At 42.6% G+C, this 61677-nt stretch overlaps 2 protein-coding genes across 6 annotated transcripts; both read right to left on the bottom strand.

Annotated features, from left to right (window-relative positions):
- Positions 1–16674: 16674 nt before the first annotated feature.
- LOC124878929 lies at positions 16675–23331 on the bottom strand. 5 transcript variants are annotated; one of them, XM_047383123.1, is made up of 14 exons: positions 22512–23331; positions 21836–21910; positions 21328–21714; positions 21051–21152; positions 20657–20889; positions 20214–20392; positions 20042–20135; positions 19601–19945; positions 19380–19497; positions 19196–19287; positions 19002–19116; positions 18141–18410; positions 17382–17558; positions 16675–17287 (listed from the first exon to the last, which is right to left on the bottom strand). In XM_047383123.1, the coding sequence occupies exons 3-12, from the start codon at positions 21434–21436 to the stop codon at positions 18361–18363; spliced, it is 1437 nt and encodes a 478-aa protein (XP_047239079.1). In that variant the 5' UTR covers positions 21437–21714; positions 21836–21910; positions 22512–23331; the 3' UTR covers positions 16675–17287; positions 17382–17558; positions 18141–18360. The 5 variants fall into 5 exon arrangements, with proteins under 5 accessions (XP_047239079.1, XP_047239080.1, XP_047239076.1 ...); XM_047383124.1 differs by having other exon boundaries at positions 18141–18407; XM_047383120.1 differs by having other exon boundaries at positions 18141–19116.
- Positions 23332–26006: 2675 nt separating this feature from the next.
- LOC124878937 (H-2 class I histocompatibility antigen, Q9 alpha chain-like) lies at positions 26007–40570 on the bottom strand. The gene is made up of 7 exons (XM_047383143.1): positions 40448–40570; positions 37957–38217; positions 29665–29943; positions 29109–29411; positions 27765–27863; positions 26708–26725; positions 26007–26544 (listed from the first exon to the last, which is right to left on the bottom strand). The coding sequence occupies exons 1-7, from the start codon at positions 40497–40499 to the stop codon at positions 26492–26494; spliced, it is 1065 nt and encodes a 354-aa protein (XP_047239099.1). The 5' UTR covers positions 40500–40570; the 3' UTR covers positions 26007–26491.
- Positions 40571–61677: the final 21107 nt, after the last annotated feature.

Genomic DNA, 61677 nt, shown 5'->3' with positions numbered 1-61677 from the left:
ATGCTGTGTTTTATTCGAGTTCTGTCTCAATAAAACCAGATTACAGATGTGATAATTCATAAAACACATAGTCTGAAGTCCCGTGAAGCTATAAGTTACTGTGAACAGGTTGTATGAATCTGTAAGACCAGTAACAGTGAGAGCATGACTGTGAGTTATAAATGACATTTGTAACAAGACCAGCATGAGAAAACTATGAAATGAAATAGGATAATTCAGCAAGAATAGTTAGACTTGGAGGACATCTAGTGGACTCCAGAGAAAAGTACATAATATACAAACATAAATCGTATGCGCTGTGCACAAAAAACATAATCTGTGAGACAGACGTTGTCAGGCGGAGTGAGTGAGAGCGTGAACGGAGAGACAACGCTGCAGTCGGCAGAACTCTCATAAGCGGTTGAGTGAATGCAATTATCTGTCTGGCGAACCTCGTGGTGTTAACAAGGACAGATAACTGATTGCTGTTTTGTATGAATGACTGAAACACTTGTGGTGTCTTGAGAATTGATTAGAACATTCTCAAAGGGGCTGGAAACTCGGGACATAGCGTGCCATATCTTCCGGCTGGCCACAATACATAAAAGTGTAAAACATGGACCAGCTTGATAAGGAGACTGATGACTCAGGGTGGGGGGCAGAGGCACCGGTTTGGAAAATGTTTAAGGAACAGGTGTATGTTGCTGGTGCAGCAGACTCAGGAGGAAAAACAGGCTGAAAAGTTGATTAAGAAAATATGCAATGTTTGATAAACCTGACACCACACATACAGAACCACACACTGACAAGAATAAGGAAACAGCTGACAAACCACCGCCCTATGCACCTCCCCCGCCGTCTGCTCAGCCTCCTCCCCCTCCTACATCTCCTCCCACAGGGCTGTACCCTGTACTTGACGTCAAAGAAGGGCATGTAACTGTTCGTGGGTTGTCCAGCCCACAGGCTGCTCTCACCTACTGTACTGCCCCTACAGCCCCACAAAAAACAAAACAAAGGACTTTCTTTCTTTCTTATCTGAATAACAAGACTCTGTCTGTAACTGACCCAGCTTGCTCTGAAGAACTCTCTGTTGGCTCTTATACTCCAGTAAGCCCAGATGAGTTTACGCTAAGAAGATTGCGAGAAATCTTGGATGGTGTAACAATTCCCATCCCAACTTTAACTCCATCTCAGCACCATCCCTCACCCCGTTCACCCTGCACAGATTATTCACCCCAAAGCATGACCATGGCAACACCTGCCCCATCTAAGCAAGTAGGCTCAGTGACTGTTGCTGTGTGTGGTGACTGGCGGCCTGATGTCACACTACCACCACAGACATCTACTCCTTGGGCTTCACCCACCCCTGGTGTAGAATGTGAGGCCCAGGAAAATGATGAAGCCGTCTCAAACCTAGATGAACCACCAGAAGACACACCTGAGCGCAGTGCCCCCCAACCAGAAAGTCAAATCATGCAACCACGCCTCCTCCGCAAGGTGGCATCAAGAGGGAGCCTGGGTTCTATAAAAACCAGATGCCCCTGTTCCATCAGCCTGGAACCGGGGGCCAGCGCAAATATAAGCCTTTTCCCCTGGGGGATCTTACCACACTCTGCGACAAGCTCCCACCCATAACTGAGAGGGCTTCTATTTGGTTACAAACTTTAGATTCCCTGATGGCAGGCAGCACTTTGGCTCTAGGTGACTACCGCGCGATTGCAGCACGTTGCATGAACGCACACACCTGTAGAGAGGTTGAAACTACAGCTCAAACCACCTTCGCCCTAGATTCAGACCCTTTCACTCGATATTCCCAGTGGATAGGGGACGCGCTAAGGGACCTATACCCTGTAACCAGGGGGCGCACTATCCCTAAATTTGAATGGAATCCAAACACCAATCCAATCTGCCTGCTAATTGGTCTGGAGTATGTTATCTAGCTCATTTACTACCTACAGTCACTACTTATACTTCAATCAGCCTAAGCTATTAGAACGATGAGTTTGCAAACTAGAATGGCTTTGTATTATCTATTAGCTGAGAGGGGTGATGGTTTTGAAGAATTTTCCTTTAGTTGTGATTATCTTGTAATCAGAAGAAAGGAGTTGTAATGGAAATTATTTTATTAAGTGTTCCAAAGTGTGTGACCTTTGGGTTACCTCACTTCTGTGAACATCTGTGTTAGAGGAGGAAGCTGTAAAAGCCATTATCAGAAGTTTAATGGTTAAGGCCATTTGTTAGGGTGATGCCTCGGGGAGAGTAGATGGTTGTTCCTAGGTAACCTAGTCACCTCTGAACCCGAGAAGGGTCTGGGGTCATAAAACACAGACTCTTTGAAGTTGAGATAACACTGTCATGTTTGGTATAAATACTGTGTGTAAATGTTGATCGGGGCTCTGTTTCACTGACTAACCTCAGTGACAGAGTCATTCAAATGCTGAATGCCTTTGAATAAAACTTATAAAGACAAAGTCCGGATTTTCTCTTGTTATGAGTCAACTTCTACCCACTTTGATAAGAAAACACCACAACACCACCAACAGACTGGAAACCAGGGGAAAAGAGGTAAGACAAATATGAGATTAACAGAAAAACTTTACAAGCCCTCAGTATACTGTTTCCAAGTTATAAATTGACTCTAGTGATGATGTGTTTGTTTTGAATCATGAGAGACTCCATTTTAAGAAAAAGGAATGATAATTTTAGTTACCTGTAGCTTTTCTAAAACATTTTTTTTTTCATCTTAGAGTAAATGTTATTGAGGGACTTACTGAAACAGTTATTCTGTAACTGAACACCGAGTCAACATCACCCCTCGGCCTTCTGATTCAATTTCCTGACCAAGTGTGTGACACAGGGCAATAAAGTAATTAGAACTCTCTCAAGCCCCTCCAAAAGACTCAATACAGAGGTTCATGAACAGGTGAGACCACCAGGGCCTGATGTATATCAAAGTTTGCTGGTTTCTCATTGCTAATACGTGCTTCTAAAAGGAAATTCTTGTTTTTTGATTTTGGTAAAGTTTATAGAGACAGCTTCCCATGTCAGAGCTCACTGAGTTATGTCCACAAGAAACAGTGCAATGAATAGCCAATATGGTAATTGGACCTCTTTTTTGCATTTCAAGTTGCTGTCAATAAAAACAGGTTTAGTCTCACAGTAGTCCCAGAGCAGAGACTTCAGAGCTGTGTACATCCTCATCAGCATCAAGTCTGCTACAGCTATAAAAAAAAAGGTTTAAACTTGTTACACTGAAAATTACTAGTAGAACTCTAGTTTAAACTTGTTACATTGAAAATACCAGTACTGACAAGAAAAATATATCGGTACATATTTCAGGAAACGAAGAAATTGCAGCATCTGCTTCTAATGATTCTCAGAAGTATAATGCAATCTTTACAAGTAAGTATTCATCTTTAAGAAATGCATGTGAATGTTCTCTAAAATTGTTTATATATATATACATATATATATATATATATATATATATATATATATATATATATATATATATATATATAGATATATAGATATATATATAGATATATATATAGATATATATATATATATATAGATATAGATATATAGATATATATCTATATATCTATATCTATATATATATATATATATTTATGTATATATATATATATATAGATAGATATAGATATATATCTATATGTATATATATATATATACCCCTCCTTGAACCATCACCTTAACGTGGTGGAGGGGTTTGAGTGCTCAAATGATCCTAGAGGCTATGTTGTCTGGGGCCTAAATGCCCCTGGTAGGGTCTCCCATGGCAAACAGGCTCTAGGTGATGGGTCAGACAAAGAGTGGTTCAAGAATCCCTCATGAAGAAAAATATATAGAGGCACGTGACGTCGCCCGGTACGGCGGAGCCGGGGTCCCACCCTGGAGCCAGGCCTGGGGTCGGGACTCGTCGGAGAGCGCCTGGTGGCCGGGTTGCTCCTCGTGGGACCCGGCCGGGCCAAGCCCGAACGAGAGACACGAGGCCATCCCCCAGTGGGCCCACCACCTGCAGGGGGAACCGTGAGGGACCGGTGCAAAGAGGATTGGGTGGCGGACGAAGGTGGCGGACGAAGGTGGAGACCTCAGCGGCCCGATCCCCGGATGCTTAGGCTGGCTCTAGGGACGTGGAATGTCACCTCGCAGTGGGGAGAAGGAGCCTGAGCTTGTGCGGGAGGTCGAGAGATATCGACTAGAAATAGTCGGGCTTGCCTACACGCACAGCGTGGGCTCTGGAACCCATCTCCTTGAGAGGGGTTGGACTCTCTTCTACTCTGGAGTGGCCCACGGGAAGAGGCGGCGGGCTGGTGTGGGTTTGCTTGTTGCCCCCCAGCTCAGCCGTCTCGTGTTGGGGTTTACCCCAGTGGATGAGAGGGTCGTATCCCTGCGCCTTCGGGTTGGGGAGAGGTCTCTGACTATCATTTCAGCCTACGGGGCGAGTGGCAGTGCGGAGTACCCGGCCTTCTTGGCGTCTCTGTCGGGGATAGTGCTGGGTAGTGCCCCTCCCGGGGACTCCATTATTCTGCTGGGGGACTTCAACGCCCACGTGGGGAACGACAGTGACACCTGGAGAGGCGTGATCGGGAGGAATGGCCTCCCCGATCTGAATCCGAGTGGTGTTTTGTTATTGGACTTCTGTGCTAGTCACGGTTTGTCCATAACGAACACCATGTTCAAACATAAGGGTGTCCATCAGTGGACTTGGCACCAGGACACCCTAGGCAGGAAGTCGATGATCGACTTTGTTGTCGTATCATCAGATCTTCGGCCGCATGTTTTGGACACTCGGGTGAAGAGAGGGGCTGAGCTGTCCACTGATCATCACCTGGTGGTGAGTTGGATCCGCTGGAGGAGGAGAAAGCTGGACAGACTTGGCAGGCCCAAGTGCATAGTGAGGGTCTGCTGGGAACGTCTGGCGGAGCCCTCGGCCAGGGATGTATTCAACTCCCACCTCCGGGAGAGCTTCGACCAGATCCCGGGGGATGTTGGAGACATAGAGTCCGAGTGGACCATGTTCTCCGCATCTATTGTCGATGCTGCTGCCCGTAGCTGTGGCTGTAAGGTCTGCGGTGCCTGTCGCGGCAATCCCAGAACCCGGTGGTGGACACCGGCAGTAAGGGATGCTGTTAAGCTGAAGAAGGAGTCCTATCGGCTGTGGTTGGCTTGTGGGACTCCTGAGGCGTCTGACGGGTACCGTGAGGCCAAGCGTGCTGCGGCCCGGGCTGTGGCAGAGGCAAAAACACGGGCCTGGGAGGAGTTCGGTGAGGCCATGAAGAAGGACTACCGGTTGGCCTCAAAGCGATTCTGGCAAACCGTCCGTCGCCTCGGGAGGGGAAAGCAGTGCTTCGCCAACACTGTTTATAGTGGGGGCGGGGAACTGCTGACCTCGACTGAGTACTTCGAGGATCTCCTCAATCCTGCCATCACGCATTCCGTGGTGGAAACAGAGGCTGGGGACTCGGGGTCGGACTCTTTCATCACCCAGGCTGAAGTCACCGAGGTGGTTAAAAATCTCCGCGGTGGCAGGGCTTCGGGGGTGGATGAGATCCGCCCTGAGTACCTCAAGTCTCTGGATGTTCTAGTGCTGTCATGGTTGACACGTCTCTTCAACATTGCGTGGCGGTCGGGGACAGTGCCTCTGGACTGGCAGACTGGGGTGGTGGTCCCCCTTCTTAAGAAGGGGGACCGGAGGGTGTGTTCCAACTACAGGGGGATCACACTCCTCAGCCTCCCTGGTAAGGCCTACGCCAGGGTATTGGAGAGGAGAGTCCGACCGATAGTCGAACCTCGGCTTCAGGAGGAGCAGTGTGGTTTTTGTCCCGGCCGTGGAACACTGGACCAGCTCTATACCCTCTACAGGGTGCTCGAGGGTTCATGGGAGTTTGCCCAACCGGTTCACATGTGTTTTGTGGACCTGGAGAAGGCATTCGACTGTGTCCCTCGTGATGCCCTGTGGGGGGTGTTCCAGGAGTATGGAATCGGGGGCCCTTTACTAGGGGCCATCCGGTCCCTGTACGAGCGGAGCAGGAGTTTGGTCCGTATTGCCGGCACTAAGTCGGACCTGTTCCCGGTGCATGTTGGACTCCGGCAGGGCTGCCCTTTGTCACCGGTCCTGCTCATAACTTTTATGGACAGGATTTCTAGACGCAGCCAAGGGCCGGAGGGGGTCGGGTTTGGGGACCAGTGGATTTCGTCTCTTCTTTTTGCGGATGACGTGGTCCTGCTGGCCCCCTCTAGCCAAGACCTACAGCATGCGCTGTGGCGGTTCGCAGCCGAGTGTGAAGCGGCTGGGATGAGGATCAGCTCCTCCAAGTCCGAGGCCATGGTACTCGACCGGAAAAGGGTGGCTTGTCCTCTTCAGGTTGGAGGGGAGTTCCTGCCTCAAGTGGAGGAGTTTAAGTATCTCGGGGTCTTGTTCACGAGTGAGGGAAGAATGGAGCGGGAGATCGACAGATGGATCGGTGCGGCTGCCACAGTAATGGGGGCGCTGTGCCGGTCCGTTGTGGTGAAGAGAGAGCTGAGCCGAAAAGCAAAGCTCTCAATTTACTGGTCGGTGTACGTTCCTACCCTCACTTATGGCCGGATACAAGCGGCTGAAATGAGCTTCCTCCGTAGGGTGGCCGGGCACTCCCTTAGAGATAGGGTGAGGAGCTCGGCCATCCGGGAGGGGCTCGGAGTAGAGCCGCTGCTCCTCCACATCGAGAGGAGCCAGTTGAGGTGGCTCGGGCATCTATACCGGATGCCTCCTGGACGCCTTCCTTGGGAGGTGTTCCAGGCACGTCCCACCAGGAGGAGGCCCAGGGGACGGCCCAGGACACGCTGGAGGGACTATGTCTCTCGGCTGGCCTGGGAACGCCTTGGGCTCCCCCTGGAGGAACTGGAGGAGGTGTCTGGAGAGAGGGACGTCTGGGCGTCTCTGTTGAGTCTGCTGCCCCCGCGACCCGGTCCCGGATAAAGCGGAAGACGACAAGTACGAGTATATATATATATTGTTTCTTTGTCTTAGAACCCACCACTGATGACCTTGAGGATTTCATTTTGACACAATCAGAATATGGTAAGTAATGTTAAATGCAACAATATTTTATAGTTAACGAATAAATCAGCTAACATTGAACAAATTTATAGATTTGATGAGGGAGGTAAACCCGAATTATCAAATTGGAGGGATCAGCGGCTGGAATCGACCTTCTCCCCGACAATCAAAGTTGAGAAGGCGGATTATATCCCCCCTAAAAAAAAAACCCAACAACATCTGAACTTTCTTCTAACAAAGAAATTAAAGCTGAATTTTAAATACGCCTCAGCAAATTATCATCATTTCCCCTGAAAACACACCGGATAAGTTACCAGCTGCTCCCGGGCCAGAAAGTAAGCCCTAAAAACTATTTGTTTTCTTTGAGAGTGAATGTGCATTATTAGAGACTTGTTTTAAACCTCAGATAAAACTGTTAACGGATTTGACGGTGAGCGTACCTCTGGAAGAAACAGCAGCAGCAGCTGATTTGATCAGGAAAAATAAAGCCGAACTTGGAAAAGAGCCATCAGCTGTTGAGCCAACACGTTCTCACTCCCAACTCGTCACGTTTGGACGATTGGTCAGGCTCCCTCTGCGTCACGTATTGACGGGTAGCCCCTTCTCGTCATTATTTGACGTGCAGGGTGCTCTCATTGACTGTTATAGAGCTCCCTGAACGTCGGTAACTGACGATATGGGAACAAGAACGAGGAGTCCGTTATAATTTTTCGAAAGGCATAAAAAGTGCTAAAATCTGTGCACATTTTACTTAAGCTGTAAAATATGCTGTCCTCCGGTTTGCCGAATTAAGTCGGGATTTTACCTTCAGCTTTGGACGGCTCTTTCTTTTCTTTTTTTTTGTTTTGTTTATTTTAACAGAAACATGTACATAATTTCATATGGTAGAATTAAACCAGAGTCAAAGATGTCATCGTAACATCATGGTTATGGATAAGGCCTTATTTTTATTTTAACATAATACAAAATTAAAACAAAGAATACAGTAGGTTACACGCTCATGTACAGTAGGTGGCGCTGTGTGCCGCTGAGGTCGTTTGCAATCCACCAATATTAATAAGAAGTTAATGTTTAAGAAGAAGAAGAAGGATGGATGCCACCCGCCAAAAAATCCAAGAAGAAGAAGAAGAAGCTGACGTCATCACATGCGTCAGCTGCACCCGGGTGAGTGCAAACCTGAATCTGTCAATTTTCTGGACTACAAAACACAAAAAACTTCTAAAGTGTTACTTTACAAAGTTGCTGTTGATAGTTTTACGAGTTAGTGGTGGCAACGCTGTGGAACAGTGAATAGCTGAACACATTTAGATATGTTTTTAACCTATTTTATTGCATAAAATGAGCGGTAAGCTAGCTAAAATAGCCGCTGAGAGCTGATCAAATTCAACTATAGCTGTACTTATTACATTTAATTAGCCATAGTAGAGTCACGGTGAAGTTTCTATTCATGCTTGCTGTTGCCACTTCGATGCTTAAAGTCCACCCAGGTTTGGTTTGTAAGCCCACTCTGGAAACACTGATTATAGCATGCTCGTTCAATTGCATTTAAATCAAAGCTTTGACAGCTTCCCAGCTGAGTGACTGGATGTGCTCCCATCACTGTGATTTTATTGTATAGGTTGTATACAAGGTTTAAAGGCAAATCAAACTTGCATCAGCACAGCCAAAGTCCTCTCCACCTGTCTTGATTGTCTATTACTGTGGCAAACAGATGAAGAGTTTCTGAAATCTAAACATTTTTTTTCTCAACAGGTTCTTTTGCAGTTATCCGACATTTGCACCAGTCAACCAAGCTCCTTGACAATTTTTAAAACAAAGGCACTTTTAAGAGCCACATCTGTCATCTGTCTTTCCTTTGTGCCTCTTTTGTGTCTCCTGTCGTTCTCTCAGTGTCTTGGCCTATTTTCTTTTGTCTTTTGTGGATTGTTCTGTTTGTTTGTCCATCAGGTGTCTTTGTATCATTTCTTTGCACTTTACAAGAAGTCCTTAAACATGACACGCCCCAAATTAAAGCTCTGCGCATCTTGCCAGACTCCCAATCAGGCAAACAGAAAGACCTGCTGTGTTTGCTTTGAAAGCCTTTCCACAATGAAAAAGTACAATCATTGGATAGGGAGTGGGGACAAGCTGTTGTAAAAAACAGAAATGTTGGCCGAACAATTGATTCTGCACGTATTGCAGTAAGTATAAATTCTTGACTGAAAACCTATTTTTTCATTTAATCCCTTATTTTCAATGATCACAATGTAATCTGTTCTTTGCACATAATATCCTGTTGTTACATTTACCTTCCTCCTTTGACTTGACCCATGTGTAATGGATTGTATGAAGATGTTGACATGTTAACACCAAATAGCATACATGCTTTTGACAAGATAAAACAATATTTTACAAATATTCTGCTCTAATAACATGGTGGGTTTAAGTAATTTATGTCATGGATTATTAATCTCAGGTGCGGAAACCTGAAGCAATAGGCTATAAGCCTATTTTATTCTTTGGAAAAAAAGAGAAAGCTTCAAACAAGTGGGTAGCAGATGTCATCACCCATTTGGAACCCACTGCTACGACAAGAAATTTCCTGGAGAAGATGCAGAGAGCCTATGAGTTTCTCCTCTCTAAAGGTTGTTAATATTTAGATTTATTTCATATATATATCCTGATCAAAATTTTAAGACCAGTTGAAAAATGGCAAAAAGAAAGGGCGGTGGGAAAAAAAAAATCAAAGTATTTTTCACTAAACTAAAATAGGCTGTTCATCAGCTACACAAAGGTTTAGGACATATCTCAAAAGAACTCCCTAAAATAGAAATAAAAGTTTCAAAAAAAGACTTAGTAATAAGTAGCTGCTCTATGCTTGTTAATCACCTCTAAAATTCTTTTCAGATGCTTGATGCTGGTGTTTCCAGGAGGTTATATTTGTTTCTTCAAGTGGTGAAGGTGGCTTCACGGAGGTCATCCACTGTCTGGAACTGGTGTCCATTTTTGTAAACTTCCCTTGCCATCCAACTCTAAATGTTCTCTGGATCTAGATCAGGGGAACACACAGGATGATCCAACAGAGTGATGTTTTCCTGGAAGAAGTCCTTTGTCAGGCAGGCGTTGTGAACTGCAGCATTGTCTTGTTGAAACACCCAGTCATCACCACACAGACAATGGCCTCCGTTCATGAGGGACGCCCCCCTGCAACATCTCCACATTGCTGCTACAGTTTGACGTCTCTGCACAACATGAAGCTCCATTGTTCATTTGAAGGAAAAAGCCCCCCAGATCATGATGGCGGCCCCTCCTCTATGCCGAGTAGAATACATCTTAGATGGGATCTTGTCATGCCAGTAACATTGGAAGCCATCAGGACCATCTAGATAATTTTTTTTCTCATCAGAGAATAAAACTTTCTTCCACCTTTCAGTGTCCCATGTTTGTTGCTTTCATGAAAACTCCAAACCATTTTGTACTTTTTTACGAGACGAGGTCTCTGAAGACGTTTTTTGTTCTTAAAACCTTGAGGCCTTGCTTATGCATCTCAGCGATCTGACTGCATTCAGACAGAAAGCTTTTTTGCCTTTGCCATCAGGAGGTCATGACAGCGTGAATACCTGACAGAAAATGACACTGAATCCACATTTTTGAAAACATTTGGGCTTTTAAATGATGTGGTCTTAAACTTTTCATCAGCTGATGAACAGCATATTTTAGTGTAATGGTTATTTGCAATAAATTGCTTACTCAATCTTTTTTTGGCCTCAATCCCATTTCTTTTTTTTCCATTTTAAAGCTGTACATAAAATCATCTTAAGATCCAACGGTGCAAAATGTGAATTCTTGCCAATGTTATTTGTGTTTTGTGTAAAATTGTGTTTTCCAGACACCTCTGTACCAGTGCAACCCCACACCTCCACAGGACAGCACTTTGTTCCACCCAAGGAGCAGTGGCCTGATGAACAGACTGAGACCCAGATCTGCAATCAGGAAGAGAACCTTACTGAGGAGCAGCCAAAGATGTTCGCCAAAGAGATCCTGTCAGACAAGCTGGAAGAGCCTGTGTTTGTGCTCAATCTGGTTCCTGTTTCTCCTCCAGTTCTATGTTCCCAGTCTTCACAGAAATAGAAAAGACAGAGAAGCCCCTCTCCAACAGCCTCTACATCCTCTCCACCACCTTTCTCCGCAACAGACCAACCACATCTCCAATTGCTTCATGAAAATAAGAAGAGAAAGGGTAAGTTCTGTTTTCCTCAGTCTTGCAATTAACTTTCTTTTATTGACCTCAACTTCTGAAATTAATGATTGTCTTCGCTTTGACTGTGAACATTTGGACCATTACACAGTATTTAAATATGTATTATATTGTATTTTTGTGGCCATTCTAAAATAGTTACAATTACTGTCATTCCCAGACCTAATATGAGAAAACTAAATCCACATTGAGGAAAATTTAAGTTATTTAAGAAAAACTTTAGAATAATTGTAAAGTATGAAAGTCACCACACAAATTTTCACTTTTTGAGGGTAAACTCCTTGGCTTCATTTTGTATTTAGTGTATATAGTATAATCTTGGTTTTGCTTTTTTTTTTTTTTCAGGTTGCCGAAAATGTAGTAGGCAGCGGGTGTTCCAGTTTGAAGCAATCACTAGGCGCAGCACAAATGCGGTAAGACTTAAAGCTTTTACAAATAAAAAACCTGAAAGTGTGGTGTGCAAAAGTATTTAGCCCCCTTTACTCTGAGTACAACCAGTTGCCTTCAGAAGTTGCCTGATGATTGCTAATGACTAAATAGAGTCCACCTGTGTGTAATCTAATCTCAGTCCATATCCAGCTGCTCTGTGACCCCTCAGAGGTTGGTTAAGAATACTGGGGAGCAAACAGCATCATGAAGTCCAAGAACACACCAGACAGGTCAGAGATAAAGTTGTGGAGAAGTTTAAAGCAGACTTAGACTATAAAAAGATTCCCCAAGCTTTGAACATCTCACAGAGCTCTGTTCAATCCATCATCTGGAAATGGAAAGAGTATGGCACTGCTGGAAACCTACCAAGACAAGGCCGTCCACCTAAACTTACAGGCCGAACAAGGAGAGCACTGATCAGAGATGCAGCCAAGAGACCCATGGTGACGCTGGAGGAGCTGCAGAGATCCACAGCTCAGATGGAGGAATCTGTCCACAGGTCAACTATTAGTCGTGCTTTGCACAAATGTGGTCTTTATGGAAGAGTGGCAAGAAAAAAGCTGTTGTTAAAACAAAACCATAAGAAGTCCAGTTTGCCAGAGGCCACGTTGGGGACACAGCAAACATGTGGAAGAAGGTGCTTTGGTCAGATGAGACCAAAATTTAACTTTTTAGCCAAAATGCAGAACGCATATGTGTGGCAGAGAACTAACACAGCTCATCACTCTGAACACACCATCCCCACTGTCAAACATGGTGGTGGCAGCACCATGCACTGGGGGTGCTTCTCTTCAGCAGGGACAGGGAAGGTGGTCAGAGTTGATGGGAAGATGGATGGAGCGAAATACCGGGCAATCTTGGAAGAAAACCTGTTGGAGTCTGCAAAAGACTTGAGACTGGGGTGGAGGTTCACTTTGGAGCAGGACAACGACCCTAAACATAAAGCCATGGCTACAATGGAAAGGTTTTAAACAAAACATATGCATGTGTTAGAATGGACCAGTCAAAGTTCAGACATAAATCCAATTGAGAATCTGTGGCAAGATCTGAAAACTGCTGTTCAAAACCCTCTCCTGTTTCGCAAAGAAGAATGGGCCAAAATTCCAGTCACTAGATGTGCAGAGCTGCTAGGGACAGACTGTACAAGACTTGCAGCTGGAATTACAGCAAAAGTTGCTTCCACAAAGTATAAACTTAAGGGGGCTAAATACTTTTGCACAACACACTTTGCAGTTTTTTTATTTGTAAAAAATGTTTTGAATCATGTCTAAATTTTTTTCTACTTCACAAATGTATACTACTTTGTGTTGGTCTTTCACATAAAATCCCAATGAAATATATTTACTTTTGTGGTTGTAATGTGACAATATGTGGAAAAGTTCAAGGGGAATGAATCCTTTTGTAAGCCACTGTATATACTTCAAGGTCATAAGACAACCACTAATATCTGCAACTGTCTTTGAGAGTCTTTTTAGTTGCTCACCTTAAAATTTGGTTAAAGTTTGGTGCAGCACCAATTCATTTTGATTTGCCAGTTGTTGTTTTTTGAGGTGTTGGCTTGTAGCTCCTTCTAGTGAAATTGAAATGTCTCTCTTGCCTGGTCTCTTTGCAACTTTGCTCAAAAGATGTTTTGTGTGTACTTAGTACAACAGATTAAATTTATAGAGCAGTGTAGTGTCTACTGAACTACACGAAGGGCAGCATTTAGCACACATGCTAATTCATATGAACATTTCAAATGACTGATTCTTATGTGACATATTTAAAATACACGGTGAAATGCTATTGTGTCCAGTGTGTTGCAGTATTTATTGTAAAACATGGTAGACTGACTGGTATGTGTAAAAGGAAAACCTATACCGCAGGATTTTCCATTTGTTGTCCTTTTGTAAATTGTTAAAACTGCTTCCACAATTAAGAATTTTAGAAGCACTTATTTGATATACTGTCTGATAATTGCTTTAAAAAACTTACATTTCTCTTTTCTTTCATTTCTTATGTCAAGGGCAAAGAAGAAGTACAAATTCATTGGTTGCCTTGCGGTGCTTGGTAAGAAATGGTTATTTTTACTTTTAGTGGAAATGTACTATTTCTATTTAATAGTTTCCACAGGCAGTAAATAAAGATGGTTTTTGTATGCTTTGGTTTTTCACATTACTGACACTTTTCTTAACAAATAAAGTAATATGGGAGAGTGTTTCTGTCTTTGTGTAATAATAAAAATGACTGCGGTGACTTTGGCATTGGATACTTTTGTAATGGTGAGTATAATATAGGAACACTGAGGAAATATTTTAAGTAGGAACACTATTAGATGGAGTAGTATTGGGATTTTTTCCAGCGGGACCTTACTTTGGGCTTGAGAGCAGGAATTATAGGAAATTAGTGTAGGCAGTGACAAAGTGCATGTGTCTTCCTGTCATACATAGAACTATGAAATAATAAATAATTATTTTGAGAAACAATGTTGTGTGAGAACAATACATCTCTAAAAAGGGGGCCAAAAAACTCAGAAAAATATATATTTTTTTATCTATTGTTGCCTTTTACTGTTAATCATATAAATCATAGAAAGAAGAATTTGACAACAGTACAGCACAAGAAATCCACAAGCTGATTTTTAAAATTGTTGATCTCTTCTAGTGGTAAAAACTGGGAGGACACGTGGGAACCTGCAACCTCCCAACACTTAGCCGTGCCTGAAGTTCCACCTCCAGCCTGCGAGGAAGTCCTTCTGTGAACTTGTTTGTTTTCCTTGTATCTTCTAAACTGTAGTTATGTTCTGTCCAGAGTTTTAATGTCAGCTGTTCATTTTTATGTTTGTACTGCTGTTATGTAATGTTGTGTTGGGATTTTTATTTACACAATTTATTTTATGGTCTGTAAAAAAATAAAATAAAATGTGAGTAATTCAAACTGGATGATGCTGGTGTAGTCACTGCAGCAGCAAAGTTCTGTGTTTTTTGAGGCCTGTAATTTACAACAGAAATATGTGCTCATTTTTTCTGTAAATGTGTTTTTCTTTTTTTTTTTTCAACAACACACAAATATATAAGTTAAAGCTACTTTTACCGCACAATTTCCTGGAGACTTTTGCCATCCTCAAGTGAAACTACAGACATTTTCATTGTGAGGCATAGTTCTGATATCCTAAACTTAAAAGCTTTAACTTCAATTAGGCAAAGTATATTTTCTCTTCTTTGTACGAACCTGAAAGGGTACATGTCTCAAATTAAAGATGTTCAGAGGTTTACCGTCCAGGGTTCCTGCAGATCAGACGTTAGTACCAAACAAGTAAAATTCTCCAGGGCCTCTTTTATTGTGAAAGTAACGGATATTCCTGTTGTAGCTTCCTATTCCCGGCACCTACTTTTGCAGTTTGTCAATGTTTTCCTAGATAGTCATGAGTGATCAGCACCAGTTTTCATAAAGCTGTTTAGGTTTAAGCAACTTGAAGAGAAAGCTATAAAAGAGTCGATCTTCAAGATTTTATAAGCTACGCAGAATATTTCTGTATAGTATCACACACTGTGCTGCATACATGTAGTTTTATATGAACTACATGTATGGAATCAAGCCATCGTTCGGCAGACCGACAGAAAGAAGAATGGACCGCACCAAGCGCTATCAGAACATAGCACCTAACATTTTATATTGATATAAAAAAAAACTACCTTCATTACAATAAATGTAACGGTTCCTATTTAAGGACAGTAAAGCTATCCAAACTATATCGACCCTGTGTTTTAAAAAAGTAATTGCACACCTTGTTAATTCTTTAGGACCAAAATCAAGGACTGTTCTAACTATTCTTTGAGAACAGTTTTAAAGAAATTACATTATCTCCACAAACCCGATCCGGATATGATTATTTCCTTGGCCTGCACACATGTAATTAATGATATAACCTCAGTTGTTACAGAAAGATCTGTAACAAATATGATAAAATATCTGATAAAATATGTCAAAACCATCACATATGTTAAATTTTAATTTGCCAAGTCAAGTCAGGGACAACATATGCAGTGCATTCATGAAACAACTAATAGTTTCCTTTTTACAGAAATACTGAAAAATATTGTAGTTGATTTATTTCAACAAGAGACCTTTTTAAAACCCATACAGCCTGTGTAAATAAATAGTACTTGTAAAATTCTGTGGGCAACTTGTATGAAAAACACAGAGGCAGAACTGGAGGTTGCAGATCTCAAGATATTGAGCATTTCTTTGGGACTGACAGGGATGAATAGGATCAGGAATCAGAGCAACAGCTCATGTTAGATGTTTCAGAGATGAAGTCAGAGGCCAGGCTGAGATGGTTTGGACATGTTCAGAGTAAAGGTGATGATTATGGCTGTGGAAGGATGCAGAGGTTGGAGGACGATAGGAAGATCAAAAAGGAGATTTAGGACAGAGGATGCAGATGAGGCCTGCTCCCCCTATGGGGGTTAGAACAGGAGGTTTGTGTTCCAGAGGGGACACAAGGGGCCAGGTTCGTATCCCACAGATTACCACTGTCTCATCTTTACCTTTAACATTCATACTGATAACCAATAGGATCTTCAAGGTTAATCAGTGAGATTTATTGTATTCTGTGTCCATCGATCAATAATATTTAAGACTGACCAAAAACAAAATAAAAATATAAGGAGGTCCTTCAATTATGTTTTATGGTGGATAGCTTGTTCTGGAGATAAAAATTTCCCGCTCTGTAATATCATATCCAGAAATGTAACCAACTTAATTTTCATCTTTTCTATGTATGAAATTATACCTAAATAATGTACAAACTGTATCTTAGAGTACATAAAAGCTGAACAACTTATTTCTTGCTACTGACAATTACCATTGTTTGTGTACGTTTCGAGTTTAAGTTTGTCAAACATTTTATAGCTATATAGTGTCAGTGCAGGGACGAGTACTCCATGAAAAGATCACATTGACAGATATTTTACTAATTTATTGTTCTGATTTCTTTATAAAAGAGAGTGACTGACAAATTGATCAAATTTCAAGTGACAAAATGGAAGACACATTACACCAGTACACTAAAATGACAAAAAAAAACATAGTTACACATTAATAATACACATTACTATGAAAATAAAATAAAAATGAAACATCAAAAGCATGTGTTGGTTATGCTAGCAAATACATAATCAATGGAACTGTTTACTGTAGTGTTGTAACAATTTTTTTAGCTTAATAACAGTGTTACTACCGCACTCAAAGTATTAATGGTTTGATGAAAATCCAACGTCATTAAAAGTAATCTAAAAATTGCAGGTCAACACTGTAGGTCTTTTTTCAGAGTACTATGTGTAATATGAGTAAAAGTTTCAAAAAAGAAAACAGGTATTTCACAGATGTTGATTACAGACCATCATCTGAGCATTCTGAGTCGCTGTAGAACTCATCATCTGAAGCAGGGTCAAAGTTAACATTTTCTGCTCCTGATAAAGCATGAAGATAACGCTCTCTTGCCTGCAGCTTGACCTGTTTGACTTGTTCGCGCTCTCTGAGAATGATGCTCTGCTGACCTTTTAAACCCTCATCATTTAGGGGACACGACGAACCTTTAAAATTACACATACATAAACATGGAAAGTAAAAATATAAATATTAATAACTGTCATTGTTGGCCTGTTTATGCATTACTTAAAAACATACTTTTAAATGAGCCGCTCGAAGACAGGTAGGAGAGCTTTTTGAGAGTATCCTCATAGGCTAAAAGAGATTTCCAGTGATGATCCATCTCTCTTACAAGAATCCTCTTTTCTTCTTTAAGTCTCCTTACTGCCATGATGCCTTCAAATGCCCTTCTCTTTATTGTAAGACAGACAGAGTCTGAAATGCATTTATGACAGACACAGATTAATCCAGGAAGAAAAGTGGAATTATACACTCCCCGGCCACTTTATTAGGTACATCTGTCCAACTGCTCATTAACGAAATTTCTAATGAGTCAATCACATGGCAGCAACTCAATGCATTTAGGGATGTAAACATGGTCAAGATAATCTGCTGCAGTTCAAAGAGAGCATCAGAATGGGGAAGAAAGGTGATTTAAGTGACTTTGATCGTGTACTGGACTCAAATGGCCTCAACAGTCACCTGATCTCAATCCAATAGAGCACCTTTGGGATGTGGTGGAACGGGAGATTCACATCATGGATGTGCAGCCGACAAATCTGCAGCATCTGTGTGATGCTATCATGTCAATATAGACCAAACTCTCTGAGGAATGTTTCCAGTACCTTGTTGAATCTATGTCACGAAGGATTAAGGCAATTCTGAAGGCAAAAGGGGGTCCAACCCAGTACTAGCAAGGTGTACCTAATAAAGTGTAGGTTAGCAGTTGTAGAATTAAGTCACATCATCTGTCAAACACGATAACAGTAGAAAACATGTTAGTGTATGTGGACATACCACTGTGTGGTTGCTGCCATGGCCAAACTGGGTCACCAGACAGAATTTCTTCCAAGCACAGAATTTCTGTGTCTGGAACCAATCTGTTGTACTTTTCCACAGCCAGTGTCAAAATTCCTTTTTCCTCTCTGATCCTGCGGCGAATCTTGGCACGAGCTTTGTTTCCATCAGTGTCTTTATAAAGACGCTGGGATCGTCTTTTGATGCTTGCAACCAGAACTTAAATTCGGCCCACTAAGGAATCTGCATCCGTTGTGCTAGTTGTTGCTGCTAAGGATAAAGAATAATGCAGTTAAAGCTGCAGAATGTAACTTTTACAAAAGTGTTTTTTCCATATTTGTTAAAACTGTCACCATGCCGTGACATTTTGTTATGAGATGGATAATCTGTGAAAAGATTGATCTCTTCCACCTCCTCCTTGAGCTACTATCGCTGTCTAAAGAAATGCACCAGTCCGCCGACCTAAAATAAACCAATCAGAGCCAGGAGGAAGGTCTTAGTGCTGTCAATCCCCCTCGTGTACGCGCTGCTAGATGTGCTAATGGTGGAGAAACAACTTACTGTTCCAGGAAAACTTTATCCCCCGTCATCGGTGGCCATGCTTGCTAGCTGCACTAAGACCCTCCTCCTGGCTCTGATTGGTTGTTTCTGACTGAGTAGTATATTTCTGCAGTTCATACTGGGAGCACTGGGAGAAGGAAGAGGAGCTAAATGTTTTTCACAGATTATCTGTCTTATACTGTCATGATATAACGATCATTTTAATACTTATGTAAAAAGCAGATCTTTAATAAAAGTTACATCCTGCAGCTTTAACTACTTGTGCAAATTCCTCTATATTTCCTACCGTAATCTGCTCACCTTCTGCCCACTCCTTTACATCACTGACCCAGTCACCCAGTTGACTGTCACACACTGAAAACTCTATTCTTAGGGACTCCAGGTTCTGAAGTTGAGTTTCAAGAGCTTTTGTGGCCTATATTTCCAATGTCAAATTAAAAAAAATTTAGAGCACAGCAGGTGCAGGTAATTAAAACACATCAATAGTTTATTACCTTCTGATAACGACGGGTCAGTGAGGTGGCCAAGTTGTCCAATTTTAGCTGATTCCAACGCATGGCCATAAGAGTCAGCATGTCTGCCCATCCTCCAAACAGAAAGAAGCCCACAATATTAGCATTTTCCCTCATCATCATTTAAAACGCATAATTTAAAGACATCAGAATTTGGCTTTCTCACCAGGTTTGGACATATGTTTTGTGGTAACTGCAATCCTTGAGAGAAATGCATTACACTGCTCCACTTCCTCCCCTAAGGTCAAACCAGCTCCATCCTGATATGCTCCACTCCACTTGACCTAAATATAAGCATGCACACACAGAAAATAACTGAGTCAAAGATGTTCATGCAGCTATGCAAGTTCCAACAAGGTGGTTCTATACCTAGTCAGATTTCCATACCTCACATTTGAAGTCATGGGCTTTGGCATGGAAAACCGAGAGAAATGGCTTCATTTGCAGAAGGTGTTGGAGCTCTGGGCAACTTTTTGTCACTCTTTCAAGATATGGCCAATACTTGCAGGTCACATCCATACAAAAAAAAGTGATATGTCTATTGGCCAGCTTTTTTTGCAGGTACAAAGGATAGGCAAATATTTCACCCCTGTACATATTTAGAGCACTAAGGAGCACTCCATCTCTACACACCACAAGCTCCAATCCCTCCTCATCCAGCTTACTGCTGGATCTGTGGGAAGTCTCTCTAGCTGCTGACCACTCACCACCACAAACACCTCTTCCAGAAACCTAAAATGCATAGAATTTCCAGTGACAGTGGTCAGAAATATCCTCATTACAGGCTAAAGGTTACTGTAGTTATACATTTATAATATGCAATCTTACATGTCTGGTTGTTTTGTGTACATAGTCCACAAATCTTCCCACGTCTTCATCCCTGGCTACAAAGATGTCCTCAAAAATAGCCTGTTCTTCGGATCTGAAAAGAAGAGCAATAAAAAAACCTGCAAAGAATTCTTATGCAAAGAATTGGTATATTGTACATATTTGGCCATACCTTGCTGCATTCTTAAAACGGTAATGTTTGCGGTTTCCATCCACTGAAACTGCAAGCATATCTGGGGTACACGCTTGACACGTGAAGGGATCCTTCCTTAACATTTTATCTATGTCATATCTTACGGCTTCCCATTCAAAAAAACTTTTCTGGAAGCTGTCTGCCGAGATCTTCCCAGTCTGTTTTAAAATGAAAGATAAGCAAAAAACAAAAACACAAGAACCTTATTTTAGGTGTCAAAATTCAGGCCTCGAGGTTAGGTGTCTTGCAAGATTTAGGTGTGTGTCTGGCACAATACGCCTCATTCAAATAATTTGGCCATTAGCAGGACTCTGTAGGATCTGTATATATATATATATATATATATATGCTATTTTTTGAAGCAGGGTATAAATAAATATATATATATATATATATACACACACACACACCAAAGTACTCACACGGCCAAAGCGGACAGTTTGTTGATCCAGCATTTTTAGAAATGCTTGGCAGGAGAGACCTGGTGCCGCCATTTTCATTTCTTCAAATGTGAAGAAGACATCAGTTCCATAAAGAGTGGAAAAGTGAAGGGTGGCGGGCCAGTAATCACTTAAATTTAGGTCATGGACTCCAGAAGTCCAAGTAGTGTCGCACGCCTCACACACCAGCTCCGGCATTCTTAGATCATAACGACCTAAAACAACAAAAAAGAAATTCCACTTTAAAAGCTTATAATTTTAGAGTTAGGTCTCCATTATATTACAAACAATTGTCTGTGTTCTGCAACACACCTTGTAAATATTTATTTATTTAGTTTTATTTTGGTTTTGAGTCAGGAAAAATAGTTATTCTTACCATTGATTGTGACCATGGCAACAGCCTTCCCTGGTTTGATCCTCAAACACTTTGATGGACAATCACAGATTCTAAGTGGGGTCTCCACAGGTACAAGTCGTGCTAAAGAAGTTAACAATTGTTTAATATATACATTCATCAAAACTGTATGAAAACGCTTTGACAAAGCTATGTAGAAACAGCTGAACCATAAACCAGAGCATTAACAACAAAGTAGAAAGTTAACAGTTGGAAAAAAGGAGGAGTGTTTAAAAATACTGAGCTTAGTTAAACTTACCATCATGGCAAAGAGTTTTATTTAAAACATATGTTGTTGGAGGCAATGGCTGGAAGAATCCAGCGGTCATGGTCTCTCTGTTGTGAAGGACATTTCTGGTGTGCATCATCACATCACATTTGTCGCAAAAGAAGGGCCGAGGCAGACAATCGCGACAGCGAAGTGCAGCTGGATTGCTCCCACACTACTGGCATATGTGTACTGACACACTTTGTTGAGCTGCCATAGTGTTCACCAAACGGGGTCTTTCTGCCCTCCAACTCTCTGAAAAGAGACTTTTCCTTGTGCTCCAGTTTAAGGAAGCCAGAGGAGCTATAGGTAGTGATGGTTCATTAACCTGGCCTGCAGAATCATTCAGTGAGTTCTGGAGTTCTTGCAGAAAAGACTCTAAAAAAAATTAAAACATTTTTACAGTTTATTAAAGTGTAGTATGGAAGTTGTAAAAGCAAAAAGCAATTGCCACAAATTTGCTTAAAATACCTAAAAAAAGTATCTATTAAAGACATACCAACAGTCTCTGGAGCATAGGCCACCTCACACTGAATGTTATTAGAGGGACAGCTAGTCTTCTGACTGTGGCCAGCTGTAAATAGAAAATAAATGAAAATAACGTTTATATCTAAAACATTATTTAAACCTACATTTACAGCATAGATGTCCAATTCCCATTCAATACCTGTAATTGTCCTATCACACTCCCCTATATTAAGATTCAAATTCATAATAGGAACTATAAACTCAAGTAATTTAGACTTTTAGATGTATGGTGTAACAATATGTTTGATTGTAACTTTTTTTAGTAGGTATGTCTCTACAACATGTCCGTCATCAGATGGAAATGCATCCATTCTGTTTCACCTACAGTCTACAGTAAAAATAGTAAAACTACTAATTTGTCTTACAATACAAACCTGTACCATGTTTCAGAGTTATTTCTATTCAAAATACTTTTATAATGCAATTAAAGATCATTTTGCATTTGGGAAAGCTATAAAATAATAAATGCTGGTTGGTTACGAAAAGCAGTTAAACAACAATATCACAAAGTGGATGTAAAACTTAACACAATCAATTGATTAATTAGGAAAAAATATACTTTGTAAATATCAAAAAATGAATAAATACATTCATTTAAAAATAATCTGTATCTGTCAGATATCAAGTTTTTTTTAAAAAGTACTGACTCTTAGTTGATTGATTTCTGGTTGATCGTGGTCTTGCATAGAGTTCATTTCCATCTTTGTCCCTTTTTCTCCACCTGATTGTGGGTTCAGGTATCTTCACAGGTACACCGGTATCTTTACCTTGCTTGAAATCAGCAATCAGGTCATTGAGGTGTTGAAGTTGGTCATTTATTTCCTGTTCATTCATCTCCTTATCCAGGATCATTAAAGGATCATTAATATTTGAGTCACTCATGGCGATGGACAGACAAAACAAACAAACAGAACAATCCACAAAAGACAAAAGAAAATAGGCCAAGACACTGAGAGAACGACAGGAGACACAAAAGAGGCACAAAGGAAAGACAGATGACAGATGTGGCTCTTAAAAGTGCCTTTGTTTTAAAAATTGTCAAGGAGCTTGGTTGACTGGTGCAAATGTCGGATAACTGCAAAAGAACCTGTTGAGAAAAAAAATGTTTAGATTTCAGAAACTCTTCATCTGTTTGCCACAGTAATAGACAATCAAGACAGGTGGAGAGGACTTTGGCTGTGCTGATGCAAGTTTGATTTGCCTTTAAACCTTGTATACAACCTATACAATAAAATCACAGTGATGGGAGCACATCCAGTCACTCAGCTGGGAAGCTGTCAAAGCTTTGATTTAAATGCAATTGAACGAGCATGCTATAATCAGTGTTTCCAGAGTGGGCTTACAAACCAAACCTGGGTGGACTTTAAGCATCGAAGTGGCAACAGCAAGCATGAATAGAAACTTCACCGTGGCTCTACTATGGCTAATTAAATGTAATAAGTACAGCTACAGTTGAATTTGATCAGCTCTCAGCGGCTATTTTAGCTAGCTTACCGCTCATTTTATGCAATAAAATAGGTTAAAAACATATCTAAATGTGTTCAGCTATTCACTGTTCCACAGCGTTGCCACCACTAACTCGTAAAACTATCAACAGCAACTTTGTAAAGTAACACTTTAGATGTTTTTTGTGTTTTGTAGTCCAGAAAATTGACAGATTCAGGTTTGCACTCACCCGGGTGCAGCTGACGCATGCGATGACGTCAGCTTCTTCTTCTTCTTGGATTTTTTGGCGGGTGGCATCCATCCATCTTCTTCTTCTTAAACATTAACTTCTTATTAATATTGGTGGATTGCAAACGACCTCAGCGGCACACAGCGCCACCTACTGTACATGAGCGTGTAACCTACTGTATTCTTTGTTTTAATTTTGTATTATGTTAAAATAAAAATAAGGCCTTATCCATAACCATGATGTTACGATGACATCTTTGACTCTGGTTTAATTCTACCATATGAAATTATGTACATGTTTCTGTTAAAATAAACAAAACAAAAAAAAAGAAAAGAAAGAGCCGTCCAAAGCTGAAGGTAAAATCCCGACTTAATTCGGCAAACCGGAGGACAGCATATTTTACAGCTTAAGTAAAATGTGCACAGATTTTAGCACTTTTTATGCCTTTCGAAAAATTATAACGGACTCCTCGTTCTTGTTCCCATATCGTCAGTTACCGACGTTCAGGGAGCTCTATAACAGTCAATAAGAGCACCCTGCACGTCAAATAATGACGAGAAGGGGCTACCCGTCAATACGTGACGCAGAGGGAGCCTGACCAATCGTCCAAATGTGACGAGTTGGGAGTGAGAACGTGTTGCCTAGACAGCCAGCGGTTGAATGACAGCATGCGGCTAAACATGTCGTCACTGGTCAGATTGGGGAGGGGACCAGAGAAAATTACGGAGTCCGACATTGTTTTGGCAAATTTACACACCGAAGCAACACTAACTTTGGTAACCTCCGATTGACAATCTTACTGTATTTACGCTTATCCTTAGCCAGCAGTTTCAGGTAGGATTTGATGTCGCCCGTTCTGGCCCCTGGCAGACATTTGACTATGGTCGCTGGTGTCTCTAGTGCTACGTTTCTGACTATGGAGCTGCCAATTACCAGAGTTGGTTTCTCAGCGGGTGTGTCACTGAGCGGAGAAAATCTGTTAGAAACGCAGACGGGCTGGTGGTAACCTGTGGGCTGGGATCTAGGACTATGCTTTCTACATACCGTCACCCAGCTGGCCTGAGGCCCCGGCTGCGCGGGTTCTGCTGAAAGACTGCTACGGGGAGCTACCCTCGGTGTCTCCGCGCTGGCTAAGGGACCTTGGCTATCTGCTGGTTTTTCAACGGCGCGGAGCCGGGCCTCCAATTCCGACACCCTCGCCTCAAAAGCTACAAAAATGCTACATTTATTACACGTCCCATTATCACTAAAGGAGGCAGAGGAGTAACTGAACATCTAACAGAGAGGAGGAGACTCAGAGAGAGAAACAGCAGAACGGAAAGCCATGGTGGATCTAAAGCTAACGCTAAGCTAGCAACCCCTTACCACTACTAGAAAAAACCGTTTAAGACACGGAGAGACCCCAAACATTAAATACAGCAACAGAAGGTATGTGTTTTAACGTGCTTATGTATTATAACAGTAAGAGATATCACAGTAGAGAGAAATCAGATCAAACAAGAGAGCCTTCACACACCAAACAATCCACCAAGTGCAACAGCGAAAACAGGAAGTGACGAATACACCTTACCACGCCTCCAACTCCTTAGAAACACTAGCTTTCATGAACTAGGAATTGAGCGGTGACCTCAACAAGCTGCCATCCTGCTGCCAGCGTTGGAAGGTTATGTTATAGTCTGTCATTCCAAAATTTATTCACTCAAAAGTAAAATCATCCTTTGAATAAAAATTGTGAAATATTTTAAATTAAAACATTTTGGCAACAAACATTAAATACTAACATTACACTTAATGTCCATTGTTGTAGACACGAAAGCCATTAATCTTGTAATCTTGTGAGTTTTATTTTCCAGGTTTTGGAAAAGTGAAGCACCACACTGAGAGAAGAACAGAAATAATAATCTTTATTATTTATTATATTTATATAAATGTTTATAAAAAATATATATACAACTAACTGTAGAATCTTAGGCTTAATGTAGGTTTAAAAAAGTTTTATACAAGTATAAAATAAAAGATGTAAAATAAAAATGAACAAATAAAGTATACAGTAAAGAGTAAAAAAGAAAAAAGAAAAACACGATTGTATAAGTTACTGTAAAAAAAAATCATATATTTGGGCCAGGTTCATTGGGTCACATTCGTTTAGAGTATATTAGTTAAACTGTATTTATAAAAGTCTTGACTCTGAAGCGTATACAGAAACTCAGCTTGTCTAACAATATAAAAGACAAAGAAATGTTGGATTTGGTGGAAATGTATTTAAAAGCAAACTAAATTTACTGGGATGGATTCAACACAACACCAGTATACTAAACCCAACACAAGAAATTATGTAACAAATGTCTTTAAAATAGCAAAAATATGTTCCTTAAACATTATATTTTAAAGTATACATTAAAGAGAAACATCTGAAGAACAACAAAAAATAAAGAGACAGAATAACCTATAAAAACGTAGCTAAAAGTGTTTTAACAGGAAATATTAAATTTACCCTCAAAAAACATTTATAAAGGAATTTAAACAGTTGTTATGAATATCTGACGGCTAGAGGGATTAATGTATCAGTAGTTGATTGGATCAGAACAGTTTAACACATAAACACAACTTACTGTTACACTAACTATCTCACACTGTTTTATCTTCCATGTAATACTAATTTATTTTCAAGGTTTTATTTACCGTCATACAAATATTTTAATCCAAAAGAATAAAACACATCATTCTAACAATACATTTCCAATGCAGATTAATGTATAAAATTAGTCTGTTTATGTAAATCTACATGTGTAACATCATTCATTAGTAATTTATTTATATATAAGAAGACCCAGAAAACCAGAGACAATATGAAGCGAGATAAAATGTTACATTCAGGTCTTATGTTTATTAAAAACGTCTTTGCTCAACATTCAGCAACTCACTTCTTTGTGTCATCCTGGTTCTGTTTCTTCATGGTTCTGGAAGAAACTGGGTTTCCTCTGGGGCCTGAGCGTTCTCCACAGCTGTAACATCAACAAGCAGGTGAATAAATGTTCTGCAACAAACTGATGTAAAATGTACAGAAAACATCCTGAAAACATCTCCAGCACCATAAAACAGAAATACTTCTAGAAAACACAGAGCTAGAGATAAAAATAGATTAGAATAGAAAGAGGCTTTACTTACGAGGAGGAGAACGGCACACTGAAACAGACAGAAAAACAACTTTAGATCTCGTCTTAAAAGATTCTTTCATTTCTGCCTTATTTCTACAGATACAACCTAGTGAACATTTTAGATGAAAATATATCTAAACAAATGGTTCATATACCTCTAGGCTAAATTTGGCAGATATCTGGTTTAAAGTGAAACATTTATGAACATCTAGAATTGGTTTTAGTTGACATTACCTTAAAAGAGACATGGTCAACCTTTCTGAAACTCAGGTCCTGAATTATTGTCTCTTACCAGGTAAGTCACAGAATATCATGAATTATGCAATTTATATATTGGTTCAGCAGATTAAATGATTCTGGTTTTATTTTATGGGTGAATTGAGAACTTTTTTTTACAACTTGAAATGATCTGTTTCTCATCTTCATCAGAAATGTTCTGAGTGCTGAATAATCTCTGTGTTACAAACAATGTTAGTCAGAGGAGCTGCTGCTGGATGAGAGTGAAGCTCTGTTTGGAAATTAAGATTCGTGCTGCTTAACTGACATTTTGATGAAAATGAACTGAACTTTATTTCTGGTGAAATTCAGCAAACAGCAACCAGTACAGCTCAAATGTTTAAGGACGCTTTAGATTAAATGCATGTTTCCATCTACCAGTACAAATAATACCATATTCACCACTATTCTATCAATTCTTGTCTCTTAAAGAAAAATATAGATTATTTTTCCACAAACTGATATTATTACCACAATATCACAACTTAAAAAAAGGATGAAATTCATGTATCAAATGAAGTTGCATTTGAGTTTGAATTTTCTGTCATTTTTAGATTCAGTTTTTTTATGGTTCCAAGTCCTAATTTAGATTTAGACCAATCAAGACTTCCTGGTCTAAATGTGGTCTAGGTGAAAAATGTAGGTCTAAATCACGGCTACACATCAACGCATCATTGATTGATGTCTACTTGATGTCTATATATAGCTCTAAAGCTTGAATCAGGTCTATTTCTCACTGACTGAAGGTCAACAATCAAAGTACATGAAAATGAAGACAAAATATATCTCACCGTTCTTCTTCTTCTTCTTGTAAATAATGAATCCAACCAGACCAATGAGACCAAGGAGAACCACAGCAACAACAGGGATGATCACATTGATGGTATTTGCTGTTGAGAAGATAAACCAGGTGTTAGAATGGTCCTTGGCAGCTGATTAAGGCAGGAGGCTTGAGGCAGAGAAAAGGTGCAGATCCACTGGGTGTTTATTCACCAACACTGAAGACGAGACCCTGTTACATAAGTCACACATGGTCACAGCTACAGCCACACTCAGGTTATAGCCCCTCCCATTAACAGACCTACCATGACAGGTGAAACAAACATATACATTAACATACATACAACATAGCTAAAACATCACTTTATTTAACAAACATTATTACTAAACATCTCTAAAACAAGTCTGTACCTGGGCTTAAGTCTTTAACACTAAACACTAAAATGCAAACAGTTTACTCCTTCCCTTGAATTTATAATGGTCTCTTCCGGAACCTTTAAAAGGTGCTCAGGCACCCTACAGAGGAAGAGACAGATTTGTTTAACAATATACTGGAAAACAATTCATTCCAAAGATTAGTCACGATACTGGTATTTTATCCATTTGTTATGTTTGTTTACCAGGACAGGTCATCATCAGTACCAGCTGAGAAGAAGATGCCTAAAACACCCACAAACTAAGAATAAAATACTCCAATCTCTTTCACAGTGTAATTTGTTCTTTCAACAATATTCAAAACAGCTTTTTACGTGTTCCAGCATACGTAATGAAGCTATTCATTACACCAGGTCACACTCATGCAGAGTCACAGGTTTGTTCATGTCTTTTATCCCAGTTTGTCTGAACACCAGGACCAGGTTTTATCTTTGTTCTTCTGTTGCTGGTTCTGGTTTCTGTTCTCTACGTTTTTCTGACACTGAACACACTCACACCTCCAATAAGCTTCAATCTATTTCCTTCATTTACTATAATTGTGAGGTTAATTCAATAATAATGCACATTAATTTTCAAGTGTTATAAAGCTGTTAATTCAATTAATGCAGTGAATGGTTGCACAAAGTCTAACATCACCTAAAACCTCTTAACGAATAAACCTGAAGGTTTTTATTGAAACTGGTTTTTACTGACAATAAAAAGAAGCTCAAACACCTGGAGTAGATTTTATCAGCATCAAATCAGGTGTTTTAACTTTTATTTTATGGTTCAGGCTGAGATAATGATCCAAACAAAGAAAGCTTCTGGTTCTGAGTCCTAAAACTGAATCTAAATCTAAAAAGACGATGAAAGCAGACAGAACTTTGTAATCAGCAGATATCTACCTATAAACACATGCAGCTCTTTACACCATTACTTACATTCATTGGTCAAGATCCTTGTTTTCTCCAGTCTGTGGGTGACGTCTTCTTTGACTCCAGAGAGCTGAAACACACATTCATACTTGGTCCAGTCTTCAGCTGCAACAGAGGACAGATCTATGTCCACACTCATCTGGAAGGTCTCATCATTGTTAGGGAGGATCTCTCCTTTGTCCACACCATCATAAACCTCTTCTCCATCTTTCCTCCAGAACATCTCAGCTCTGTTCGGGTAGAAACCTGTAGCGTGGCAGCTGACTGGAGAGGAGAAAGTCTTCTGGAGAAAGGAAACTGATGGAAGATCTGGAGATGGAGACAAAGTTAAAATATAACCAGTTTATAATGATTCATGTCTAATGAAAAGTACATTAGTTGAAATGTGTCAGAGCTGGAGACGAGCCTCAGATACACAAACAGAACTGAGTCCAGTCTAAATGTAGTGAAGAAGTTGGTATCTAGATGAGCGCTACTATACATTTTCCTTTTGAGACTGTGTACTAAAATGGGGTATGTGAATAATCTGGTCAAAAAATAAAACGAGAACATGTGACTATACCTGTCCTTATCAGAGAGCTCCTCCCATAGCCGACATGCTTCCTCACAAACCAAGGACAAATGTGGTTGATGTAGTCCTTAAAGGACTCCAGGTGAGCTTTGTTATTGTTCCATTTGTTTTTAGTAATTTCAGCTTGTTGTTTTGGAGCGATCCATGTGTTTGTCTCCATGTCCCACATTAACCAGTCTTCCCCATCATAGCCAAACTGTCGATAGCCAGTAACCTGTCCAGTCTCATTGTCCCACTCACAGCCGTACATCTCCTGGTAAATGTGGACACCTAAAAGACAAAGATAATGCAGGAACTCAAGTGAGATTGTGTATTTTACTTTTTTAATAGCAGATTTAACTAACACAAAACAACAGTCATTCAAACAGTGCAGACATCTTGAAGAAAAAAACAAACTTGTGAAAGTTATTTATCATCCATAGAACCTTCATCGTATACATATTTAGTGTTCAATTCAATTCAATTCAAAAATACTTTATTAATCCCAAAGGGAAATTAAATAATAATAGTGTTCACAGTTTATCTACACAAGTGTAACTTAATGTGACTCCGATGTAGGCATTGTAACTTTTGAAAAGGTTGATCTAATTTATTTAGTTTTGCATCATGTTCTCTGATGGCTGCATGGTGGTGCAGTTGGTAGCACTGTTGCCTTGCAGCAAGAAGGTCCTGGGTTCAATTCCTGGCCTGGGGTCTTTCTGCATGGAGTTTGCATGTTTTCCCTGTGCATGCGTGGGTTCTCACCAGGTACTCTGGCTTCCTCCCACAGTCCAAAAACATGCCTGTAAGGTTAATTGGTAACTGTAAATTGCCCTTAGGTGTATGAATGAGTCTGTGTGCATGGTTGTTTGTGTGTTGCCCTGTGATGGACTGGCGACCTGTCCAGGGTGTACCCTGCCTCTCACCCATAGACTGCTGGAGATAGGCACCAGCTTCCCTGTGACCCACTATGGAATAAGTGGTAGAAAATGACTGACTGATCATGTTCTCTGGCAGACAGACAGCAAGGTGATGTGTCTGAGGAGAATGTTTTGAAGTGTGAGGTTTCTGCTCAGAGTTCTTCACTGAAGGAGAGTTTAGGTCCAGTTTTGATCACTGCAGCATCAGTTTCTAGTCTTCATCTTCCAGCAGTAATTCTGATCTTCCTGCTTGTTCAGCTCCTCTCAGTCAGTCATGTTTCAGCTGATCTTCTCTGTGTGTTTTTTCTCCTTCAGTTTGTTTCTGTCTGCTCAGAGGTTCTGGAAAGACTCCACAAATGGAAACAAACACACCTGCCCACAATTAGACTCTACAACCCAGAACCACTGACCCAGGAGCTCCTCCTCTATAAAGCAGCTGAATCTAAAGCTGTGTTGGCAAAATGTCTGGAAGGTCAGACATGAAGGTTTTCTACTGACTGTCAGTGATGGAGACACAGAGTGGAAACCATGTAAAATATCAGGATTTTAATCAGATTTTAGGTTTTATTCGTCTTTTGGAGCCATTCATGGATTTATCTGCTCCTTGTTTTATTCTTTGACCCAAATATTTTAACTGTTCAGGACATGTTTTATTTATTAGAGGAAGATTATATTTCTATTGGATGTCATATTAGCCATAAATTTTTATGATGACTAAATTATTTCCAACTAATTTAGCATCAAACAGATAATTGACGGTACCCGTCAGCCGCCTCCGGAGTCCCACAAACCAACCACAGCCGATAGGACTCCTTCAGTTTGACAGCATCCCTTTCGGTCGGTGTCCACCACCGGGTTCGGGGATTGCTGCTGCGACAGGCACCGCAGACCTTACGGCTGCAGCTACAGGAAACAGCATCGACAATGCATGCGGAGAACATGGTCCACTCGGACTCTATGTCTCCAACCTCCCCCGGAATCTGCTCAAAGCTCTCCCGGAGGTGGGAGTTGAATACCTCCCTGGCCAAGGGCTCCGCCAGACGTTCCCAGCAGTCCCTCACTATGCGCTTGGGCCTGCCAAGTCTATCCGGCTTTCTCCTCTTCCAGCGGACCCAACTCACCACCAGGTGGTGATCAGTGGACAGCTCAGCTCCTCTCTTCACCCGAGTGTCCAAAATGATACGACAACAAAGTCGATCATTGACCTCCTGCCTAGGTTGTCCTGGTGCCGTGTGCCAAACGTGCTGCGGCCCGGGCTGTGGCAGAGGAAAAAACTCAGGAGGAGTTCAGTGAGGCCATGGCGAAGGACTACCAGTTGGCCTCAAATCGATTCTGGCAAACTGTCCGGCGCCTCAGGAGAGGGAAGCAGTGCTTCGCCAACACTGTTGGGGGTGGGAGGCTGCTGATCTCGACTGGGTACATTATCGGGCGGTGGAAGGAGTACTTCGAGGATCTCCTCAATCCTGCCATCATGCATTCCCTGTTGGAAACAGGGTCTAGGGACTCGGGTTGGACTCTTTCATCACCCAGGCTGAAGTCACCGAGGTGGTTAAATAGCTCCGCGGTGGCAGGGCTTCGGGGATGGATGAGATCCGCCCTGAGTATCTCAAGTCTTTGGATGTTGTGGGGCTGTCATGGTTGACACGCCTCTTCAACATTGCGTGGCGGACGGGGACACTGCCTCTGGATTGGCAGACTGGGGTGGTGGTCCCTCTTCATAAGAAGGGTGACCGGAGGGTGTGTTCCAACTACAGGGGGATCACACTCCTCAGCCTCCCTGGTAAGGCCTACGCCAGGGTATTGGAGAGGAGAGTCCGGCCGATAGTCGAACCTCGGCTTCAGGAGGAGCAGTGTGGTTTTCGTCCCGGCCGTGGAACATTGGACCAGCTCTATACCCTCTACAGGGTACTCGAGGGTTCATGGGAGTTTGCCCAACCGGTCCACATGTGTTTTGTGGACCTGGAGAAAGCATTCGACTGTGTCCCTCGTGATGCCCTGTGGGGGGTGCTCCAGGAGTATGGAATCGGGGGCGATTTACTAGGGGCCATCCGGTCTCTGTACAAGCGGAGCAGGAGTTTGGGCCGCATTGCCGGCACTAAGTCGGACCTGTTGCTGGTGCATGTTGGACTCCGGCAGGGCTGCCTTTTGTCACCGGTCCTATTCATAACTTTAATGGACAGGATTTCTAGGTGCAGCCAAGGATTGGAGGGGGACCAGAGGATTTCGTCTCTTCTTTTTGCAGATGACCTGGTCCTGCTGGCCCCCTTTAGCCAAGACCTACAGCATGCGCTGGGGCAGTTCGCAGCCGGGTGTGAAGCAGCTGGGATGAAGTCCGAGGCCATGGTTCTCGACCGGAAAAGGGTGGCTTGTCCTCTTCAGGTTGGAGGGGAGTTCCTGCCTCAAGTGGAGGAGTTTAAGTATCTCGGGGTCTTGTTCACGAGTGAGGGAAGAATGGAGCGGGAGATCGACAGACGGATCGGTGCGTCTGCCACAGTAATGGGGGCGCTGTGCCGGTCCGTTGGGGTGAAGAGAGAGCTGAGCCGAAAAGCGAAGCTCTCTATTTACCGGTCGGTCTACGTTCCTACGCTCACCTATGGCCATGAACTTTGGGTCATGACCAAAAGAACGAGATCCCGGATACAAGCGCCTGAAATGAGCTTCCTCCATAGCGTGGCCGGGCACTCCCTTAGAGATAGGGTGAGGAGCTCGGCTATCCGGGAGGGGCTTGGAGTAGAGCCGTTGCTTCTCCACATCGAGAGGAGCCAGTTGAGGAGGCTTGGACATGTATATTGGTTGCCTCCTGGACGCCTTCCTCGGGAGGTGTTCCCGGCACGTCCCTTTGGGAGGAGGCCCAGGGGACGGCCCAGGACACGCTGGAGGGACTATGTCTCTCGGCTAGCTTGAGAACACCTTGGGCTCCCCCCGGAGGAGCTGGAGGAGGTGTCTAGGGAGAGGGACGTCTGGGTGTGTCTGCTGAGTCTGCTGCCCCCGCAACCCGGTCCCAGATAAAGCAGAAGACGACGAGTACGAGTACTCTAATGTGTGTTGGGAGTATGATTATTGATTGAAAAATCTTGATCAATAATTATAATTACAAATCATAATCTGACAAAATCAATTTCTTAACCATAAATCCTCATTTACGAATCGAGACCAGAGATGTTTCTGGTGTTGTAATTGTGGCTCAACGCCTCTGACAATTACAACCGTTAACTACTCCGTAATAATTAATAACTATTGCCGGAGATGTCACTGTTTAATCGACCGTTTCTGCCGAAACGTGTGGAACTTGAACCTTATTTTGACTGACACATCACTTTTTGCACACAATGAACACAAAACGCTCTCTCTTTATCTATGTGAATATTGATTAATTTTCACCTACTCAACATGCAAAATTCTACAAACACAGGGGTAACACATCTAAATAAGCAAAATCAACAAACGGTAGTGGGTATGTATTGAATCAACCAGCAGTTTATGGCACTACAGACGAAGGGAGAGGGGGATATGAGTGGTGGCGAGTGGTGGGGGTTGGAGCGCAGCTCCGACTGTCCTTATGGTCTTCTGATCGTAAAACGTCCCCCTGACTCCTGACCACAAAGGATTGATAACTTTTGGCGGCAAGCTAGCACAGTGAGATTGAAGACAAAGGTAAAATGGAGAATTTTACCATGAGGTCGCCTTAACAGTCCAGTCTTGCAACACACCCGCGTTCAGATAGTAAACACAAACAGCTCGAGGACACGGCGGGTCCCGATATTACATAACACATCAAAGTTTCAACAAGCAAGGTTACATGCACATATTATTCAGAACACATGAGATCCTAACCAGCGATTCTGATCGCTTCTACAACCTCTGACCCTGCCCAGGCCTTCTAATAAAGAAATAAAAAAAAAATGGGTTTTACTTGTGTCGTCTTCTTCCGAGTGAGGGAATTCGAGCGAGGAAAAGTGGGATTAAGTTAATGTGCGTCCACAATTAACTTCAGGGGAGCGGTCAGTCTTTGTCCTTTGGTCTTCTTGACAAAAAGGAAAAATATGATCTGACCATCAAAGTCGACTTGGAAATGAAACACGGTAGCGGTTCGTCTCTCCGAAACTCCGTGTCTCCAGTTACGTGTTAACTCACGTCTTCGATCGGCAAAGTGAAATCTCTGGCCTTCTTATTAGTTATGAATGGTTCGTTGTCCAACGAGAGAGAATGAATGAAACTCCTCACAGAGTTCTTCTCTTAAAGTGACGCGCTTCAATCACCAGATCGATTTCTAGCAGAAGGTGTCTTTTCAAACATGGGCGCCTCCTATATAGCACCCTGTGACGTCAGACTGGGGACGCCCAGTCATATCAGTCGCAATGCTCGATGGGATATGTAGGAGCGGGCTGTCCTGGGTACAAAATGGCCGATGCCATTGGAGGGGCACAGTGACGCCAAACAACGTGCAGATAATCCAATACTCAGCAAACAAGTGGTCCAACATGTGATAATTAAGACACCCTCCAAATAGGGCTGCACGGTGGCGCAATTGGTAGCACTGTTGCCTTGCAGCAAGAAGGTCCTGGGTTTGATTCCCATCCAGGGGTCTTTCTGCATGGAGTTTGCATGTTCTCCCCGTGCATGTGTGGGTTCTCACCGGGTACTCTGGCTTCTTCCCACAGTCCAAAGACATGCCTGTTAGGTTGATTGGTCTCTCTAAATTGCCCTTATGTGTATGAATGAGTGTGTGCATGGTTGTTTGTGTGTTGCCCTGCGATGGATTGGCGACCTGTCCAGGGTGTACTCTGCCTCTCGCCCATAGACTGCTGGAGATAGGCACCAGCTACCCCGCAACCCACTATGGAATAAGTGCTTTTCCAGTCATACAGACCGCTCAAAGCGCTTTACACTAGAGCCACATTCACCCAATCGCACTCACTAATGCTCACACATTCATACGCAGATCGGTACGCAACTTGAGGTTAAGTGCCTGGCCCAGGGGCACATCGACATATGGCAGGAGGAAGCTGGAATTGACCCACAACCTTCTGATTGCAAGACAACTACTCTTCCTACTGAGCCACAGTCGCCTGTCACCTGGACACCAGCTACTACACAATCTAACAGATAGACAACACAATGGTGACACATAGTCTACTGATAATCACTGAGGGAGGAAACATCCATTGCATTGGAGTGCCAGATATAAAAACTATATGTGACCTTCTATTGAGGCTCTTTCATCCTCTAACAGATGCTACGGTCCGAGACGGGAGCCTCAGCGCTGATCTCTGTAATCATTCCTCTGCCTTAATTTAAATTAAAAGAGCTAAAAGTTAGAAACTGGTTGAGTTGTTCCTTTAAGTCTTTAGATAGAGTGAGTAACTGTTTCCGGGTTTCCAAAGAACCGGAGGGGCTCCGAGGCGTCTGACCCCCAACAGGGTGCAGTAGCCCGGACAGGTTCTTAGGAACCACCATCTCTGAGGACCTGAGATGGTCTTCACACATGGACACTGTTCGAAAGAAGGCCCAGCAGAGACTGTACTTCCTGAGTTGCTTACAGGAGCCCCCCCAACCTTCCTGAACAGAATCCTTGCCTGGCGAACAATCTGAATGGCTTCTACTGCAGACATGACAGGAAGCCGTTCACGCCTCAAATCATCTCCTCCATATCCCATTCAGGAACAAGTTCTTCCCACAAAGCTACCAACCCTCTACCTTCAGTTCCTCTTTGAAAACAAAGAAAGCTGGAGGACCTGAAAATGTCTCCCCATCATGCCTGAGCAAATCATCTCGCTCCAATCTTCACCCGGATCTTTAACAAGTCACTGAAGAAATGTGAGGTCCCCTCCTGCCTCAAACGACCCACCATCATCCCAGTGCCCAAGAAACCCACCATCCTAGGATTAAATGACTACAGGCCTGTAGCCCTGACGTCTGTGGTCATGAAATCCTTTGAGCGGCTGGTGTTGAAGCACCTGAAAGACATCACAGCCCCCCTGTTGGACCCCCTGCCGTTTGCTTACTGCGCAAACAGGTCGGCACATGATGCTGTCAACATAGGTCTACACTTCATCCTGCAACACCTCGACCACCCAGGGACGTACGCCAGGATCCTGTTTGTAGACTTCAGCTCGGCCTTCAACACCATCATACCAGACATCCTCCACCAGAAGCTCACCCAGTTCAACGTCCCAGCCTCCACCTGTCAGTGGATCAACAGCTTCCTGACGGACCGACAGCAGCAAGTGAGACTGGGGAGTATCTTCTCCCGATCCAGATCAATAAGTACTGGTGCCCCCCAGGGGTGTGTTCTATCCCCACTCCTCTTCTCTCTGTACACAAATGACTGCACCTCATCGGACTCGTCCGTGAAACTCCTGAAGTTTGCAGACGACACCACTGTCATTGGACTGATCCAAGCCGGTGATGAGTCTGCATACAGACAGGAGGTAGATCGTCTGATACACTGGTGCAGTCAGAACTACCTTGAACTCAACCCACTCAAGACTGTGGAAATGGTGGTGGACTTTCGGAGAACACCACCCCCATACACCCCTCTCACCATCCTCAACAACACCGTGTCGGCTGTGGACCACTTCAGGTTCCTAGGAACCACCATCTCTGGTCATCTTCTACACTGCCATCATTCAGTCTGTCCTGTCTTCATCCATCTCAGTGTGGTTTGGCTCATCGACAAAACAGGACAGGTGGAGACTGGAACGAATAATCAGGGCTGACCTTCCCTCCATCCAGGACTTATACAGGTCAAGGGTCAGGAAAAGAGCTGCAAATATCTCTGTTAAAGATAGTTTTGCTTATTTGTGTCACGTGTTGTTTTGCTAATTAGTTTTTTTTTTGTTTCTTTGTTACATGTACCTCCCTCATCTGGCAAGTTTAGTTTACTCCACCCCTATTTAAGCAGCCTTTGTTCTTTACTTGGTGCTTAGTTGACCTCAGTTAAGTTGGGCCCAAATCTGTGTTATTTGTCATTTGATTTTTTTTTTGCATTGAAGTTTGACCCTTTTTTAAACAATTTTTCTAAAGTATTAAATTGAAGTTTTTCACATTTTTCAAACACCTTTTGTCCTTGTATAAATCTGGTTCCTTACAATGAAGATATGCTGCTGCTACTGAAACACCAGATTTTACTAAATTTGGTGTTTGCTTCTTGCTTATGATTCCTGTAAGTGACTCATTCAGCATTGTATAGGTTAATAAAAGCAATAACCTTAAGTAGAGTTCATTTAATTTTAACAATTGTTCAACTTTATATTTATTCATGGCTACGGAAACTGCTCAGAGGAGTCTCTCCATTTGGCTATGTCATGTTTGTGTGTCTGTGTCACATATCTGCCATGAACAACACAAAAAAGATCTTATTGATAGTGGGAAACAGACAAACCTCCAGTTTGGTTGAAGCGCTGCTTTAGAGTTTCGATTTCAGCTTTGAATCCCTGCTGGTGAGTCATAGCTTTTCCATTCTCCCCCTGCCAATACTGCTCATCAGCGTTCTTCTCCATCCAGTCCTGTTTGGGCTCACATTTCTGGGTGTTGCTGTCGTAGTAAATGAACTGGACGTCATCAACCAAACCAACAAGTACAAACTCTGGGAAGTTTTGGACTTGAGACGATCCAGTGTGGATATATTTCTGGGAGTGGGTCACTGGAAAAAAGACAAGATTCTGATTTGATCTTTCAAAATAAAAACCAAAATAATTTCATTCTTTTTTGCCAACAAGTAAAATGACCCAATGCATAATAATACATAAGAATAAAAAAGAAAAAAATTGCATTAAAAGATCACCCAGAAAGTGTTTTATCTTTTATTTTAAAGGAAGCATTTATTTGAAACAACATATTGTATCAATTAAATATTTTCTTCCTTTCTAATGTATTTTAATTGATTTTTAGAAATATCGATAGATACAGTGCAGAACCATGCAGTAAACAATTCAACAAATTTAAACCCACAAACAGATCCCCAGACAGCAGACACACACACACAAAATGATACTAAGGTATAATAGATAACACGAGCATTAAGTAGGAGTAAAATACAACAAAATGTCATTTAAGATACCCATATTACAACAAAATATATTTTCCAGAAATTGAAAACAAAGAGAGTTAGGGTGTATTCACACTTGCCACTTTTGGTCCGCTTTAAACGGACCAGAGTTCGTTTCCCTCCTTGGTCCGGACCTTTTGTGCAGGTGTGAATACACTCAAGCGAACCCTGGTCCGGACCAAACAACCGGACCGAGACCCACTTTTTGAGGTGGTCTCGGTCCGCTTCCAAACGGACTCTGGTGCGGTTCGCTTATGGTCTGAATACAAACTGGCCCCGATCCGAACCAACTACAAAAGCGTACGTCTCTTTGGACATAAAAAGCCACCGTAGCCAGTAGCAAAGGTGTGTATTGTAAGGTAATTATACCTGATAAGCTGTGTGTTGCTTAGCAACGCTACTGGCTTGTTGTGGGACAAGGCACGTAGAGAACGTCGGCGTTCAGCACGTATTATCCGACAGGGTTCCAACATTATAAATGGAACGTCTCAAAGTCTGTGTTGAATGAGCTGCTCTTGACTCTCACAATAATATTGCAGCTGTAATAACGGCACAAATATGCAGAACAGAGGTGCTGCACGCAGCATGTCTAGGAGCTCGGCCATCCGGGAGGGGCTCGGAGTAGAGCCGCTGCTCCTCCACATCGAGAGGAGCCAGTTGAGGTGGCTTGGGCATCTATACCGGATGCCTCCTGGACGCCTTCCTCGGGAGGTGTTCCAGGCACGTCCCACTGGGAGGAGGCCCAGGGGATGGCCCAGGACACGCTGGAGGGACTATGTCTCTCGGCTGACCTGGGAACGCCTTGGGCTCCCCCCGGAGGAGCTGGAAGAGGTGTCTGGGGAGAGGGACGTCTGGGCGTCTCTGCTGAGTCTGCTGCCCCCGCGACCCGGTCCCGGATAAAGCGGAAGACGACGAGTACGAGTACGAGTACGATATTTAACAGTTTTTGGGAATTACACTTTAATATAGATTTAAATTTGGTTTCTTTATGTAAAAAGCACTTAATTGAACAGGATATTAATACTATCGCCACTCAGCAGTGGATAAACTAATAATTCTGTTACAAATAATGTCAAAATCAGTTTGGTTTGTAAATATATTTTCTGTGGAATAATGAGCCGATATGGAAATTAAATAACAATGCATTGGTCATATTATGAAAAGCAACAAAATAAGTTTCAGCTGGACAGCTTAAAAGTGCTGGAAGATCAGAATGGACTGCATAGATTGGGCTACTACCCTTTCATTGATGACCCGTACAGATTCTGAAGTAAACATGTATATGTATATTAAATCAAATAGCTGCAGAATTTATTTTAAAAACAGTGCGATGACAACGTCGAATGCACAACGTTAAGTGAAACAATAAATACGATTATCTACAGTTAATATCTATCTATCTATCTATCTATCTATCTATCTATCTATCTATCTATCTATCTATCTATCTATCTATCTATCTATCTATATATATGGCATATTTGTCGGGAGCATTGCCTTTATTTCGTGTTCAAATGTTTCTTTTTCTTCCGTCTCATGTCTGTGTAAAAGAGTAAATAAAAGAAAGATGAAGACAAATAAGGTACTCTAGCTATGTAGTAAAAGGCTGGACGTTAAAAAAAATGTTTAGTTTTTTTTTTCAAAATCAGCTGCCTAAATGTTAGAGATCTGTTTGGAAAACTGACCTCTTTTAACTCAACTAATTGTTTGGTTATTAGGCTACATGATAAACTAGACGTTTTACCAGAGCTGTACATTTTCCTGAGTATTAATTTATAACATTCTAATAAAACAAAATTAAAATGAAAATAAACCGCTTACTAACCAGCTGCAGAGCGGTGTATTCCCAAGAGAAGCAAAAAGGTAAAAGTAAGCATTTTGTTCGTCAACACAGCCGTCCATCTTTGTTGTCCATATTTAGTTTCTAATCCCAGAACTTCTCCTTCATCTAGAAAATAAAAGAAAGCGTCAACATTAATTACAACCAATAGAAAAATATTGTGACCGTCGACGTCACCTAAATCCGGGTGACATTGATCTGCTGGGGTTGTAAGCGAAAATGAAACTAAAATCTGTTTCTTTTATCACCTGAACTCTGATGTTGACGTATTTGATAGTCTTTTAATGTCCTGGATTTTAGCAGTTAAGTGAAGCTGACTCTCCGCCCACATGAAAAATTCCCGCAAATAGACAGAATGGTTAGTGCTTCGTTTGTGCTGCTATAGTTTGAGATATTAAAGATTATTTATTAGGTCATGCAGAGGTCACCATCAACCCATTTTGCACCTAATTGAATATGTCCAGAAGATGGACTATAAAATGAATATGTCCGGTAAATCCACAACTTATTCAGTTTGAAGTCCAGACTTTTGAAACATATTGATCATATCAATACCAATGTTTTGCGGCTTCTAGATTATATAGGCCAGAATTAATCTTTTGATCAATGCTAATCAAAGCTTTTTTTATTTTTTAACTAGATGCCTTGACAGCCATCAGTAAACAGAGACTCCCTTATTGCAGTTCTCTGCTCTTCAAGAGGCCAAACTACAAAATGGCAAAATAGCCACTCCAGCTGCCACTGTCTGGACAGAGCTGAGTCGGCAGCTGGGGCACAAGATGTCTCCGAAGGCCCTGTATTCTTTTGTAAAGTTAAACAGACACAATATCTGGTCAAGTTTGGACATCAGTGATGAGGAAAGTGATTAAGAAAGTAGTATTGACACAGAGTATGACTATGGTTTTAATTCTCTTAGACAAAAAGACTGTCCAGGTTCTTTTAGCTGAAAGTTCCTTTTGAAGAATGGGTTAAATTTATAACCAAAAAAGTTGAATACAATCATCAGGCTTGCGCAATCTGGGAAAAGGGAATACACCATTATGGAACATGGCAATTGGACTCATAATTAGTGATCTGATTTGGAAAAAGGTGAAAAAAAGCACATGTACATTTGTGTTTCAAAGAGCAAAGATTTATCCAACTGTCATAAATAACTATATAGACATCATGGGCTTCTGAAAAGAGTGTGAAGCCCGTGTTAAAATGACATGTGACAGAGAGCCAACAGTTAGCACAGTGGTGGTTCAGTGTTCCATCACAGAAACAGATATCTCCCGACACACTGGCCGTACCAAGAAGTTCATGTCTGGAAACCTGCGTGAGCAGATTTCAAAAGAGCTGTGTGATGGCAGGATGGAACCAGCTCTATGTAGGTCAGCAAAGCAGCAGATCTGATGGATATTGGAGATCCCGAGCCAAGACACCTGGCTAATTTGGCCACCCTACGAAAAGCCAAACAAGAGAGAAAAGCTTTGGAAATAGGTGACAAAGACCCCAATATTTCTTTGCAGTTACTAAAATATAGCACACCTCACAGTGGTAATATTGTGCCCCTTTTCCACTGGCTCGTTTTAGCCGGTGCAGTTCTGCACCACTCGGTTTCGCTCTACTTGGTTCGGTAACTGTTGTGTTTCCACTGACCAACTGCTGAAGCTATGGAGACTGAAGCCCCGCCTCCAGCCATGGGTGTAGTGTGTTGTGGTGCTATTAACGTTACTAATGATTAAAAATAAATAGAAAACAAAAACATTAATAACTAAATACTAATAAAGTTTGTATTAATATATATGCAAGAATGTCTCATGTTTTTTATATATAAAATAATCCACTGGGATAATTATCTGGACCACAGCCCAGCCAGAATTTGTAAAATAAAGCTCAGGGGTTCTGATGTTAGAGGGTGTGGCAGGCAAAGAAGAGAGGAGAAAGCTGTCTGGATGGTGAAGCTCCAAAGTTTGCCTGAAGAAGTTAAAATTTTGGGCTTTATGAGAAAGTTTTTGTCTTTTCCATGGCAATAACGAGGACAAGGTTGATTAGGGGTCAGCTGCTCTCTGCTTGCTCACTCCTCCTGCAGACGCCGGTTCGCTCAAGGACCGCAAATACATTTCCAAACCAAACACGTTGTTTCATGGTGGTTTTTTGTGTGTTTTGGGGGAAATGTTTTTGCCTCTGAACAGCTGATTTTATGTGTGATCAGCTGGTTTAGGATGTTATTACATACAGCCCTCTGCCTGCATGTAATTCAGAAAGCTGATTTGTCCTTTTTCTTTTCTATCAGTCTTCAGGCATGGTGTATGGTCTGTAAATGATAAATTTACTCGTATGACCTGCTCCGGCCACTGTGGTCCTTAATATTATTGTAGTTGCTCTTGTGTTTTATTAACTTTTCCTTCAATGAAAACCTTATTTCTCCTGGTCCCATGACCAATCAGTGAACAGCAGTCTGGTCACCTCACATGTAGTCCCTATTCAGCCCCGGTCATACCTGCTCAGGAGCAGGGAACAAAAAGTAGGCACCGGTACAGGAAAAACTGTAACGCTCGCAATGCGAGCCAAGTCGAGTAGGGCCAAATTGAGCCAGTGGAAAAGGGGCATTTGAGATTTTGGACTGGAAGTTTTTCGGTCACTTTTGGAAACAAACAGAGCTAAATGTGTACAAGGCATTGTCCAAAAAATGTCTCCAAGTTTATTTTGATGCAACTGGCCTCAGTAGTAATAAAACTAGTGAGAGCAATTGGTACCTCTGGCCATATCTTTCTGTATCAAGCCGTTCTGATAGGGGAAAACTGCTCCAGTGTTCCAGTAGTGCAAATGCTGTTAAAGAGGAACAACATTAATGCGATTGCCACATGGTTGACAAGATGGGTTCGTGCAGATGCAGTTGTTCCAATGGAAGCTGTGAGTGACTTTTCTCTGGCTATTCTTGGTGCTCTGGTCAAGACCTTCACTCCTTATCCTGAGCAGAAGACCTACATAAACGAATGCTTCAGTGTGTTACTTGGGAACCAAAACTTCCTATTTGTTTTATCAGGGTTGATGTTGCACACTGCATCAATATGATCTGCTAGTGGCACTGCCTGTCAATTGCAAAGCTTGTTTTCTCACAATGTTTGAACCATGCAAAACAGCTGTTGCATGCCATCACTGTGGTGGCCCTCAGTGAGACAGAGGGTGACAATAGTTCTGGAGCTCCACTCAAATCAGAGAGGTGCAAAAAATATCTTAAAAACCTAAATAGCAGAAGACTCCATCATCATTCTAGATGAAGACACAGAGGAAGTGGATCAAGTGGATCCTCATGATGAGATCCAGACCGACCTACGAGACTGGGTTACAAACATATGCAAGGAGAGCAGGTCACGTGCTGCAGGTAACAGGGATAGAGATAACATTCATTTCCTCCCTGAGATTGTTCCCCACATAATTAGACTTTCAAGTTAGACCTACTTACCAATCTAGACAGGAATAATGCTCCCTCTCTTCAAAACTTGCCTGTTCAAGTTGATCGCTTCATTGCTCATCATCTTTCCTTCATCAAAGGAAATATGCGACTTTGCTCTGCAAAAGAAAAACACAAGGAAGCAACATTGGGATTAGTGAAAGTTAAAGAAGCCAATCCAGCAGCCATGACGATCCACAGTGCTGAAGGCAAGATCAAAATGGATGCTCACCCTTCTAAAGAATCTGATGCAGCCACAAACATTCCTCCATCAGATGAAGATGTGGAAAACTGGAGGGGCCTAATTCTTCCACCCAAACAACAGAAAAAGACTTGATACCTCACTTCTTGCACAGAATGGCTCCATGCAGATCCATCTTTTGCGACAAAAAGAATGAAAGTGGAGCTATTAAGAAATGGAAACATGCATCAGCCTATTAGAGTTGGGAAATTATCAATCTCTGTGCTGAACACCTGTGCATTTTATGCTTTTTGTCAGTGCTTATATTGTGCTTTGTGTGACAGCTCTGCATTTCAAAATGTTGTAAGGAAAGACAGTGACAACCCAGTCTTGCAGCTCGTGAAACCCATTCCCACACACGGTGACCAAAAAGACATTCACAGAGAACGGAGCAGCTTGGTGCGTTGTTTGAAGAAGTCCAGTTGAGGTCTGGTGCCCTCCAAATTGATGCCCAGTGCAACATCTCTGCTGTCGTTGTAAAGATAATGAGGAATGTAGTGTAATGGAAATTCTTTTATTAAGCATTCCATAGTGTATGACCTTTGGGTTACCTCACTCCTCAGAACATCTGTGTTAGAGGAGGAAGCTGTAAAAGCCATTATCAGAAGTTTAATGGTTAAGGACATTTGTTAGGGTGATGCCTCAGGGAGAGTAGATGGTTGTTCCTAGGTAACCTTCTCACCTCTGAACCCAAGGAGGGTCTGGGGTCGTAAAACACAGACTCTTTGAAGTTGAGATAACACTGTCATGTTCTGGTATAAATACTGTGTGTAAATGTTGTTCGGGGCTCTGCTTCACTGACTAACCTCAGTGTCAGGGTCTTCAAATGCTGAATGCCTTTGAATAAAACTTATAAAGACAAAGTCCGGATTTTCTCTTGTTATGAGTCAACTTCTACCCACTTTGATAACCACAACAGCAATTTATACACTTCAAACTTCTCTGAAAAAAACTCTCACACCTTCCTGAAACACATTGAAACATTTATCTCAAAAATAGAAGATAATTTCAAACAAACCTGTGATAGTAATATCACAATACAAGAACGTGATGAAGCTGTTAATTGCTTATCAGCAAATAAAGCTCCTGGGCCAGATGGTCTTACAGGAAACGTTTAGAAACACTTTTGGGAAGACATAAACTTATTGATATATCGGGTTTTTACAGAAATCTTTAGAAATTATAATCTTCCTCCTACAATGTGTCAAGGCATTATTATTACTATCCTCAAACCAGACAAAGACCCAAGAATTATTGAGAATAGACGACTCATTAAACTTAGGAATTTGGATTATAAATTGCTAACTTATATATTTATCATGCGCCTCCAAACAGGAATTTGAAATATTATTTCAAATTCACAATCTGGCTTTTTAAAGGGAAGATCAATACATAACAATATTAGATTAGCAATGGACATAATTGAATATAGAGAATTGATCAGTGATGACGGCTTTATTCTTTTTTTAGTCTTTTATAAACCCTTTGAGTCTGTTGAACACCAGTGTTTATTTTCAGTTCTTGGAAAATGTGGGTTTGGAGACAAATTTATTAATTTAATTAGAGGGCTGTATCAGAACATCAGCTGTTGTGTAAAGCTACATAAATGTACCACAGCTAGATTTAACATTAATATTGGAATTCCTCATGGTTGTCAAATTTCACCATATCTTTTTATTTTAGTCGCAGAAATGCTAACAATTTATCTAAAAAATTGTAATGACCTTGAGAAACTGAATATTTTTGGAACAGAAATTAATCATTACCCAATTAGCAGATGACACTACCCTTTTCTTGAAAAATAACAAACAAATTCCAACAGTAATTGACAAAATCCAATTATTTTCAGATGCTTCGGGACTGAAACTAAACCTAAAAAAATGTGAACTCCTAGCCATTCATGTTACACCCTTAAAACTAATTCACCGTTAAAAAAACTCAACAACTACACAATTAGAAACAATCTAAATGAAGCTTTATTCCCTCGGAAAATACAGGTCCTTCTCAAAATATTAGCATATTGTGATAAAGTTAATTATTTTCCATAATGTAATGATGAAAATTTAACATTCATATATTTTAGATTCATTGCACACTAACTGAAATATTTCAGGTCTTTTATTGTCTTCATACGGATGATTTTGGCATACAGTTCATGAAAACCCAAAATTCCTATCTCACAAAATTAGCATATAATTAAAAGGGTCTCTAAACGAGCTATGAACCTAATCATCTGAATCAACGAGTTAACTCTAAACACCTGCAAAAGATTCCTGAGGCCTTTAAAACTCCCAGCCTGGTTCATCACTCAAAACCCCCATCATGGGTAAGACTGCCGACCTGACTGCTGTCCAGAAGGCCACTATTGACACCCTCAAGCAAGAGGGTAAGACACAGAAAGAAATTTCTGAACGAATAGGCTGTTCCCAGAGTGCTGTATCAAGGCACCTCAGTGGGAAGTCTGTGGGAAGGAAAAAGTGTGGCAGAAAACGCTGCACAACGAGAAGAGGTGACCGGACCCTGAGGAAGATTGTGGAGAAGGGCCGATTCCAGACCTTGGGGGACCTGCGGAAGCAGTGGACTGAGTCTGGAGTAGAAACATCCAGACCCACCGTGCACAGGCGTGTGCAGGAAATGGGCTACAGGTGCCGCATTCCCCAGGTCAAGCCACTTTTGAACCAGAAACAGCGGCAGAAGCGCCTGACCTGGGCTACAGAGAAGCAGCACTGGACTGTTGCTCAGTGGTCCAAAGTACTTTTTTCGGATGAAAGCAAATTCTGCATGTCATTCGGAAATCAAGGTGCCAGAGTCTGGAGGAAGACTGGGGAGAAGGTAATGCCAAAATGCCAGAAGTCCAGTGTCAAGTACCCACAGACAGTGATGGTCTGGGGTGCCGTGTCAGCTGCTGGTGTTGGTCCACTGTGTTTTATCAAGGGCAGGGTCAATGCAGCTAGCTATCAGGAGATTTTGGAGCACTTCATGCTTCCATCTGCTGAAAAGCTTTATGGAGATGAAGATTTCATTTTTCAGCACGACCTGGCACCTGCTCACAGTGCCAAAACCACTGGTAAATGGTTTACTGACCATGGTATCACTGTGCTCAATTGGCCTGCCAACTCTCCTGACCTGAACCCCATAGAGAATCTGTGGGATATTGTGAAGAGAACGTTGAGAGACTCAAGACCCAACACTCTGGATGAGCTAAAGGCCGCTATCGAAGCATCCTGGGCCTCCATAAGACCTCAGCAGTGCCACAGGCTGATTGCCTCCATGCCACGCCGCATTGAAGCAGTCATTTCTGCCAAAGGATTCCCGACCAAGTATTGAGTGCATAACTGTACATGATTATTTGAAGGTTGACGTTTTTTGTATTAAAAACACTTTTCTTTTATTGGTTGGATGAAATATGCTAATTTTGTGAGATAGGAATTTTGGGTTTTCATGAGCTGTATGCCAAAACCATCCGTATTAAGACAATAAAAGACCTGAAATATTTCAGTTAGTGTGCAATGACTCTAAAATATATGAATGTTACATTTTCATCATTACATTATGGAAAATAATGAACTTTATCACAATATGCTAATATTTTGAGAAGGACCTGTAAATAGAAATAATATTCTTTACAAATTTTTAAAAAACTGGAAAAGTTAAAAACTCTATTGTAACTTCCAATACAACCAAAAGCTAAAGAAATGTACTTTAAAATTTTAAATGCAATTTACCCCTCTGAAGAATTACTAAGAAACAGATTTAATATTGAGGATAATAAATTCTCATTGTGTGAAAATGATATAGAAACAATAGACCATAATTTTTACTATCGCAATAAAACCAAAACATTTTGGAATAGCTTAGAAAGTTGGATCAAACCAACAATTATACTTCCAGAATCTATTTCTAGAGATATGATAACATTTGGAATATTATTGAAGAACAAAAAAATTGAACTCTGTTGTAATCTCATATTCTGTTTGGCAAAATTCTTTATTTCCCCTCCTTGAAACACCATCTTAATGTGGTGGAGGGGTTTGAGTGCTCGAATGATCCTAGAGGCTATGTTGTCTGGGGCTTAAATGCCCCTGGTAGGGTCTCCCATGGCAAACAGGCTCTAGGTGACGGGTCAGACAAAGAGTGGTTCCAGACACCTTCATGAGGACCATAAAATTGAGGCACAAGACGTCGCCCGGTACGGCGGAGCCGGGGTCCCACGCTGGAGCCAGGCCTGGGGTCTAGACTCGTCGGAGAGCGTTTGGTGGCTGGGTTACTCCTCAAAGCACCCGGCTGGGCCAAGCCCGAACGAGAGACGCAAGGCCATCCCCCAGTGGGCCCACCACCTGCAGGGGGAACCATGACGGACCGGTGCAAAGAGGATTTGGCAGCAGACAAAGGTGGAGACCTTGGCGGCCCGATCTCCGGTACTTAGGCTGGCTCTAGGGACGTGGAATGTCACCTCGCTGGGGGGGAAGGTGGCTGAGCTTGTGCGGGAGGTCGAGAGATATCGACTAGAAATAGTTGGGCTCGCCTCCATGCACAGTGTGGGCTCTGGAACCCATCTCCTCAAGAGGTGCTGGACTCTTTTCTACTCTGGAGTGGCCCACGGGGAGAGGTGGCGGGCTGGGGTGGGTTTGCTTGTTGCCTCCCAGCTCAGCCGTCTCATGTTGGGGTTTACCCCAGTGGAAGAGAGGGTCGCATCCCTGCGCCTTCAGGCTGGGGACAGGTCTCTGACTGTCGTTTCGGCCTACGGGCTGAGCGGTAGTGCGGAGTACCCGGCCTTCTTGGCGTCCCTGTCGGGGGTGCTGGATAGTGCCAGGGACTCCATTATTCTGCTGGGGGATTTCAACGCCCACGTGGGCAACGACAGTGACACCTGGAGGGGCGTGATCGGGAGGAATGGCCTCCCCAATCTAAATCCCAGTGGTGTTTCATTGTTGGACTTCTGTGCTAGTCACGGATTGTCCATAATGAACACCATGTTCAAGCATAAGGGTGTCCATCAGAGCATTTGGCACCAGGGCACCCTAGGCAGGAGGTCGATGATCGACTTTGTTGTCGTGTCATCAGACCTTCGGCCGCATGTTTTGGACACTCGGGTGAAGAGAGGGGTTGAGCTGTCCACTGATCACCACCTGGTGGTGAGTTGAATCCGCTGGAAGAGGAGAAAGCCGGACAGACTTGGCAAGCCCAAGCCCTTAGTGAGGGTCTGCTGGGAACGTCTTGCAGAGCCCTCGGAAAGGGATATATTCAACTCCCACCTCCAGAAGAGCTTTGACCAGATTCCGGGGGATGTTGGAGACATAGAGTCCGAGTGGACCATGTTCTCTGCATCTATTGCCGATGCTGCTGCCCGTAGCTGCAGTCGTAATGTCTGCGGTGCCTGTCGCGGCGGTAATCCCCAAACCCGGTAGTGGACACCGGCAGTAAGGGACGCTGTCAAGCTGAAAAAGGAGTCCTATCGGCTGTGGTTGGCTTGTGGGACTCCTCAGGTGGCTCACAGGTACCATGAGGCCAAGCATGCTGCGGCTCGGGCGGTGGCAGAGGAAAAAACTCGGGCCTGGGAGGAGTTCGGTGAGGCCATGGAGAAGGACTACCGGTTGGCCTTAAAGCGATTCTAGCAAACCATCCGACGCCTCCAGAGGGGGAAACAGTGCTTACAGCGCCAACACTGTTTACAGTGGGGGTGGGGACATGCTGACCTCGACTTGGGACATTATCGGGCGGTGGAAGGAGTACTTCGAGGATCTCCTCAATCCTGCCATCACGCATTCCCTGGTGGAAGCAGAGGCTGGGGACTCGGGGTTAGACTCTTTCATCACCCAGGCTGAAGTTACCAGCCTCCGCTGTGACAGGGCTTCGGGGGTGGATGAGATCCACCCTGAGTACCTCAAGTCTCTGGATGTTGTGGGGCTGTCATGGTTAACACGCCTCTTCAACATTGTGTGGCGGTCGGGGACAGTGCCTCTGGACTGGCAGACTGAGGTGGTGGTCCCCCTTCATAAGAAGGGTGACTGGAGGGTGTGTTCAAACTATAGGGGGATCACACTCCCTGGTAAGGCCTACGGCAGGGTATTGGAGAGGAGAGTCCTGCTGATAGTTTAACTTCGGTTTCAGGAGGAGCAGTGTTGTTTTTAGACCAGCTGGACCAGCTCTATACCTTCTGCGGGGTACTCAAGGGTTCATGGGAGTTTGCCCAACAGGTCCACATGTGTTTTGTGGACCTGGAGAAGGCATTCAACTCTGTCTCTTATGGTGCCCTGTGGGGGTGCTCCAGGAGTATGGAGTCGGGGACCCTTTATTAGGGGCCATCCAGTCTCTGTACAAGCGGAGCAAGCGTTTGGTCCGCATTGCCGGCACTAAGTCGGACATGTTCCCAGTGCATGTTGGACTCCGGCAGGGCTGCCTTTTGTCACCGGTCCTGTTCATAACTTTTACGGACAGGATTTCTATGTACAGCCAAGGGCAGGAAGGGGGTCTGGTTAGGGGACCAGTGGATTTCGTCTCTTCTTTTGGCAGATGACGTGGTCTCGCTGGCCCCCTCTAGCCAAGACATACAACAGCCGAGTATAAAGCGGCTGGGATGAAGATCAGCTCCTCCAAGTCCGAGGCCATGGTTCTCGACCGGAAAAGGGTGGTTTGTCCCCTTCAGGTTGGAGGGGAGTTCCTGCCTCAAGTAGAAGAGTTCAAGTATCTCTGGGTCTTGTTCACGAGTGACGGAAGAATGGAGGGGGATATCAACAGAGGGATCGGAGTGGCTGCCGCAGTAATGGGGGCGCTATGCTGTCCGTTGTGGTGAAGAGAGAGCTGAGCCGAAAAGCGAAGCACTCGATTTACCGGTCGGTCTACGTTCCTACCCTCACCTATGGCCATGAACTTTGGGTCATGACCGAAAGTGGAGCTGTCCCCGATGTCCACGCGATACTGCAGAGTCGTATGGGCATCAGTGGACCCCAAGACAACCTTACAACATCGAGAGCCTTAAGCTACCCTGGGTGTATCTCATCCACCCCCGCTGCCTTACCACCGTGGAGCTTTTTAAATCACCTTGTTGACTTCAGCACCAGAGATTGGTTCTCTCAATTAATAATAATAATTAGGTCCAAGCAGGAAGCCTGCAAGGGCTTATTGTAATCGTACAATAACGAACTTTAACGAACTCCTCCTAGAGATTTTGAGCTATCGGCTTCATATTTGGTCAATATGCAGTTAAGGCATGGGGGATTAAAAGTTATCAAAGTCGTGAGTTTTTGGCCATGTTTAGGGGGCGTGGCTAGGACACAAAAATGGTGTTTATGCCCAAAGAGAAAAAATGCAATAACTTTCCCAAAGAAACGCCAAATCACACCAAAGTTGGCAGGAAGGAGGACCTTCGGGTTCCCGACGATCCTAAGGGGTCATATGCTGACATCATCAAAGCCACGCCCCCTGAGGACAGGAAGTCACTTTTTTTACTTGGAAACGTCGCTATCTGCCTGTCTACATTCAATCTGCTTCAAACTGTGTCAGGTGACTGATAACTAGTGGGTCTAACTTCATTTGAAGCACAGTGACTTTTCATAAAAGGGTGTGGCCGTGGTGGCGCGGCGAAGTTGGACGTCACACCATGTGTAATTTGGTACACATATGTAACTTGTCAAGACCTACACAAAAGTCTCTTGATCCAAACCCTACAGGAAGTCAGCCATCTTGGATTGAAGTTGCCATTTTAACACTGTTTTGGGCGTTTCTAGCCCGCATATCTGAGCGAACTCCTCCTACAGTTTTTGAATTAGAGACTTGAAAATCACTCAGTATACTCTTAAGGCATTGCGGATCAAAAGTTATCAAAAGCTTTTTGATACATGACAGCGTGTGGGCGTGGCCACGCCTCAAAATATGACTTTTCGCCATAAAAGACGAAATTGATTTAGCTCCTACAAGGAAAGTCACAGAGACCTGAAACCTTCTAAGTTTGATCTGCCTCTGGCCCTGAACAATATTCACTGATCAGATGCTGACATCATCGAAGCCCCGCCCCCTGAGAACAGGAAGTGTTATGTTTTTCCTTAGAGAGTCAATTTTTGATGCTCTTCATCTAATCAATGTGAAACTGTAACAGATGACATGATGGTCTAAGACAGTTGCCAGTACTGACTGGCTTGGCTGGAGGGTGTGGCTGTGGCGGCGTGGCGAATTCTGATGTCACGCCACGGCCATACGTTTGGCTCTAAATTACACATGCATGGTCCGATTTGTTCCAAACTTAATATAGTTGATCTTTGACAACCCCCAAACTGCTCTATCGGATTACATTGTAATTTGGATCAACAGTGCCCCCTAGGACATTTTAAGTGCTCTATCTCCCTCATACATCATCGGATCCACTTCAAATGTAGTATACATCATCAGGGATCAATGCTGAACATGTTGCCACAGTCAGTTCTTGACATAATTTCAACTCTGCCCACTGGTAAAAAACTGAGTGCAGCTTCCATCTGGAAGGCCAGATTTGCCCCAAATTTTGAATACTTCTCGCCAGACCAGAATTCTGCATGAGTGAAGATCATGACATGACGGTCACAGCGCCACCTAGAGACGACATTTGAAATGGAACAGCGTTGGTGGCGTGCAGCCGGTGATGCCAGGCTCCGACGGTCGCTGCACAGGCAGAGTTGCGCTGAGGTGCGAGGGCCTTCAATGCTGCTTGCAGCTTTAATCTTTAATTGTAATTGCAATTTTTACATTCAAACGAAAATGTCCTCTTCATTTAACCCCTCCCTTAGGGAGCAGTAGGCTGCCACTGTGCGGCGCCCTGGGAGCATTCTGGGGCTAAGGGTTTTGCTCAGGGACCGAGAGTGGAAGTCTGTGGGATTCAAACCAGGGTACTTGTGGCCTCTCCGGGACACATATGCCCTGCTTTCTAACCACTAGGCCACAACCCCCCTCTACTGCATGTGTGCAGAAGTCCACAATGAAGTCAAAAACATGAATGTTTTTTTCTTTTATCCATTGTGATGCTTTCATTATGTGCTCCAATGCAGTGATAAAACATTGTCTGTGCATTTAACCATTCACTTGTGAGAGACACAAAAGGGGTGTACCAGGCATTTATCTAACCGCCTTTTAGGGATTCAGGGTGTTTAGCTGAAAGACACTAATGCATATTGGCAAAGCAGGACAAAAACATTTGGCTTTCAGCATACAAAATGGTTGCCCTGCCAGTGCTTTTCAACCACGCCTGTTGGGTTGCCCTTTAATGTCAATTCATCGTTTAGTCAAGCACTAGGTTGGATGAAGAGCTAATTGAGAAATGGTGTTGCATCACAGTTGCCATGTTGGCCTGCTCTCACCTCAGCAGGAGTATTTCTATTTGTATTTTGACTTTGTTTGAGAATTAATAGTAGTTATATTCAAATTGCATTGCTCAATTTGGCAATTAATTCTGAATTACACAATCAAAATGTATTTTGTAGTTTAACCTATATCACCAAAATTAAAGTAAGGCAGCTTTTCTGAATTACAGATGTAGTAGTGTGAACTTTGAACATTTCGTTTTTCTTACCGTTTTAAATAAATTCAAACTTTAAGGTGATATTGTTTTTTTTTGTTGCTTTGTATTTTTTGATTCATGGAACAACTGCTCCACGTGTTCCGTGGCAAAGCCACCCGGAACAGGGCCTCCAATCACAAATTGGGTGAGTAAATTGCTTGCGGTTTACCCCCTAATGAATGACATTTCTAACTTATTTTGCAGCTACAGTGTGGCACATGTCAGAAATGCTCCCATGAGCAGTGCTTAGGCTTAGAGGAAGATGTCCTCAAAGTTGGGAGGGAAACCAGCTGGAAATGTCTGTTGTGTGTTTGAAAAAAAAGTTTATTGTGTTAAAAATGTAGATAATCATATAAGTGAAAATATTATCTGGTTAGCTGTTTGTTAAGTGTTTTTATTAAAGTTCTTTATGCACATTGTCTTAGATATATTTTGTGTAAGCTGATAGAGGTTCCATTTGTGGCAATCATCATAAGGGCCCGGACGCAGGTCACCGGGGGCCCACTCTGGAGCCAGGCCTGGGGGAGGGGCACGCTGGTGAGCGCCTCGTGGCTGGGCTTTCACCCATGGAGCCCGGCCAGGCACATCCCGAAGAGGAAACATGGGTGTCCCTTCCGATAGGCTCATCACCTGTGGGAGGGGCCAAAAGGGTCAGGTGCAATGAGTTATGGGTGGCGGCCGAAGGCAGAGACCTTAGCGGTCTGATCCTTGGCATCAGAAGCTGGCTCTTGGGACGTGGAATGTCAAATCTCTGGTGGGGAAGGAGCCCGAGTTGGTGTGCGAGGTAGAGAGGTTCCGGCTAGAAATAGTTGGACTCACCTAGACGCACGACTCTGGCTCTGGAACTAGTCTCCTTGAGAGGGGTTGGACACTCTTCCACTCTGGAGTTGCCCCCCATCTCAGCGCCTGTACGTTGGGGTTCACCCCAGTGAACGAGAGGGTAGCCTTCCTCCACCTATGGGTGGGGTACGGGTTCTGACTGTTGTTTGTGCTTATGCACCAAACAGCAGTTCAGACTACCCACCCTTTTCGGAGTCCTTGGGTGGGGTGTTGGAGAGCGCCCCTCCGGGGGATTCCCTTGTTCTGCTGGGGCACTTCCACGCTCACGTTGGCAATGACAGTGAGACCTAGAGGGGTGTGGTTGGGAGGAATGGCCCCCCGTTCTGAACCTGAGTGGTGGTTTGTTATTGGACTTCTGTGCTCATCATGGGTTGTCCATAACTAACACCATGTTCAAGCATATGGGTGTCCATATGTGCTCTTGGCACCCGGACACCCTAGGCCACAGTTCGATGATAGACTTTGTTGTCGTGTCATCTGATCTGTGGCTGCAGGTCTTGGACACTCGGGTGAAGAGGTCACCGGAGCTTTCCACTGACCACTACCTGGAGGTAAGCTGGCTCCAATGGTGGGGGAGGATGCCGGTCAGACCTGGCAGACCCAAAAGAACCTTGAGGCTCTGCTGGGAATGCGTGGCTGAGTCTCCCGTGAGGCGGAGCTTCAATATTGAGTTCGAGTGGGCCATGTTCCGCACCTCCATTGCCGAGGCAGCTTACCGGATCTGTGGTTGCAAGGTTGTTGGTGCCTGTCACGGCAGCAATACTCGAACCCGCTGGTGGACACCGGCGTTGAGGGATGTTGTCAGGCTGAAAAAGGAGTCCTATTGAGTCGTTTTGGCCTGTGGGACTCCGGAAGCACCTGATGGGTACCGGTAGTCCAAACGGCATGCGGCTCAGGTGGTTGCTCGGCAAAAACGTGGGCGCGGGAGGAGTGCGTACTTTAAAGACCTCCTCAATCCCACTGGCACATCTTCCACTGAGGAAGCGGAGCCTGGGGACCTTGGGGCGGGCTCTCCAATCTCTGGTGCTGAGGTCACAGAGGCGATTAAAAAGCTCCTAGGGTGGTAAGGCCCCAGGGGTGGATGAGAATCTCCTGGAGTTCCTTAAGGTTCTGGATGTTGTAGGGTTGTACTGAATAACGCAACTCTGCAGCATTGCGTGGACATCGGGGGCAGTTCCACTGGATTGGCAGACCGGGATGGTGGTTCCCCTATTCCAAAAGGAGGACCATAGAGTGTGTTCCAGCTATAGGGGAGTCACACTCTTAAGCCTCCCTCGTAAGGTCTATTCGGGGGTTCTGGAGAGGAGGGTCTGTCGGATAATCGAACCTCGGATTCAGGAAGAGCAGTGTGGTTTTGATCCTGGCCATGAAACACTGGACCAGCTCTACACCCTCAGCAGGGTCCTGGAGGGGTTCATGGGAGTTTGCCCAACCAGTCTATATGTGTTTTGTGGACTTGGAGAAGGCGTTCGACCGTGTCCTTCAGGGAATCCTTTGGGGGGTACTCCAGGAGTTTGGGGTACCAGGCCCTTTGATACAGGCTGTTAGGTCCCCGTATGACCGGTGTCAGAACTTGGACCGCATTGTCGGTAGTAAGTCGGACTCGTTTCCAGTGAGGGCTGGACTCCGCCAAGGTTGCCCTTTGTCACCGATTCTGTTCATAACTTTTATGGACAGAATTTCTAGGTGCGGCCAAGGTGTTGAGGGCATCTGTTTTGGTGGCCTTAGGATTGCCTCTCTGCTTTTTGCAGATGATGTGGTCCTATTGTCTTCATTGGCTCGTAAACTACAGCTCTCACTGGAGCATTTCGCAGTCGAGTGTGAAGCGGCCAGGATGAGAATCAGTGCCTCCAAGTCAGAGGCCATGGTCTTGAGCCGGAAAAGGGTAGAGTTCCTTCTGTTGTTCTAATGTCACACTTAAGTGAAAGTAATCACTGATAGACGTTTTTATCCAATATTAACAGCACCTTGGTGAAAAGTGACTAAAAATAGAGACTTTGAGGGGCTTTAATTTTGAAATTCAACATCAGAAGTTGGTGATTTTTACTAAGCAGCATCTGGAAGTATTATCATGAAGTGAAATCAGTCACTGAAAACAAAAAGTAAAAAAAAGAAAAAATTTATTGATTAAATGTAATGAAAAATAAATGGACACTAAAGTGACGAACCCACCATCAACCATATGAAACAATAAAAAATATAATAATATATTTCCATTTTCACAGTCGGACCTGAAAACGCAGACCAGCAAGAATGATATCAACCCACTCCAGTTGATATACGTAAAGCATATTGCTTTTATTTTGAAATGTCCTCCTCGGGCTACTACCGTAATGCATTGTGTTAGCGTCACCTACAGGGGTTGAACAATGAAACTGAAGCACCTGTCATTTTAGTGTGGGAGGTTTCATGGCTAAAATGGACCAGCCTGGTAGCCAGTCTTCATTGATTGCACATTGCACCAGTAAGAGCAACAACAACAAGCTTTCTCAACTGGGAAAAGGGAATACACCACTTTGAAACCTGGCACTTGGACTCATGTCATAACTGATCAGATTTGGAAGAAGGTCAAAACACATACATTTGTGTTCCAAAGAGCCAAGGTCAATCCAACTGTCAGCAGCACCTACATAGAGATCGGAGGCTCCTGTAAAGAGTATCATGGCCATGTTGAAATGACATGTGACAGACAGCCAGCAGTTAACAGCCCAATGGTGCTTCAATGTTCCATCAAAGTGCAACCGTTCCACTTTAGTTACTCAGGTCCTTTTATTCCAGGCAAAGAGATTCAATTTAGCAGAAGGAGAAGAAGCAGCACAAGTGCCAAATAAACGGACCAAGAAACTACGGTACAAAGCCAGGTAATGTTAAAAAGTTTATATATGTCTTAATGTCGTTAATATATGCTCTTGGTCCGTTCTTTTGGGGCTAGTGCTGCTGCTTCTTCTTCTTCTTCTGCTGGCGGTTCGCAACAAATTCAGAGGTGCATACTGCCACCTACTGTACATCATTGTATAACTCCACCCACAATATTCTGAGCCTGAGATCACGTGACACCAAGTCGCTGATGTAAATTCGTATTCTCAAAGAAAAGAAATCGTATTCACAAACTATTGTAGCATATTGTATTCATAAAGAATAAACCACAACTGTAAACTTGAACTTTGTGTTTGTAATTTCTTGAAGCTGTAACATTTTATTTTGTATTCTTATAGAGAAAATATACAATATCTCTTTTGGATTTTACTTATGCACAACTATTGACTAATATGCACACATTGTTTTTGACAGCGTTCTTACCCGTAAGGGAGGCTTACTTTTGAACTTTCTACTACGTCTTACTGGAACCAGGAGATATTTTCCTGGTTTATTGAGCCACACTTTTTTCTGTCTACATGTAGAACTAGACTATAAGACCGGATGCAGCCATGAGATAAAATGTGTTGATCTGAAGGACCTTTTAATGTGTTCAGCTACGTTAGGATTAAATGCTTTTATTTTGACTGAAGTAAAGGACCAGATATTTTCACATCATGATGCAGATCCGGCTAGAAGCTCACAGAGAAGGTTGCTGCTGTTTTCTATCACAGATCATTTAACTTCACCTGTAGCTCAGGTGAAAGTCCCTCATCATGAACCTGAAGATGCTCATTAGAGTGAACCTCCACCTCATGTCTTGCTGGGTGAATAAGTGATTAGCTGTAACTTACAATTAGCCCATTCTGAGTCAGCATTCAGGTTTTACCGCTATCTTCTCCTGGGTTATACCGCTCGGCGTCCACCTGTTCCTGAACACAAACCCTCCAGGCTCCCTCTCTCCGGTTGGCTCCATGGTTGCTCTGAAATGATCCCTGTTTGAGCCGCTCAGTGTAACTTTTCAGGTAATGAAGGAGGCAGGTCGACCTGGAGTAAACTGCTGTTCTAGACTTCTCCAGAATGGAGTCCGTCTCTGGCTGTGCATTCATGGTGCTGCAAGTGGGCAGATAATAATTTTTTGTCTTCTCCTTTTAACTCATTGTCAGGTTAGGTGGAGCGGGACGTGATTATATGGAACACAATTGAAAAAATTAGATTGTTTTTAAATAAAAATGTGAAGTCCAATACCATTTTGTGGCTGCATCTTTTTAATACGTCTAAATTTCTTCTATCAAGACGTCCGGGGCTATTCAGAAATCATCCGGGGCTTCCGCCCCGGAATCCCAGGTCTAACTCCTGATCCAACCTAAAACAATTCGGTAAAGTTTGAAAGATATTCACAGATTCGGCTTTTCTAGATCAAAAGCTCATCAGTGGAACATTGCTTGGAAAATAATACTTTAAAAGTTGTCAAAGAATTTCCCAAAGCCTATAGCATAGTCACATATTAAGTAAAATCCTTTTTGCTAGATAAAAATAGCTACCTATAAAAACCAATACTGTTACGTGGAGAATGTAATATCTGTGGCACAATTTCCCAAAGTAAGAGTATTATCAAAATGAAGCACTCTATGCGTGCTGTAGGTTTGATGGCACTACAACATGCTTTAGTGAAGTTATTACTTACTTTAATGATAAAACATCATTAAAATGAAAGCCATTTATTTAAAGCTATTTGATTGATAGAGCAAACTGTTATTCCCGATGGTTTTTTTTCTATCCTACATCTAGCAAAAGGGATTTTACTGAATATTTGGCTATGCAGACTATAGGCTTTGGGAAATTCTTACTTTGGGAAAGTATTATTTCTCAATCCAAGAAATATAGTATGAAAAACGTGAGATCACATACACATAAAATAATTTTGATGACAATACACCTTTCCTTGGTGATGCTATTGAATATTTCTCCATCGTATTTTTCTGGCGTTGCAATTTGCAGATGGTCCCTGCGCATTTGAGGACCAGCGACCTCTGCTTCTCTGCATAGAGGCTCATGAAAGTCTCCCAACGCGGTTGTAGGCTCGTTTTGAGGTAAAATACGATTGTAGCTCATTGTCTGCCTTGCTGTCAAGGGCGTAACTTGAGGGGGGGTTTAGGGGGATTATGACCCCCCCAATATAATGACATAACTCCAATTTACAAATAAATCCTGCATAAATAACTTTTTGATTTTCTTTTATTTTCATTTGCCAGCAAAATAACATCATCATCTGGTAAACTTAGTGTCACCCAACCCGCTTTCTCCACCAAGCATTCAGTTTGCTGTACTTTTGATTTAGTCCCTGGTGAGAGTGGTTTTACTCTCAAATAAGCGGCCAGACTACAATTTTTCACTGTTGGTCAACAACAATTCCTTGTAACCCGAAAAGTTACACTAAGCTCATCAAACAGGGCTACAATATGGGAGACGGCTCATTTCAGAGCAGCAGTGGAGCCAACTAGAGAGAGGGAGCCTGGTGGGTGTGGGTGCCCAGGAACAGGTGGAAGCCGAGTGGTTTAAGCCAGACTGAAGTTAGGGTTAAACCTGAGAGTTGTGTCAGAATGGGCTAAATGTAAGCTAGTGTTAATCACTGATTCACCCAGCAAGACATGAGGTGGAGGTTCATTAATGAGCATCATCAGGGTCATGATGAGAGACTTTCACCTGAGCTACAGGTGGAGTTAAATGGTCTGGCTGTGATAGAAAACAGTAGAAACTCTGTGAGATTCTAGCTGGATCTGTATTATGATGTGAAAAATATCTGATCTTTAGTCAAAAGGTTCATGAAAGGAGCAACATCTTTTAATGAAAAGTTGGGATAGCTCACAGCATAAATAAAATAAATAAATATGTTTTTAGGAACTTACCATTCAATTAAAGTCTAAGAAAATCAATTTTATAGCAGTTTTATTTTTAGAAATGTAAGAAATTCTGACAATTTAGCCTCAGATGTGGGAGAGAGACAGAGAGTAAAATGTAAAAAAGTTATTAACATAGATGAGATAAGAAGCACATTTATTTGAGCCACAGTAAACACAATTTCTCTGAGTTTAAGAACAACTTTAGTTGGATGGACTGAGTAGGAAGGTTTTTCTAAATATCACAAAATGTGTCTTTATCTGCTGCAGCTAAATGTTTTTTTCCATCAGTTATAAACTGTTAATCTTCATCCTTCACTTAAACAACTAACAAAAAATTGCAACCAAGTCAAAATATTGTGAAGCTTTTGAAACACCACAATGCAGCATTCATGAACATGAAGGTGCTCTAAAAATGTTAAATATTTGGTTCTGTGTTAGAAAAAAGATGAAGTAAAAGTAGCTTTTTATTAATTGCTGAACTGATGTGGAACAGAAAAACTGCAGAGTAAATACAAAGAAAACAGGAAAGTAAATCACAGTAAACAACAGTAGCCTAAACGATTCAATAAATAAACAACTAGTCAGAGAACTTAACCCCCCAATGCTAGATCCAAATTTACACCCTTGGCACCAACCCAGAGGCCCACCGGGGAAATACCAAAGCAGGAGCCATTAGATCATTTGACCGAATCACAGCACAACAACCAGGGACAGAATCGTTTTAGGGATCTGCATGTGCTGTTAAAAAACGTCTCTTGACATGGATGATCTTCATTATGACCCTTTAAATTAAACACTTAGAAAGCATTTGTAATTTTTTCAGCTGAAGTGGCATTTCTCCCATTTCTACTTGTAATGCTGATGTTTGAGTTGTTAGTAGTTGTTATTGTCGGCTGCAAAAACAATTAAACCGGTTGACGCCTCTTGTGTGAACTGGAAAAAAGTCTCTAAATAAATGTCAAAGATGAACATCTTGATGATTGTATAGGAAAACAGAGGTGCGGCAAAGGTGGAGGTCAACCGTCCTATGGACGGTTAAATGAATTTAAAGGATTCATTACCACTTTAAATACAACACCAGATATTATATGCATTTAAGAAACATGGCTCAAACCATCATTGGATTTTATCATTCATGCTCTGTGTCACGTAAGGATAGGGTGAATGGGAATGGAGGATGATGTTCCATATTTAGTGAGGAGACTTTAATCCACACAGCACTTTATGTGGGAGTCAGGATGACAGTAACAGGGCAATGAGAAGCCATAATTGAAGGTAAGGAGTTGGTTGGTATAAATAATGGCTTAGGTATGTGTTCAGTTTGTTATCATATAACATTTCTTCCTTATTAAATATTAACCCAGTAGTAAAATAACATGTCTTCTATGTATTTATGTCAGTTTTTGATAA

The sequence above is a fragment of the Girardinichthys multiradiatus genome, chromosome 13, assembly GCF_021462225.1.
Source record: "Girardinichthys multiradiatus isolate DD_20200921_A chromosome 13, DD_fGirMul_XY1, whole genome shotgun sequence".
NCBI classification, from domain to species: domain Eukaryota; kingdom Metazoa; phylum Chordata; class Actinopteri; order Cyprinodontiformes; family Goodeidae; genus Girardinichthys; species Girardinichthys multiradiatus.
This window is presented reverse-complemented; position numbering and strand designations above follow the sequence as displayed.

Coding starts and splice junctions, on each gene's coding strand:
- LOC124878937 (XM_047383143.1), bottom strand. CDS start 40,499: ATGCTTACTTTTACCTTTTTGCTTCTCTTGGGAATACACCGCTCTGCA. Junction 38,218..40,447: donor AATACACCGCTCTGCAGCTG/GTTAGTAAGCGG, acceptor TCTTTTTTCCAG/TGACCCACTCCCAGAAATAT. Junction 27,864..29,108: donor AAGGATCTTGACCAATGAAT/GTAAGTAATGGT, acceptor TCTTCTCAACAG/CAAATACCATCAATGTGATC.
- LOC124878929 (XM_047383120.1), bottom strand. CDS start 21,436: ATGATGCACACCAGAAATGTCCTTCACAACAGAGAGACCATGACCGCT. Junction 21,153..21,327: donor TAAAACTCTTTGCCATGATG/GTAAGTTTAACT, acceptor TAACTTCTTTAG/CACGACTTGTACCTGTGGAG. Junction 19,117..19,195: donor TGACCCGTCGTTATCAGAAG/GTAATAAACTAT, acceptor TTGGAAATATAG/GCCACAAAAGCTCTTGAAAC.